A 72089-nucleotide genomic window follows, 5' to 3' on the forward strand; every position below is an offset into this window, starting at 1 on the left:
GTCACAATTTTTCACTGGTCAATTGAAAGTATAGCTAGGTCATGGAATTATAATGAGAATTAAATTAGACAAAATGCTCAGAACAGTAGCTGGCAAAAAGTAAGCCCTCAATAAATGGTAGGTGCAGTTAATAGGAAAGAAGAGAATTAGGAGGCCCTCTTGTCAGCAAGAGAATGGAGGTGTTCTTGTTTATTAGGTGTCTTCTCAAGGCGGGGCTTTGGCCTTCAGCAATCTTATGCTGTTAGCTATTATTGCCTCGATTTTTCAGATAATGAAGTTGATGTTCAGAGAAGTTACAGTAACCTTCCCGATGTCACACAGCCAGTGACAAACTTGAGATCTGAACCTAGGGTGGAATAATCCCAAAGTTCTCTTTCTTTCTACCCCATTACTGCATCATGAATGCTCTGAAAGCCTTTCCTCATCACCCTACAGAGTTGTGATCCTACCTCCTGAAGGTCAGGCTAACAATAGCAGTCCACAGGTAACAAAATGGACCAAGTTTAGTATGAAACCAAGCAATTTCAGAGTGATCTTGGAAAAGGACCCAAAGCTATCTTGATTATGGACTATAAGGTCCACCTTGGAGGAGGCAGGGTCTTGCAGACAGCTTCAGTGCCTGAGTTGCCCCATAAAAACATAACTTCCCAAGATTGTTCTGAAATGTGGAAGGAACTCAAGAAGACAATCAAGACTTTTTTCTGGTGGCATATGCAAGAGAAAGACAACAGAAAATCTGAGAGATCAATGCACAGAAAGAGAGGGAGAAAGGAAGGAAGAGAATGATGGAAGGAAAGGAGAGGGAGGGAGGAAGAAAAAAAGAGAAGGAGGGAGGAAGAGAATGAGAGAGATGATTCATTTCATCACAGAAGAATTGCAAGGGAAACACCAGACCCCACATATCTATAAGGTATATCCAAAGGATGTGTGGGAAAAGAAGCAATGGGTTCAGGAAGCTAGGATGTGAACAAGACCAGATATCCTGATAACACAGTAGCAAAATCCCCTTCTTCTTTTCTCTTGTCCACTTTTTCCAGTCCAGAGTTAAAAAGCCTCAAAAACTCAGGCATCTTAGAGGAAGAACTGAAAGGCCATTTTCTAGATGTTCTAGAAGAAAGACAAGTAAAGCGATAGGAGAGATCATGGTGGAACATCACCTCCTTCTCCTTTATCCAATACAAAAATTTCCACTTCTTCCACAGGCCACAGAAGCACAGGCCTGGTAAGAGCCTTAGGAAGGGAGCAGGGGGCATTGTGAAGATTGCTAGGAAGGCCAGAAGATGAACTTCAGTGACAAGGGCCCCATTTCCCAGGAGCACTACCCTACCACTGAGATGTGGGGAATTGAGCACCTTCCCCAGCTCTGCAGATCTTGACTTTTAATGCTTTTATATCATAGAAGAATAGTTGTTTATAGTTCCAAAATAGCCAGTGTTCTTTATATGTCCATTTTCCACATTCTCGTGTAAATAAGGTAAGATTGTGATGATAGTGCCATGTTTATGCATGTGGAAGACAAACACTGCTTTTTTTAGGAGCCAGGAAAAAATACCATAGAGGAAACACTATTTATAAATAATTAAAATGTGGGCACACACATACATTCAGAGAAGCTATGAACAGACTCAATGCTAAAGTCATGGAGCCATAGCAATGAACAAGACAGCTGAAAGCCAGGAAGGTGAACTCACCTTTGGATCTGATAAGAATCATTGTTAAGCTTTCATTTATTCTTTGTTTTGATCTAAAGCTGCCTCTCCTATCACTTTCTCCCTTGACACAGTCTCTCATTGTCAGCGCTGAGACTGAAGAAAATTGTTCATGCCATGTAAGAGCAATACACTCCCTTCCTTTTGTCTTTTTCAGGAAATTAGTAGCTCAAGTTCCATTAACCGGAGTGTTTTGCCTTATCTCATTCCTACAAGTGAAGTGGGAATTTCAAGACCATAACTTAGAATTATTCTGTCTAATTCATCCTAAATGGATTCAGTTCTCATTGCAAGTGCTTATCTCTAGACCTTACCAAAGATTATTTTCAAGCTCACCTGCAGGCCCACAATAGTCTTCTCTTTAGAGCTGAGGCCTTTAGAAACATAATGAAATGTGACAGGCTTTTGAATTAGGCTCTAGAAACTGTCCCTTTTGTGGCCAAATGGATTCCTTGCCATTTTAGAAGCCAGTCTCTACCTTGTTTTATACTTTATTTTACAGAAAGACCTAGGAAACCCTGGCTTTTCTAAACAGACAATACTTGCTCATTGTTCCAGAACAGTCTTACAGAGATTTGCTACTTCTGATATTTATTTGAAACTTGAGATCTAAAAATAGCATCTAGTCATTAAATAGAAGCTTCAATGTACTCTTTTATCATTTAAGTACCAAGGGTGAGGATGAATACTAATGACTCAGGCTATGTGGCAGCTTTTTACTGTGCGCAGTTCAGTTTCAAGAGAAATTTCATGGAGCTAAAAGCTGGGCGACATTCTTCCAGGATGCACCAGTTTACCCAAATGAGTTTTTCACGACTGGCATCCATTCTGATTGGTTAGAAACTGTACTATGCCAATGGTTAAGTAGCTTACCATCTAGATCAATTCTAGTCTTATTTTTAAAATGTCACGTCTCAAAGAAGTTAAATGATGTCCCGAGTCATATAGATAGTAAACAGCCAAGACAAGGGCATGTCATTGAATTCTACTTCAATACCCTTTTCACCAACTTATACGGTCATCCAAATATGTGTAATCATGAACTGTGTTCTAACAAGACTCCACTGTTTCGATAACTGAAAGGGGGCCTTACAATTCAATATACTAGCTCAATTATTCTACAGCATTTAACAGTGCTCTAAAAATACATAGATTGTTACAGCTTATAATAAACACAAATCTCTTCTCTGACCATGGTATAATAGAGGCCAAGCTCAGAAGGGTTCATCCAGGAGAAGAAAAATGAAATTTACCAGGTTCTCTGGATTCTAGTCTCGATTGTCACCAATAATTCTGTAACTCTGGATAAGTCCTTAGTTTTCACATGTAAATCTAAAAGATAATTGCTTCAGCTGAAATTTTCAGGTCAGTGGTTGGGCTAGGTGTAGATTGATATTCCTTTCAACCCTGAGATTCTAATATTCCCTGATCTGTTTACTAGGAAATTAGTTTAATACATTCCCCTTACTAAGCCTTTCAAGGAGTTTCACTTCCAGCACAGATGGCCACAGTGGAGTCCACCCACAAAGCAGCTCTAATATGGAGAAAACCAACCCACAATTTCAGGTAAGCTGTTAGCAAAGACTGTGAGCCATCCACCAATATCCATTTGCTTCTTCTTTCTGGTTTTGAAATCTCCCACCCAGATTTTCACTGGGTTCAAGACCTTCCGACTATAGATGACGATTCCTGGCCTCCCTTGCAACTAAGTGTGGTTCTGTGTCTGAGTTCTGACTAATGACATGTGATCCAGAAGTGTGAATAACTTTTACGTTTTACCCTTAACTAGAAGGGATGTGCCTTCCACTTCCTCCTTTCCCCTTCTCACTGTCTGGGGGAGAGTTGCTATAGCCAACATGGACACAGAAATGGAAGCTGTGTGTTAAATATAACAGAGTTAATATACCAGCTCTGCATTGTCTACTTCTAGACAGGCACATAAGAGAAAAATAAACTGTCAGTGCATCCAGTCTCTTTGTTTTAACAGCTTCCATGGTTCACCCAATGGTACAGCCATCAATGAACGCTGCCGTAGACTAAAAATGAGGAATCTGAGCGGGATGCTTTAGGCTCGGAGTCTATGCAGTAGTGACCTGGCCCACAGCATTAAGATTCCACTTACAGAGAAATGGCTTTAATTATAAACTAGGACATCTCAGATTTCATAGTTCATAAGAGGAAGACTTGCTAATTACTAAGAACAACAATGTTTTTTTAATCCAACATACCATGTAAAATAATGGTAGAATGAATCCTTATCCTTAACATATTGTAGCCAAATATAGTTTTCAAAAATTGAAATCTTAATAAATAGTCTCACACTACAGAAATGTAGTATAAACTATAAACATAGTATAAAACATGAACAATAGAGGGCCAGCCCTGGTGGCCTAGTGGTCAAGTTTGGCACGTTCCACTTCAGCGGCCCAGGTTTGGTTCCCAGGCATGGATCTACATCACTTGTCAGTGGCCATGCTGTGGCAGCAGCCCACATACAAAGTAGAGGAAGATTGGCAACAGATATTAGCTCAGGGTGAATCTTCCTCAACAAAAAATAAAATACAATAAATATAAATATATAAACACTAGGGCCACCAGAAACAAAGTAATCAGTATTGGATTGTAATAGCAACCAGATTTCTCTAGAACAGTGTTTCTTCAAATAAAAGATTTGTGTGAATCCTGAAATCCCAGGAACCCAAGGATCAGAAATCCTAAACGTCTCTGTCAGTATATTGGCAAAATTATTTACAAAATTTTCACTTTACTAGTCAGTTTACTGCCACATCTCTCCTTCAACACTGGGGTGATTCATAAACCATTATGTGAGTATCCAAAACCAAAACTTGATGTTTTACCAGCATCTAGCTTGAGAATAAATAAGACACAATTTGGTCATAGTAATTGTGGCAGATACTGCAGACTGGTTCACTCAACAACTATTCCAATCTCCTTCAAGCATGACTTCCTATAGAATAAAGGCTAGAAAGCTAAAACTCACTTTCCCCAGAGGGTTCTGCATGAGACCCAGCTTCTTCTAAGCCCACTCACATTCCGTAAGCTACCTGATACCTTATATTAAATCTCTTTCTGTTTACACTGGCTAACGTCAATTCTATTTCTGCAAATAAGAATCCTGACCGCTACAGTGATATTTTATTTCTCTGCTTCTTTAAGGATTGAAGACATAAGGAGGTTCATAAACATTTTTTTTATGGCTATCTTCTTATCATTGGCAATTTAACATTAATTATTTTGTTAAGGGAAAAAGAAGTAAGCACCAGTGAGGAGGATGGGTCTTGGGAGCTGTGAGTGCTAATAAGAAGCATTAGATAACTACCTTCTCATTCCAGACTGACTCACTAGCCATCTGTGAAGACAGATAGTCATTTTCACCCTGGTCTCGATGTGGAAGCCAATGCTGGGAGACCACAGAGGGCAAATGAGTTTTGGATGGGGTATTTTGATAATTTATTATACTTGTAAAGGCTAAAGGAGTATGCAACAGGAGCTACAGCATTAGAAACCCTGTTGATAGAGGAGTTGTTAAGCCTGCCTCATGTAGGTTTGTAGTTCTCAAAGTGTGGTCTCCAAGCAGCACCACGAGCATCTCCTGGAAACTTCTTAGAAATACAAATTCTCCCAGGCATGCACACACCCTAGACCTACTAAATCGGAAAGTCAAGGTTGAATGCAGGAATCCATTTTGGCAAATACTCCAGGAGATTCTGATACATGCTCAGATTTGAGAACCACTGGGATAGGTTGTCAGACCCTCACTGAGGTTAAACGAAGTTTAAGAAAAATAGTTTTAGGATAGGAAAGAGAAAGACAATTGAAGAGAGATCTTTGATTTGAAAGGAAGCTCATGTTAGAAACAGAGTATAAATTTAAATCTTTCCCCATATAAAATGGAAAAAGTGTTCGTAGAAAGACCGTTGTGTTGGAAACCTAAACCACTAGTTTTAGATTTTGGACTTTTAACTAATAATGAAGTGACTTTGAACTAATCACTTAACTTCTCTGGAATTCCATTTCCTCATCTGCAAAATGATGTAATGAGATAAGTTCTTCTCCAAAACTCACAAATTCTGTTTGCTATCGGTTCTGGACAATTTGGCACTATTATCCTTGATTAGCATCATATCGCTTCCTAAGTATCATGCCCTTGCTTGCATAAACCTGATGACAGAAATTTCCCAGCATTCTATTTCTCTACTTAGGAGCTGTACCTGGAGGAAAATTACTAAAAGATACACGTAGTTCTCCACCCCAAGTCAATAGTCCAGCAGTATACTCCAGCTTAATTCAGGACTGGTAAAATCCACTGGAAATCTGAAAGGCCAATGCAACATTTAAAATATAGTGGGAATTACCAATGTCCTAGAAATACATACAAATTACTTACATGTGTCTTTTATACTATTGATGATACTGATCACATATGAGACTTGAATGTTAAGGACTAGATTTTCACACTTCAAGATACTGTGTGTGTGTGTGTGTGTGTTAATTAAATGCTTTGATCTACTTCCAAAATTTAAGAATTGAGACTCACTGGCATTCAGCCAAGACGGAGGCAGGTAGTAATTACACTTGGGAAAACCACAAAATTACATCCCTTAACAATGTGGAAACATTGCAACACTGACAGGAGACTGTGCCCACTCAGTGAACTTGGGAACTACAGAGAAAAAAAGTCATCTGTGTAATTGAAGTTTGTGTGCATGGAGGAAAGGAGGACTTGGCTTACCCTTGAAGCAGCAGGGACCAAGAACCGATCAGTTAATGCATTTGCTCAAGATGGAAATGCAAACACTTTGCAAAGCTACAAAACAATAAATTAATAAAGAAAGCTAGAGGAAGGTATAGCAAAAATACGTGTCCCTTGAGGGTGAGACTGTATCTTTTTTCCTACCACCTGTCTTGGTAGATAGTAGGTACTTAGTGAATATTTGAGACTGAATGAGTGAATAAAGATCAAGAATGAGAATATTTTAACTCTTTGTATATAATTCCAAGGAAACACAGTATCTTTGCTGTGTGTTTCAAGCAGGAGTGAGTTGCTTTACTTTTAATGAGACTAAAATATAGTATCTTCTTTAAAATGTTTGCAATGGCAGTGGAATGGGCATGAAAATTTCATGAAAGTTTTAATATATTGAACCTTGCAAAATTACAGAGACTCACCGCTTTGGGCCTACAAAAACGGCAAATTCAAATGGTCCAACCTAATGTTTTTTGTCTAGGAGACATCATCTACATTTAAAAAACTGACTAGCACTTTCTTTGTAAACACTGAGTCACAAAGAGTTAATCCTGGCACTCCAAGGGAAGAAGCCAGTATATCTTATCAACACCCCCCCCCTTAAAACCTGTGACTGCCAATTTTCTACAGGGATAATTTCAAAGCATATACCTTCTTTTTAAAAAAATAAATAAAACATAGTGTTGTTCCAGAAGTATTAGAAGAACACACTTAGAAAAGAGTCTTAAAAATAGAAGGTTTTAAAATTAGATAGTGGTGATGGTTGTCCAACTAGGTGTAAAAACCACTAAATTGTACACTTTGAAAAGGTGAATTTTGTGGTATATCAATTATATTTCTTTTTTTTTTTTTAAAGATTTTATTTTTTCCTTTTTCTCCCCAAAGCCCCCGGTACATAGTTGTCTATTCTTCGTTGTGGGTTCTTCTAGTTGTGGCATGTGGGACGCTGCCTCAGCGTGGTTTGATGAGCAGTGCCATGTCCGCGCCCAGGATTCGAACCAACGAAACACTGGGCCGCCTGCAGCGGAGCGCGCGAACTTAACCACTCGGCCACGGGGCCAGCCCCGATATCAATTATATTTCAATAAAGATTTTTTTAAAAAAATAAAAGAGACTAGGACTACAAAGAATGGAAATACAAATGCACTATGTGGACCATTCTGCAGCTCCAAGAAGGAGGGGGAGGAGAGCATTACTGCCAAACCCCGGACATCTGCCTGGCTGTCAGCCAACCGTCACAGTATCCTCCCTGCGAACATTGCATGTGGCAGCTCACACCCTTGCCAAGTCATGAAAGTAAATATACATGCAGTATTAATAGCCTCTGGTATTTTCAGCACGATGCTTGAATTCTGGAAAGGGATCCCCCGAACATTCCTAAATTGAAGCATGGTGAGAACTACTCTCTTTGCAAAATGCCTATTGAGTCTTTGCGGGAAGGATCTTTCTCCAATCTATTTGTCTAGTCAAGCTCATATGGCTGGTTCTAGAACATAGAACAAATGTAGAGAGTTACCTATAAGCAGTGATACTTGTGTGTGTTTTTTTTTTTTTTTTGAGGAAGATTAGCCGTGAGCTAACATCTCCCGCCAACCCTCCTCTTTTAACTGAGGAAGATTGGCCCTGAGCTAACAACCATGCCCACCTTCTTCTACTTTTTATAGGTGGGACACCTGCCACAGCATGATGTGATGAGCGGTGTGTAGGTCCTCACCCTACGCACCCAAATAGCGGATCCTAAATGGCCAACCCCAGGTTGCTGAAGTGGAATGGCAAACTTAACCACTGTGCTACCAGGCTGGCCCCTATAAGCAGTGATTCTTAACCTGGGGATAGGACCGGTCAGGAATCCCAGATGAAACGCCAGAACACTCAGAAAAATGAACATTTGCAAGAACTCAATTTTACATAACCAGCAAGGGCCCAGGGGCCTTTGAGTCCCTTCCATGGACTCCATATTAGGAATCCTAGGTCTATAGTCTGTATAGCATGTGCCCATTGCATTCTATTATTTAGAGTATTTTAGTGAAATTTAACATGGAAAACTAAATACTAGAATCTTAGAGAGGCTCTAATAGAGGCCATCCCTTTCCTTTACTATCACAAGTACTAGTCTTTAATTTCTTTTCTTTTTTTTTTTTTAAAGATTGGAAGATTGATCCTGAGCTAACATCTGTTGCCAATCTTTTTTTTTTTCCTTTTCTTCTCCTTGAAGCCCCCCAGTACATAGTTGTATATTCTCATTGCAGGTCCTGCTGGTGGTGCTATGTGGAACACCACCTCAGCATGGCCTGATGAGTGGCGCTAGGTCCACACCCAGGATTGGAACCTGCTAAACCCTGGACCCCTGAAGCAGAGCGTGTGAACTCAACCACTCAGCCCAGGGGTGGCCCCTGGTCTTTAATTTCTTGACCAGAACCTACAGCGACTTCTAATGGAAAGCAAACGGCACTGGACAATGGGGGAAAGAACCAGTAGATTGAAATCGTAATTACCTTATGCTTTGGTTGCCTTTGGCTTCCCTCTGTTTTTAATTTCTACTTGTCTTCTCATATAATATTATTTTATTCTCAGTATGTCTTTGACATTGTATTTTACCCCCATACCTGGACAGGCATACATGGTTTAAAAATTGCTTAGATCCCGTGTTTTTAATAATTGCCATTTCGATCAATTATCACTAAAAATTACAATCTGTAGCAAAAGGCTTCTGCAAAGACCAACAACTCAGTCATTTCCCACAACTTCTGTTACTTGGCCCTGACCATGCTGAGTAAGAGTCTCAAGACAAGATTTGGAATGTGTTTTAAAAGCATCTCTTTTTAAAAAGGAAGAAATCAAAAGTGGCAAGAGTTTATTAAGCACCTGTTGCTTCTCTGCACTATGCTTAAATGCCATGAGGAGCACAAAGGAAAGAAAGCTTCTTCCTTCACAGAACTTTCTACCAGTTGAGAAGACAAGACTGACAAATGTAAGGTAATGAGAGAACAGAAGCATGATTGATTCAAAGTATTCACATTCACAAACCATTAAAGAAAAAGTGCTTCAAATAAAGAGAGAAGTGTTTTAAGTTCCATCATCTGACTTGCTATCCTAAAAACTGAGGACTTTATGAATGCTGCACTGATATAGCAAAATTTGGGAAAGGGTTACTTGTCAACAGTCACCAAAAAGCATTTATTTGCCAGCACTCTGCACAACTCCATTCTATACATGCTACAAAAAATTAAGTCATGGCCCTTGTACATAAGTCACTACAATCCAAGTTCATGTTTCCCAACTTATGAGGAAGAAAATGTTGCTTTCTTTTTTTCCCACTTGAAGTTCTAACTGGAAGTGTCAAAGGGAAAATCTGTTCTTGCACGATTCTCAACCAGAAACAGAAACATTTCCATCAAAAATATAGCAAATAGGACTGTTCTCCTGAGATTTCTAACCTAATTAGTCAGATGAAAACACCTTTCAAATATTCCTTTGCTCATGTGTTTGGAGATGATTAAAAAGAATCATTGAATAAAATGTATTTTCTCCTTTGCTATCTGTGGAACACAGGCTGTGTCACTTGAGGTAAAAGGAGGCTGACAAAAAAGTGAATTTGCAGGTCATTTAGAAAGACATAGGGCTGGAAGGAAAATAAAAGAGCTCAGACCAGTTCTCAGAGATTCCCAACCAATTCTCATTTAAATTGTAGTAATGTCTAGTGGTTTTTATCCCTAAACCAAGTTGAATAAGACTAACTGGGTAGTCATGAGAATAAAGGAAGTTAGTTGAATCAAACAGGATTTTATGGAAGGGTCTTTTTGTGTGATAACAACCCAATTCTGGACTACAGTCAATGATGTTACATGAAGAAGTGATACCTTGATTCCAGTGCACACTTTGCTCATAGCTGCCAGCTCTGCACTGCCCTCCAAACAGCCAGACCCACTTTAGCATATTAGGCATTGTGTAGTCACATGCTGTGGACAGTTGTCTCAGAATTTGTGTGTGTGTGTGCATTTTACTTTTAATTGCAGCATATAGTGTGCACATAGAAAAGTACATAAAACATACACATACTCTTTGGCAATTATTTAAACAAATAGCCCAATCTAGGTCAAGAAATAGAATATCATCAGCACCCGAGAAGCCCCCTATTGTGTACCTCTCGCCAGAGATAACCACCATCTTTACTTGTGTTAATCATTGTCTTGCTTTTCTTTAAAAGTGTTACTAACGTATGCATTGCAAAAAAAAAAAATACTTTGGTTTTGTCTTGTTTTTTAATTTTATAGGAACAGAATCATAATGTAAGCATTTTTTTATGTTGTGATGACTTTGTTTAACCTTACAATTGTGACGATTTTCATGGTGTTGCCTGTAACTGTCACTTGTTCATTTATATTACTGTTTAGTATTCCCATTTATTTTTCCATTATCCTGGAGCCCATATCCAAGCTTCTCTAGGGTATATTTCTGGAATAGCTGGGTCATACGGTATATATATCTTCAGCTTTCCTCAACAATGCCAAGTTTTCTTTCAAGGTGATTTTACATCCTAATTTTAGCCAATCTGGTCAGTGTGTCATTTCAATTCTCATTTTTCTAATTGCTAATGAGGTTGAGCACATTTTTCTATGTCTACTGACCTCCATCATGTCTTAAATTAATAATCAGAGTCTGCTAGCTGAAATTTTTTTTGTATGTAACACTCATATACAAAAGTAAGTAGCCTGGCCATTTTCCAGTCGATCTGGAACGACTTCATCATTGTGATAATAAAATTATCATATCAACCGGGCTTCACATCTCACCAGTCATTGAAACAGCCTGCAAAGGATGGAATGCTTTTTTGCTACATCGACTGCTTGATGTTATAAAGAAATGTTTTTAAGTCCCAGCCTATATCTAGTCCTTAAGCTAATCATGGTGTAGTTATACAAGGATAAGAGATGAGATTTGAACTCTTTCTGCCACAAAAAGAAGCCTGTTTAGTACAGAAATTGAGGACTTAAATCCATCAATGCAGGACATTATGATAGTAATTTATTGAATTGGTTTCTATTTTCTGAGTGAAATGACAGATTTTGATATTTAGGGTAACACTAAGATTCTCTCATCTTCTAACTGAAAGAGCCCTAGAATTTCAGAGTAAGAAAGATGTAATATGCTATTATGTTTCTTATAGAGGCATTCATTAACTATTTACCTCACGTGCCCCAAATGGTCACGCTACACTCTCACTGACAAAGAGCATTTTCTGAAGGAGTCTCTATTTTGCAGAAATGTGGCCTGCTCTGCATAACCTTGGGTATGCAGAGCAGAGAGCTGCCCTGTGCTTGGCCTTGATCTTTTAATCCTCTTAGAGCATTTGGTTTATTGTCCTAATCTATCTGTTTTCATTGTCTTTCTCTTATAAATCAAAAAGCAAATCTTTTCAGCAAGTGATAGAAAATATTTTTATAGAGGAAATTTTAGACTGCTAATTTTGGTAGATATAAAGTTAAATGAAACTTCGTTTTCATTTCTTTCTCAAATTCCATGGATACACATCCATCTTTTAGTTTTTTTCTCCCTTATGAGAAAAATATTTCCAAGACCTACCCACAAAATAAGTATACTTTAAAAGTACAAAACTACAGGGGCCAGCCTGGTGGTGCAGCAGTTAAGTTCCAACGTTCTGCTTCAGCAGCCCAGGGTTCGCCAGTTTGGATCCCAGGTGTGGATGTGGCACCACTTGGTAAGGCATCCCACATATTAAGTGGCAGGCATCCCACATATTAAGTGGAGGAAGAAGGGCACAGATGTTAGCTCAGGGCCAGTCTTCCTCAGCAAAAGGATGAGGATTGGCAGCAGATGTTAGCTCAGGGCTAATCTTCCTCAAAAAAAAATACCAAAAAACAGAACAAACAAACAAAAAGTACATAACTACACAGGATACATATGTATGTAAAACCATTCAAAAATTCATAATTGCACAAACAGCAAAGAAACTGATCAAAGGCGTAGATGTCCTCCTAGGGAATTTTTTATTTTGCTTTTTTCTGTCCTTTTCAGAGTGAATACCAGACTGACCAGAGAGCACTAAATTCAGTATATGAAGGAAAAATAACTTGTGTGAAATGTGAGGTAAAAACAGCTAACCAGTTGTCATGCAGATGAAAATAAAACCAATTGTTTAGCCAAACTGAATAATAGATTCAGTCAGAACAGTCACTTCATCTGGCCATTGCCTTAATGTCCTTAAAAAGCACACTAGGAAAGTGGAATTGCCTCCACTGTGTTGACACATTTACTCTTCATCAAAGGTGACTGCACAGGGCCATTTTCCTAAATGAGTAACTGCTCCTAGAATTCTAGCAAACATTTATGACAAGGAAAGCTTTGTTCGGTTTTATAGTACAGTATATTAAAATATTTTCTTTCTCTTGATATGCATTTTACATATATACATATGCATACATATACATATATATTGAAACATTATATTCAATATAATATCCTAGTTCCTAGCACAGTGGTACTTAGTAAACATCCAAATGTTTGTTGAATAAATAAATGAAACTTTTGTGTAGTCTACATTTTACTTCATTTTGAAGGTTTAATTTGAAGAGTAGGGTACACTCTTTGTTTTTAAATAAAGGCATACAAAGTTTCCAGTTTAGTCAGGTTATAACTTTGCAGCCAAAATGACTAAAAGCTGAGCAAGAGAATCCCTCATACCCTTCTCTCCAACAGTCAGAATAAGCATCAACAATCCAATCAGTAAATTTGAAAGTATGAAAGCAAAGGCTAAAAACTTGTCTCTCTAATTTATTTGAGGGCAAAACAAAAAGTCTTTATAATAACATTAGAGAAAGGAAAATTTAGCCCCCTTCTTCAGATCCAGCATCATATAATGGAAAGAACATGGGCATTAGCTACACTCATATTCATTCAACAAATACCCGTTGAGAACCTATGTCAGGCACTGTGTCAAAGTGAACAAAATAGGGGGAAAAAAACCCAGCCCTTGTCAATCTTACATTTGTTTGAGAGTGTTCTATTCAGTCTTGTGTTCAAATCTCATTTTTACCACTTACCTGACTTTGTACAAATTATTTAAGGTCCCAAAGCTTCAACTTTCTCATCCATAAAAATTAGGAACTTTTTAGCCTATTTCTCAATAGGTTCTGGAAGGATGAAATGTGGCAGTGCACATATAGTAACTCACCCACAGCAGACCCTACAACAGGTTAGCTCCTCTCATCTGCTCCCCTTTCTCCTACAAACAACCAGCCACCCCCAGTCAGTCATGAGAAAGGTCAAGATATTTACATGTTCATGATGTAATTCATTCTTTTGAGATCCCTCTAAATTGGGAAACAAGTATCATCATCCACATTTTTTGAGTAGAGGACCTGAATTTATAATACCAGATCTATTACCTATGTGTTCAGATTTCTCCTTCTACATTTTGTGCACTAAAGTACCCACAATAAGTCCTTTACCGCTAAATGTCACCTTGAGAGTGAAACAAACATGCCACAGAGTCCTCTGGATGTACAAGATAAAAGAAAAAGAAAACAAGTTGAGGAAAGACTGAAATAGAAATGGGAGGGAGAGACAAAGAAGCTGTAACACTCATATCAACCTCATATTGCCTATTTGACTGACAGCACAAAAGAATTTAGTTAATCTAAAAATCAATGGAATCAAAATAAAAGTCAAGGTTTTATAAGTTAACTCTTCTTTTTGTCGATCTGACTCATTCAGCGCTACTGTCTTTGTTTACTACTAATTTAACACAAATGTTAGTGAAAACAAGTTCATCTTTGCAGCTTGCCATAATTAAAGAAAAAATACAGAAGTTTAAGGAATCGTGAAGTCTATTGCCAAATGGCACAATGACAAATTGGAGAAAATATTTGCCAAATGTAGAAATGTTAACATTTATAATATATAAAGAATTCAAGAAGTAAAAGAGAAACAGCCCAAAAGAAAACAAAGATAAAAGACTCAAATGGGCAATTCACAGCAGAACTATATATGATCAAAAATATTAAAATCTCATTAACTAAGGAAATACAATTTAAAACATTGATAACATTTATCCCTATCAGATTAATCATACTCACTTCTGCTAAGGGTCTGTAAATATAAATTCTCTTAGAGTGTATATAAGCATGCAAATTTATGTAAAATTTGTGGAATGCAAGTTGACAATGCCTACAGAAACTTAAAATATGCATACTCTTTGACCAAGCAGTTCCACTTCTGAGAATTTATCCTGTGGATACACGTATGCAAACATATAGATTATAAATGGCTGTTTCTTGTAACATTTTTTATATTTGAAAAGTTGAAACATTCTAAATGTCTTTAGGGAAATAGTTTTAAAATTATGATTAATCTATAAAATGGAGTACAATATGATATGAGCATTTCTTAAAATGATATGGATACATCTGTATGATATGGAAACAGAAAGTTATATTATGAATAAAAAGTAAATTATAGGACAAAATGTATATTTTATTCTAATTTGTGCAAAAAAGAACTATATATGTGTGTTTATATCTTTGCCATATGTCTAGAGAGCTTGGAAGCGATTAACAAACCTATTAATAGTAATTTATTGTAAGGATCAATTGATTATGAGCATTGGGGGTCAGAGGAAGGGTGGGCATATTCCAGATTATATTGCTTGAATTGTTATAATACACACGCATTATTGTATACATACACAAAAACAGAGAGAGAGAAATCTACCCTCTGTTTGTGTCTGCTCATAATTTCCATTCAGAGAAAAATAAGACTTAGGCAGAAAGAAATTATTTGAATGCTGTAAAAATTAAAAAATTATTTTTCCCACTTTTCAGTGATTGCTTTGGTGCTACATGAACAATCAGTACAATCTATGCCCTTTTATCCTTTTCATGAAGGCTAAATTTGCTGAAATTCAGGTTCAAGTCTCTCCTAGAGAAGATGTTAACTAATTCAGGTTGACACGATGTGGGAGGAATTTTTCAATAGTTTTCTCTGCAATTACAACAGAATCTGTCATTTCCTGCCACTGCTCCTTGGGTGGACATAATCATTTGATGAAAAGTTTACTTTATCAAACCATTTTATGCTTGCATGTCTTGCCTTCCCATCTAAATTTTCAGTCTGCTCAGAATCTGATTCTGGGTCCTCTATTCTCTCACAGTGCTTAGGACCAGGCAACGGAATTAACCTGGTAAAATTTCAATTCATGGACGTTGCGGACATTTAAAAAAAAGTGAACTGTATATCGATATCTGCATAATCACTGTTTCAAAAGAATGAGACAGCACTCACCAAGTCTTGTTAAAAATCTTAGACTTTGGGGGCCAGCCCTGGGGCAGAGTCATTAAAGTTACACAAGATCCGCTTTGGCAGCCTGGGGTTCACGGGTTTGGATCCCAGCATGGACCTACTCCGCTCACCAGCCATGCTGTGGCAGCATCCCACATACAAAGTAGAGGAAGGTTGGCACAGGTGTTAGCTCATGGCAAGTTTTCCTCACCAAAAAACTTGGACTTTGGTCCTAAAGAGCCTGGACTGTTTCTATAAGACTCTTTAACACAATTTCAAAGCTTTGATTTAAGTAAAAGATAATAAGACTCTACATCTAGAATTCGATCCTCATACCAAGAAAAAAATCTTAAGTATGAATACACAATTATACACTGCTTAAGAAACCTTCAGTGAACAAAGTATTCTCTAATAACAGAAACACGGGCATGAAGGAAATGGATACAGTAGTCTCCCCTTATCCATGGTTCACTTTCTGCAGTGTCAGTTACCAACAGTGGATGTTAGTCTGAAAATATGACATAGAAAATTCCAGAAATAAGCAATTCGTAAGTTTTAAATTGTGTACTATTCTGAGTAGCATGATGAAAGCTCACAACATCCCTCTCTGGCCTGCCCAGGACATGAATCATCCATTTGTCCAGCATGTCCACACTGTACATTGCTACCCACCCATTAGTCACTAAGTAGCCATCTTGGTTATCAGATTGACTGTGGCGGTATCACAGTGCTTGTGTTCAAGTAACACTTATTTTACTTAATAATGGCCCCAAAGTGCAAGAGTAGTGATGTTGGCAATTCAGTTATGCCCAAAAGAAGTTACTGTTGTTAATCTCTTTCTCTGCCTACTTTATAAATTAAACTTTATCATAGGTATTTGCGTGTAGGAAAAAACATAGTATATATGAGGTTCAGTACTTTCTGTGGTTTCAGGCATCCACTGGGGGTCTTGGAACGTATCCCCCAAGGATAAAGAGGGACTACTGTAATTCAGTCTTCTCAATGCCAATGGCATCTGAGAAAGTAACCATAGTGCTGTTTCAGATCTTCAACAGATGGGTCTGAACTGGAATCCCACTGAGAAATGGGCCAATTCCCACAGCTACCATCACCACCACCCACCCTACCTGCTCCCCACCCAACATTCCCCCAACATACACATACGTAGACATGCGCACAGGCATGCACACACACAACCAAAAATTAATAGATCAGAGCCCAGGTCCCAGAAGCAGGAGTCCTTTGCGTCAGTGAGTAGAGAATTATCCAGATAAGATAGGAACATGCACACAATGATCCAGGGAGCCCCAAAGAGAAGGCTCGTCAAGAAGAGAAAAAGTCAAAGGACATAGCCTAGTGTCTTCTACATCATTGTTACCTCCTGATGACAAAGTTTAATACCACAAAGCAAGTCTCTGAAATGAATCTTTTTTGTTAGCAAAAGTATTACTTTACATTATTCTCAAATTCCTAAAAGGGACATGCAAGTACATTAACTTGAGGTAGACCAGCCAGGTAACATTGCACAGCTAGGTGAAACAGGTATGCTTTAATTAAAACAAATATTTAAGGATAGTCTTTGTATCTATAAGTAATATGCTCACTCCTCTTTTTCTTGAAACATATACTCTTCTCAATCTATCTGTCATTTGTCTTCTTTTGAAAAAGATACCAGTTTTAAAAATAGTGCAATTTTATGCTAACTTAACTGTAAGAAAAACAAAAGCCCAACCTTGATCATAAATGGCTCCCAATGTTGAGAAGAAATTAGAGAGTGGTGAGGACTGTGTCAAACAGTACTGTTCATGGCCCTTGGAAATGGGATGGGAGGGCCACTACTCAGCTCCAGCCTCTCGGGCTACATGGATATTATAGGTCCAACAATACCAAATCTCTCTATTTTTCAAGAAAGACCAGAAATTTAGATTTATGCTTCAGTGTTGAACCTAAATTTTTTAAAAATTTAAACATTCTGCAGAGGCAGACGAAACACACCTGATGGTTAGGCTTGGCCTGAGTACTCCTGCTTGGACCTCCACTAAACATCTACTCTAAAGTAATTTTATGTGTATGTGTGTCGGGTGGGAGGTTCTTGCGGGCAGCAAATCAATGCCACAGTGTTATATAGAGTGTAGAACAAGAAAAGAGAAGAATGTTAAAAATTTAGCTCTACTAAAATTTGAGTTCACACGCTTCCCTGCTTCTTTTCATTAACTTCTAATGATAAACTAATTGAGATCATTTGGAACTATTACAGAACTTCCCCTCTTTATGAAATCTACTATGGTGAATTCTATTAATTTATTAGATGATATCTAAGATGGTTTTGGTGATTTGAAACGTCTCAAAACCACCAGAAGAACATTACAAAATCGCTCCCATATACTCCAGTTCTGGTGTCAAGCTTAATCGCTTACTTCGTAGAAGGAGTTCTGGGATGGTTAATTTTATGTGTCAACTTGGCTTGGCTGAGCTAAGAGATGCTCGGATAGCTGGTTAAACATTATTTCTGGATGTATCTGTGAGGGTGTCACTGGAAGAGACTAGTATTATTACTTGAATCAGTAGACTGAGTCAAGAAGCTTGCCCTCGTCAATGTGGGTGGGCAGCCCAGTGAGCCAAATCCTATAATAAATAAATAAACGAATGAATGAATAAAGAAATAAATGAATGAATAAATAAGTAAATCTGTCCTATTGGTTCTATTTCTCTGGAGAACCCTGACTAATACAGATTTTGGCATTTTGATGAGATTAGCATCTGAATTGGTGGATTCAGTAAAGTAGATGGCTCTTCTCGGTGTGGGTGGGCATCATTCAGTCTGTTCAAGGCCTGAATAGAACAAAAGGAGGAAGAAAGAGGTCCCTTTTTTCCTACTTCACTGTTGAGCTGCGACATCTCATCTCTTCTGCGCTTGGAGTCTGATTTACACCATTGACTCCCCTGGTTCTCAGGCTTTTGGACTGGCACTGAATTATATCACCAGTTTTCTGGGGTCTCTAGCTTACAGAGGGCAGATCATGGGTCTTCTCAGCCTCCATAATTACATGAGCCAGTTTCTGATGATAAATCTGTATATACACATATAATCTCTTGTCAGTTCTGTTTCTCTGGAGGACGCTGACTAATGGGGGTCCTTTTCTGAACTAAAGTAAAAACGCTGCAGACTGACTCTGTTGGCCAACCCAGGGAGTCTGTTGATTTTCTCTCTCCCAGCTTGCATTGCCTCTTGTAGTAGCTGTCAAAATCTCATCTTTATCAATGTTTCACTCCCAGCATTCTACTTTTTAAAATCCTTAATTAATTTCTGGTTTAAAAGAGCACGTTAGCAATTCTTTACAGAAATAAATTTAATTGAAGCCTCATACTCAACTTATCCTTTTTAAACTTCAGTTGGTCCAATACATACCTAAACTTGACTACTGAAAGAACAACTCTAGCAAGAATAGTCATTCCTAATCACTGGCCAACTTTTTTTAAAACAAATTCAAAGTATCTCAAGTCAATGACCTGTAATGAGGCTTAATAACAAGGATTTCTGACAGCTTACAAATAATAAAAAGCTTTCTTTTCTAGATGATTACCCTACAGCTGTATGGTGGTGAAATGGGAAGAGTTTCAATGACTCAGTTTTGTAAAACACCAAGAAAAAAAAAGACAAGTGAGCACAAGGAAACGAAGAAAGACTTCCTTATTTCCAAGAAGCAGAAGCACTGAGAAATGAAAGTCAAGATCCATGCTATCCAGAGAGGGCTTTCAACTCTGATCTTCCATGTCAGTGTTAGTTTTTCAATGTTGATAACACCATTTCTTATTTTCCAGTATTGCAAGCTCTCAGTCATATGACCTGAAATGAAAAGATGGAGATGATATGGATAAATTAAACGGGAAAGAATCAGTAGAATATTTTTAAAAGTACACATTTGGCTTGGGCAGGAACTTCTTGCTTTCATTCAGTAACATTACATACCCTTTCCTAATCAAGTTTGGCTTAGTTGAAATCAAAATTAGTTTCTGTTTCCTGAGCCACTGAAAGCAAGGGGAGGTGACTTAGAACATTATTCTGGCTAAATCAATTGCAGCTTAACTAAGGACAAGCCACAAAGTAGAATCCTACATTCAGATAATATGGAACTCAATTTAACACACACTCTTTTTTCTTTTCTTTTCTTGTGCTTTTTTTTTTTTTTCATGAGGAAGATTGTCACTAAGCTCACATCTATGGCAACTTTCCTCTATTTTGTATGTCGGACACCAACACAGCATGGTTTGAGAAATGGTGGGTAGGTCCACACACGAGATTTGAACCCACAAGCCCCAGGCCTCTGAAGCAGAGCATGCAAACTTAACCACTACACCACAGGGCAAGCCCCTGACACACATTCTGCATAGCAGAGCTCCAACATTCATGACTAAGAGAACCCAACCCAATAGCAACAGCATCACCTTCCTTCACTCCCACCAAGTGAAAATACACTGGAGAATGGCTAAGCTCCAAAACAGTGAGTTGCTAATCATGATGGTTTTCGTGCTTCTTTTAGAGGAAATGAGAAGAAATCCAATGCCTGCATGTGTCTTTTCAGGAAATTGCTCATCTGTCTAATTAAGCTCTTCTTTCTTCATAGGTCTGTGGATACATTCAGCAGACACGTGGCTTCCAGAAAACCTTCTTGCCCTCTTTCTGTTGGGCATTGGAAGTTTCTGATGTGATAGAATCTCCTTAAAATGGAGATTTGTGAAAATTAAAATCTCCTTTTAATTTTTAAAAATTAAATTCTCTATGTTAAGGAGATTCCATCACCTTGTATTAGTTACTGGCTAAATTTCATTGACATGTCATTAGAAAGAGTCATTTTCTATTGAAGCACTTTTGAAAAAGTGTGAATTAAAGGCTTAAGGGACTATGCAAATAGCCTCGTGGCTTGTCACTAGCACAGAGCATCTAGCTACTCACAGACTCCAAGTTTCTATGTGCTCTGGCAAGCATGTGCCAGCTTGTTTATTTGTTTTTCAGTGGAATAATCGTTGTACTTTGGCCTCTGCCCCTTTCATAATACACCACAGAGAACCTGCCCTCCGTCTTACCTTCCACCAATTAACCTTGCTTTATTTCCTGTCCTTGCAAAGTCAGTACAACCCACTTCACTTCCACCACAGTAATTTACCATTTCCTTCCTTCTAAGCCAGGCTCTTCATTTCTACCTCAATTACAGAACAACGTAACAGACATTTATGGAGTCCTATGTCAGATCCTGCAGACATGAAACAAATAAGACAAGGGTTTTTCCCTCAAGGAGCTTGCAATCCAATCAGAAGAAATATACAGATTTAACCAAAAACCCCACATCCAACTACAACAGGAACAACAACAATAGGTCTTATAAACAGCATGCTGAAGAAGCAAAGAGGAAAATGTAAGCCTTCATTATTCTCTCCATCTATGAAAAAAAAGTGTTACTTTGAAATGCTTGTATGTTTTGCAAATAATAATGTTTGAATAATAAAATTCAAATACGAGGTCATACATATGTAGTTAGAGGCAAGTAGTTAGCAAACATGCCAGCCTCTCCCACTGACCTATTAAATGGATTCTTATTTATTAAGTTATATCCATACAGAATATAATGATAAAAGAGGTTAAAAGAAACAAAGATCATAATATTGAACTCTATTGAAGCTAGTCAGCCCCCTCCCCGACCCCCGCCACACACACACACATACCTCAAAAGGCATAATATAGCAATAATAGAACAGGCCTGGAACCCAAGTCTCATCTGGTTTTACCATCCCCTTAGCCCACCTTGAATCAAAACTGTGCAAATTCTTAGATCTGTTGAAAGGCATCGCATTAGAGATAATTGTGGGCCTTCAAGCAGATCTCTGGATTGGAGATTTAACATTTCAGTAGTTCTGGAATGCTTTCAGCTTTATTCATGCACACCAAAATAGTTAGAACAGGATTCAGTTAATCTATGTGCAACCCAGGCCTGTAGGCTCCTAACATCTGCTATATTTATAAGTTGAGAGCAGATCCAGGAAAGGTCAGTTCCACTCCATTCAACAACAATTTGAGCCTATGGGGTCATTATTTGAACATGTATTATGCCCCATCCAATAATTACTTGGTTGCTTAGGGAAGCAAAGAGGCATCATGACACAAAAATATTCACAAATGGACTGACAGATCTCTTGTAATACTAGTCACCACTTATCCCATTCCACTCAACCCTAGCTTGTTTCTCCACCCATCATATCAATATCAGCTCCAATTCACACTGCGGATGTTGTAGACATTTAATCAAACAACGCAGATGCAATGCAATGGATTGCCAAGCAAAATGACAAACATTGCAAAAGTTGTAGGATTTCATAAGATTGATGAAAGTGATGTTGAAAAACTTCTTGGATCACAAAAATAACCCAGAAGAGTTGGCAGAGGTGGACCTATTAAAAATTAATGAATAGGAAATCAACAAGGATACTGATGTGATAGGCATGGCAAAAAACAACTATTTGATTAAAAAAAAAAAGGATTAAGAGAGACATCTAGGAAAATTGGTGAAGCCCTCACTCAAAGCCAAAATTACCTCCATTGTGATAACATTGCAAATGGCATACATACATTAAGTGAAGACTTTGATATCGCTCTCACATGATTTTATTAGAGAAATTAGTCTGGAAAAGAATGATCAGTGTTTGATTCATCTTTGTTTGTTTTCTTAAAGTACTAGATATAATTTAACTTAAATTTATTTAAATGTAAGTAAGAATAAACAAATTGTCACCATGAGATTTACTTTCCCTTTGAAGATACAGACCAAATCCTGGTTCTTTTAATTACTTTTAAAAATATTTTAAGTAGATTCATTTTCAGGAGCTTTAAAAAAGTTATATATATATATATATACACACACACATGCACATACGTATATAGTTAAAGCTTCTGAAAATATACATATTCATATATATATATATTTACTAATTTTCTTTGGATAATGAGGACCCATTCACTGTTATAGCCATGCTCCTTACCCTGAAGAAGCTTCTAAAATTCTGCCAGGCTGCATCACCCATCAAGTCACAGGTGAGCACCATGACATCACCCAGTACGAGGGATTCATCTGAACGTTGCACACACATGCCCATGGTCAGTTGAGTTACTGTTCATGGGAAGGTTTTGCTCCTTATTATGACCTAGGCATTTCCTTTGATTAAAAGGAAGGACCTAACACACTAAATTCATTTTCCCAGGGCTAATGAAAGAACATCCACCAAAGAAAAAACTCTCTAAGTGTTGAATCCTAGGTTGTATACCTCAGGTAGCTAAAGATGCTTAATTGGAGAGGTCAGATGGAACGCTATGAAGCACATGAAGGACAAGAGGATCCTGTCCCAAATCAGCCTTTGGGCAGAGAAAACATAGCCTCCTCCACCCCAAATGCCCTGGCCCTCTGACCACGGCAAATTTTCTGGAGCTCTATTGGAAAAGCAGGGTTCTCTCTCCCAGAAGCTACAAAGCCCTCCCTCAGTGGGAAACAATTTTACATCATCCTTTTCCTTCTGAGGAGGTAACCTTATACAACATAAGGAGCCTGATGTTTTCAGGTCAGACAGACTGAGCTTTAAATTCCACCTTTGTGTTTACAAGCTATGTAATTTGGCCAAATTTTCTATTCTTTCAAAGCATCAGTTTCAACTCCGTGATATAAAAAATAATAAAATCTACCTCATGGAATTGCCAAGAGATAAGAAATGAAACAATGACTCTAAATGCCTAATAATGTGCAAGCTTCATAGTAAGTACGCTTTCAAAAAAAAGTTAGTTCCCACCACTTCCTCCATGACAAGAAAGATTATGGGGAAGCATAGCCTCTCTGGCACCTGGTGGGAAAGGAGGAACTGAAAGGCGATTAAAGGGAGTGTAAGAGGAAATGAAGAGGGTGACACAGACTAACTTCATCAGCACCACCCCCACTCCCCCATTTCACCCTGGACTCGTCCTAATCTCACATGGAAGTGAGGGATAAAAGATGCATGTGTCAGACAGAAAGTGCAAATTCAGTGCATCTGACTCAGAAACTGGGCAAAGCTGCCCAAAGCAGATAATAAATATAATCTATCTGATCTAATTCAGAGGCCTCTTGGTCCCGGTACTCCCAGCTGAGAGGTTCTCCTATCATTAGAAGGAAGCCCACTCTGACCTACATGTGACAGTTGCTAATGGTTTTCTAATCTAGTGTCAAACATGATCTTTTCATGAACGAGGTTTGGTTCTTTTTAAGATGGTATATGAAAGGAAGTTTCTGCCAGCACTTGGAAAAACAGAGATGTTCAACAAAAACTGGTCAATGTGCATGTTAGTCTTCATCTTCAAGGTCTGAGCATTTTCACTTACAATCAGTCAACTAATATTTATTAAACTCTGAAAATATTTGCTGTGTCAGGCGCTGTGAGTGATAGAGAAAAGGTAGAGGGTGCAGATTCCATTTTCAAGGAAATTGTAACCAGCTAAGACACACAAGACCTACTCCTGTATGAAATGACTGACAAGTGGGACAAAACAAAAATGTCTATACTCAGGTGATAGTGTGCAAGAATGCTTCTGCCTCAGAGAGTTGTCATGAAGCTCAAAGAATGATACACAGAAAGCTCCTAGCGGGAACATGTGTGTTTAACAAATTAATTTTCCCCTCCCACTAGGAGAAAATCTAGGGAGAGCAATGTCAAAGCCAAGGCAGCAAGGAGTCAAAAGAAGGAGGTTATCCGCAGCAAATGCAGCTGAGAGATTTTGACAAAAAGGAAGTCACAACTGACCTTTTAGAGAAGTGCTTCTGGAGTGTGATGAAGATCAAAGCCAGTCAATTGCAAACAGTTAGGAAAGGAAGGCATATCTAGGAAGTGTAACCAACAGCCATAAACTATGCTTTTGAGAGGCTTGGGAGGGAAAAAGAAAAGAGAAAACCATAGGATCTAGTGATGGCCATTCTGTTGCTTTTTTACAACATGGAGCTCTGTTTAAAAGCTTTCTCTACAAGGGAGGAAAGAATTAAACTATTCTAGAACCTTCCATGGCTCTAATCTGAAGCCAAAAGGCAACCACATGGCCTCGTGCCTCCAAGGAACTCAACGGTGGATGGAATCAATTCCTTTTTTCCTTTTGAATAAAAAAATTCTAAAATAAAAATAAAATAGCTTCCCCAGGATTTTTCTGAAAGAATAAATAGCCTTATTTATTTCATCAGAATTCTACATAAGGCAAAAGGAGATCAAGGTTAATTAGTTTTATCTGCAAGAACGTTAAGAGACTTTTGCCTAGGATGCAGCCCAGTGTTTCGTTGGTTCGAATCCTGGGCGCGGACATGGCACTGCTCATCAGACCACGCTGAGGCGGCGTCCCACATGCCACAACTGGAAGAACCCACAACGAAGAGTACACAACTATGTACCAGGGGGCTTTGGGGAGAAAAAGGAAAAAATAAAATCTTTAAAAAAAAAAAAAAAAGACAGTCGAAATATCCACTGTGCCAAAACGGACTTCACTAAATCCAGGCCCTCTAGATAGAAGATCTGTACCTCCAGGCCTTTTGGTCTAATTCATTACTGTGTTATTACTCATCCCACTCTTTCCTAACTTCAATATTTCAGCTCTAGGGTCTATTTTTTTCCCATTGTACTCATACAGCAGAAAGAGGAAGTAACTCATCCAGTGGTGGGGATTTCTTAGTAGGGTTTTGAAGAGAGATGCTGGGGGTGGCTGACTCTGCCAAAATGTTTCCTTTTTCTCTTGCTGTTTGTCAGATATGCTATTGAGCAACCCTGGTGAGTGTCATCAACATGCAATCTCATCTGATTTATCTTCCTTTACTCACTCAAACTCAGCCCTTTGCCTCTTTTTTTCTGGTTCATTTAGAGTTTCACAACCTCTTACCTTTAATCGCTGAGTAAGTGCAAAACATTTGTGTATCTGGCCTTAGATACTATAATCTCCAAGAAAAAGGACTCACCATCACAGAGAGGGCTGTGGCTGCTTATCATGCCTTAAATTTTGCTTTGCCATTATTTCATTTTAAAATTACACTTCTATTTTTCTCACAGATTCAGATTCAAAACAATAAATTTTTGTGGCTGTCCTTTCCTCCTGGTCCCTCCCTTTTGAAATGTGGATGACTGAAATAAACATTCTTATGAACTCCACAGAGCTCCTAGTTTCATTCTCTCCAGAGACCCATAAAAAAATTCCACACCAATAAGCCACTGATGCAAGTACAGGAAATGGAATATTTGGATCTAATGGGATTCTAAAACTAACTTGCAATCACACAGATAGAGGAAATTAACTTCATTTGTAGGTCAAAAGCTTTTACAATGTCCTCAACACTGGGCCGCCATGGTTACTTCCTCCACCCAGCCAGCATAGATATGGGGCCTTTATAGCTTAACCACAAATCAGCCTGACTTTCCTTGGATCAGCCAAGAAAACTCTCCCTCTTCCCCCAATCTCTGCTCTCTGTATCCATCTCAAGAGGAAGAAAATGTTTTGGATATTGGTAAGATTTCTAGAGCAAAATTTTAGATCTGATTGTTAAATAAATATACTATACAGTTTGAGCCTAGTAAAAGATATGACTGTGCTAAAAATGCTAATTAAAGCAGGTAAGAAAAAACATGTGAGTGTGTTGATACTCTAAACAGTCTATAGCTTTTACAGACTCTGCCACTTGTGCCTGTGACTGGACTCACAAACTTTGGGGCCACAGCATTTTTAAAGCATTCAGTTTAACTAGGAGAGACTGTAAATGCATTAAAAAGTTTCTACAACTTGTCTCCACAGCCCAGGATGCAAGCTCCACTCTACTATTATCTTTTTATGTAAATATCTTCTCTGTCCACAAATCCTGAAAGGGTCAAATCCTGGGAAGTCACTTGTTGTCTCTGTCAACATACAAGGAAGCACCTGCTATAAGATGTTTCCTGCCTGAGGCCACCTTTGCTTCCAAGTTTGCTGCTGTATCCACGAAGACTTCAATAGCACCTGGAGCTTAGTAGGAGTTTAGTAAATATTTATTGAATATTGAATGAATTAACAAGTAAAAAGTTCTCGTTGTTGGTACAGTGTTCTCGTAACTGCCCACCTTACCACAAATCAGCCTTGCGGTAGCCATCTATCTCTGTTCTCTGAATCCTTGTCATTTGTTTCCTTTTAGGCTCCCAAGTATTTCCAACCTTTTGAGTTTTAGCTTGGATTTGGCTCACACACAACAACCAGACTAGCAACGTTTTTATGGTTATCTTGGATTAGATTATTCATTAAAATGGTTTCAGTACTTCACTACCTGGCTTATCTTGGCTCTCACAGTCCTAAATTCCAGAGCTATATTGATGGAAGTCCATATATAGCATAATGATACAAAAGACCAAAAATGTAGGGAGGTTACTGTGGGGAACTGGCATTGGCCACACCAAGATATGTCTCTTTGGCATGAGGATTATCTGGGGCTGGTTGCTTTTCATAAACTGGGACAGGGAAGGAGGCTCTGAGGAGTGGAACTTGCTTGCCCTTTGTTAGGAGACATTTACATTGTAAAGGAAATCTCCATCTGTAAAGTTATCTCCCTTTCTGTACCAGGAAGAGGGGGATGACTTTATCTCTAGAGACTCTTAATCAGTGCCAAAGGCAAGGACTTAAATCTGCATTTGTTACTGTACCTGTGTGGTAATCTCCCATGATCGACTCCCCCTCCACCCCCAACATCCTCCTTTGTCATTAGCTGGATATGATATTTAAGGTGGTGGCTTCAGCCATTTTAGTGAGTTGCTCAGCTTGCCCGAGCCTCTCCCATGTATGCATGTTATAAAGCTTTGTTTAACTTTCTCCTGCTATTCTGTCTCATGTGAATTTAATTCGTTCTCCGGCCAAAAACCCAAAGAGGGTACAGGAAATGTCTTCCTCCCCTACATTACCAAATGTGATAGCTAGACTCCAAGATGTCTCCCAATGACCCCTGATTCCTCATCTCCATGCCCTCATATGATCCCCTCTCCATGAGTGGGAGGCTGGACTTAGCGTTTGCTTCTAACAAATTGAATACTCTAGAAGTGATAGTCTATCACTTCCAAGATTTGGTTATAAAAGACTGCTGATTCTATCTTGTAATTTCTCTCACTCTCACTCTCTCTCTGTCTTTCTCTCTCTCTCTTTACTCTCAGATCATCTGCTTTGGGAGAAGCCAGCTGTCATGTGGAGCAGTCTCAGGGAGAAGCCCATGGGGCAAAGAACTGAGGCCCCCAAGCCAACAGCCAGTGAGGAACTGAGGTCTGCCAACAACCACCTGTGTGTGCTTGGAAGTGTATTCTCCAGCACCAGTAAAGCCTCGAGATGATGGCAGTCCTGGTTGGCAGCTTGACTACAGCCTCATGAGAGACACATGCCACCCAGCTAAGGTAGCCCAGATCTCTGATCCACAGAAACTGTGAGATAAGAAATGTTTGTTGTTTTAAGCTGCTGGATTTGGGGGTTATTTGTTACATAGCAATGGATAAATACTACATTAAACCAGGGGTTAGCAAATGCTTTCTTAAAGGACGAGATAGTAATTATTTTTGGATTTGCCGGTCATACAGTATCTATCGCACTCCTCGGTTCTGCTGTTGTAGCCCGAAAGCAGTCAGAGACAACAGGTAAATGAATGCTCATGGCTGTATTCCTATAAAAGAGTTTACAAAAACAATCAGCCAGCTTGTGGGCTATAACATGTCAACCCCTGCACCAAACCAATGTATTTTCAGTCTTTATAATTTCTAATATCCCATTGTCCTGCAGCCACCCTATCAAGAGACAAACATGGCCAATTCGGATCACAGAGTTTCTTCTATAGTGTGAAGGGGATACTCTTCCCCATTATTACTTTTTAATTACTATTAAAAAGTGAGATTGGTGCTCTGCGGAAAGGAAAGTAAGATCTAGGGAAAGTTCCTTCCAGAGTTGGAGAAGAAATAAAAATCCAGACCTTTTTATCCCAGGAGAGTTTAGAAAGAGAACAAAGAGAGGCAGTGTGAGGTGATCAGAGGTCCAAGTTCTACAAACTCCAGCCAAACTCTGTGTACAGAGATGGGGAAAATGCTTTAGGTCCATCTAGACAGGCACAAGAATTCTAAGAACTTCAGAACTGGTCACCCAGTTTCCTGGGGAGAATGGAAGACTCAAAGCCTCTGGGAGAAACTGTGAGCCATTTGGACCAAAATGGCACAAGATTCAAAGCATAACATTGGCTTAAGGAGACTGAAATAAGGTTTATAGCCTCCCATAGATTGGGCACAGCAGGAAGAAGATAAAAAACTTCTCAACTGGCCCCCCAGAAGTGCAGAAGTACTAAGAGGATGACCTAGTCCGCAGAACCCAGGGCTGGTTGAGGATTGGACCTCAATGACCAGGGACAACGGCAAGGTCTAGGTTAGGCAGTAAAGGAAGATACTAGATTTTTACCTCTTTTTTCCTCTTTAGAAAGGATTCTCTCTACATCTTATTTTTCTTTTCGCCAAAGCACCAGTCACACAGGGCAGGCCCAGTGGTCGGGGGGACAAGCTACAACACCAGCACGTTAAGCAGAGGCCAACAAGCAAGATTAATGGAAGTAGGTCCATAACCAGAGGCTTCTCATGGACAATCTACCTCTCGCCCATTGCCAGGAAAATACATGAGCCCCCTCCACCCCATTGGCCTGAGGGCCACCTTGGGAAGAACATAGAAAAGGAGAGGAAATCTGGGAGAGCAAATATTTACACAAAAGACACTGAGTGACCTCAACACACAACTGTTTAAGTCAGAAGGTGTTGAAATAGTTTGACTTGATAAGTTTACATTGTTTTCCCTGCTGGCCAGAGGGATGGGGGCTCATGAGAAAATTTATCTCAGCTATTGTATTAGTTGTCTATTGCTGCCATAAAAAATTACCAAAAACACAGTAGCTTAAAACACCACAAATTTGTTATCTCACAGTTCTGTGTGTCAGAAATCCAGCCTGGGTCTCACTGGGCTAAAATCAAGTGTCAAAGGCTATTTCCTTTCTGGAGGCACTAAAGAAGAATTCCTTTCTTTTCATTTTACAGCTTCGAGAAACGGCTTGCATTCCTTGGCTCTTGGCTCCCTTCTCCTATCTTCAAAGCCAGCAATGTAGCATCTCCCTGACCATATAGCTGTCATCATATCTCTTTCTCTCACCCAGCCTGAAAAGTTATCCACTTTTGAGGATTCTCGTGGTTAAACTGGACCACTTACCATGCAAAGTAACATATGTACAAGTTCCATCTGGACATCTTTGGAGCAGAGGGGCAATATTCTGTCTACCACAGTTATGAGAAATAAAGGAGAGACATTCCATTTCAATTTGTGCTATCAGTAAATTTGAGACCCTGATGATAATAATACCCAATACTTAAGCATAATTTACAATCTGTGCATGTTATAAGTTATAAACCTTCCAAATACAGCACATTCTACATGAGTAGCTAATTCCTTAAACTTCTCAACTAACAAATTAAAAATTCAGAAAAAACATACATAAACTATTGGAGGCAGCAACCTCACTTAGAAAACACTCAAGTGTTCTTGCAAATGTTCACCTAACCAAAAGCCCATTTCCGCTTAGAATTCTAAACAGAAAGTATGAACCCTGTGTAACCTGTAAGAGACAGACAAGACTCTTCTGTGAAAGAGTCTTAAAACCTCCCCAAAGCCCTGATTTGCTTCAGTCAAAACCTAACAAACCCATATGATCCGTCATTAAATTAGGCAGCCAAATTAATTACTGAATGGCACCAACCATGCACATACTAAGAGTTACTCCTCCTACCAGAGTAACTCTTAGTATTAAGAACAACACTTGCCATAAGTTATGTGCACTGTAAATGAACTAATAATTCCGTTATTATAAACATTAATGTGTGCATATTGTGTGAGAGTTTTGTGTTAGTTTTGTTTTGCTGGAGTGTCTGTTTTTTGTTTTGGGGGAATTTTTTTTTAGTTTTGAGTTGACTATTGTTGAAGTTGAAGCAATAATATGAGGATTATTATTGTTAGTCTTTCTAGCCATCTCTTATTACTAGAATTTTTAGAAAAGATGTTCAATACTCAATTATTCATTCAAAGAAAACACATTCATGTTGTATATGACTGCCTTATCTCAAATAAGTTTTTAAATATAGGGTTTGTCATAAGTTAGACCAGTTCCACAAAATGATGTTCCAGAGATAGAGAACGAAACAACAAATCTGGCAGTGAATACATCTAGAAATTCCTTTGGAGAAATTAAGTGTTTGGGGTTTACATTGATTGTGGTTATCATTGATGTTGTGTATGGTGATAGCATTGTACTTTTCTGAGGTCTTACGGCCACTGAAAATAAGCTCTTTTTTTATTATTATTATAAAATATTTGGGGGCCAGCCTCGTGGCATAGTGGTTAAGTTCATACACTCTGCTTTGGTGGCCTGGGGTTCACAGGTCTGATTCCTAGGCTCCGACCTATGCACTGCTCATCAAGCCATGCTGTGGTGGCATCCTACATACAAAATAAAGGAAGATTGGCACAGGCGTCAGTTCAGGGCAAATCTTATACAAGCAAAAAAAAGAGGAGGATTGGCAATGGATGTTAGCTCAGAGACAATCTTCCTCAATAACAATAAAAAAAAATTCAGCTTAAGTGCAGTTGCATGAAGGCCTAGGTTTCATGTCTTTTTGAGCACCAGGAGGAATTCTCTTCAGTCTTTTTCCAAAGCTTTCTTTCCAGGCAAGCTTTTATCCATTCTGCAGAAACTATTCATTCTGTAGAAACTTCCCTCAGAAGAAGGAAAAAGACTAAAACATAATTTTAATTATTGCCCATGTTTCTGCAACGTTCCATCTTCTTTTTTTTCCGGTCACCTGAAGACTGTCAGAGAACACACAATCAGGTCATTTGACAAACACCAGTCACCTATGATGAATGAGGCAGGGTTGTGTGGACACTTCCAAGTAGCTAAACCAAACATGGACACAACAAAAGAAAAAGGTTATAAAGAAATATAAGAAATATAAAATTAAATGTTGTGGAAATGTCAAAGGAGACATGGTCTGACTGGGTAGAAAAAGGAAAGTTCAGTGCAAGGATGTGGCATTTGAATTGAGCCATGAATGGTCGGGAGGCTGTAAGGATTGAGCAGAAGGGTTTACCAGTCATCAGGAACAACAATATGAATTCCTAATTTTGCAGAGAATCAGAACCAACACACATGTCCCTATCCTTAGCAAAATATAGCAGATACAGATCATTTATTTTCCAGTTATTTTATTGAGGTCATATTGGTTTATAACACTGTATAATTTCAGGTGTACATTATTATATATCTGTTTCTGTATAGACTGCATTGTGTTCACCACCAATAGTCTAGTTTTTATCTGTCACCATACACATGTGTCCCTTTATCCCTTTTGCCCACGCCTCCATTGCCTTCCCCTCTGGTAACCACTAATATGTTCTCTTTATCCAGGTATTTGTTTATCTTCCACATATGTGTGAAATCATACAGTGTTTGTCTTTCTCTGTCTGGCTTATTTTGCTTAACATAATACCCTCAAGGTCCATCCATGTTGTTGCAAATGGGATGGTTTTGTCTTTTTTATGACTGCATAGTATTTCATTGTGTGTGTGTGTGTGTGTGTGTGTGTGTGTGTGTGTTTGTATACACACCTAATCTTCTTTTTTCAGTCATCAGCTGATGGACACTTGGGTTGCTTCCACATCTTGGCTATTGCGAATAATGCTGCGGTGAACATAGGGGTGCATAAATATCTTTGAATTGTCCATTTAATGTTCTTTGGATAAATACCCAGTAGTGGGATAGCTGGTTCGTATGGTATTTTTATTTTTAATTTTTTGAGAAATTTCCATACTGTTTTCCATAGCTGCTGTATCAGTTTGCATTCCCATCAGAAGTGTATGAGGGTTCCCTTTTCTCCACAAGCAGATACAGAGCTTAATGACCACACAGAGTAGTGGAAAGAGCACAAGGTTTGGACATAAAAGGACATGGGGACTAAGGAGTGAGTCCAGTCACCATGTGGTTACAATTTTATTACCTTAAAGAAATTACTCAACCTTTCTGAGTCTCAGTTTAACATTCTGTAAACATCGACAGTGACACAAACAAGTTGGCAACATTCCTTTTTTTTTGTAAGCAAGAAGCATAGCTTCTTTTACAACGTTATGTTTGAAATGAATGTTAATTATTTTGTTATTATAAAGTTTCTCCATAATAAACATACCACAGACCTAAGTACTTCCTTATATGTAGATAAATTTCCTCTTTTAAGATTACTCTGCATCTAACTTCTAAATTCTCTTTCTAAAATTAACTCTGGGATCTGGAGACTAGAATAATAGAAACCTCACATGACATTTTTCCAGGAGCAAGCTACTGAAAAATTGCTAAATATAGAATATGCAAAGAGGATGGATATGGAAAATTACGGACATATAGGAAAATTATGGCTATAAAATTTCAAAGTCACACTGCAAAATGCCAAATGCTGGAGTTTCCTATAAAGCTTAATTGTATTTATTTCCAGAGAAATATTTTGGAAAGCTGGGTTTGAGAAGTTCCTCACATTTTGGCCTACCTCTTCCAATTATGCTGGAACTTCACTATCAGTCCTCACACTGGAGATGTATCATTATCTAAACAATCATTTCCATTTCGCAGAAATCCCAGGACTGTTTTTCTAACAATTGAGCCATAACAGAGCTGTTGCCATGGTTACTAAGAGTTCTAATTTCAGTTCCTCAATATGCATTTTATCACGTAAGATTGTACAATGCTTCAGAATGGGCAACTCTTAGTTCCACATGCTCTTTCTATTATTTTTCTCCAAGTTTCTCACACCCAATCCCCATTTAACCTTCCTGTTTTGCTCATTTTTTCACTAAAGTTTGTGTAACCAGTCTATATAGTGATCATGTTTGTAGCCAATAAATTCAAAGCAATAGAGTAAAGTTAAGAGGCAAGAATTGGGCAAAGATTAGAAGATCAGTTCCTCATCACTCTCCATGACCCTAGATTTGCCCCATCACCACGCTGGGAAGGGAAAGAGCAACATGAATCCCAGACTACAGAGTCCTTAGTGATTCAGTGATTCCATTTTATCTCAGTTTGAATTTCTCGACAACAGAGGAATTTGGTGTTCATATCTCTGAAAAGTGCTTTCTCTAGAGATTAGGGTCTTACACTAGAGTCTATGGAATGGTCTTCAGAGGTGCTCATCAAGTGCCTAAAATTGTGTGTAGAGGAGTGTGTGTGCGTGTGTGTATGTGACCCAACATGGCTGAGGGAATTCCCTTTTATGGGGAAAAGATTCCCAGCCTTAATCAGATTCTCAGAAACGTGTGTACAGCAAAGATGGTTTAAAAGAACACTTCTCTTGGACAAGATCTGTGTTATAGGAGAGAGCTCTGAAGGGCCAAATCGTTAACAAAAATACTTTTGTTAAATTAGTATTACATTCTCAGTCATTGAGGGAGTATTAAAATTTGGTGTAAGAGTTTTAGAAAATCAATACGGAAATGTATAGCAGGACAAACAAAGATGTTCTTTCTCTTGGATCCAGTCATTGCATTGCAAGCAATATATTTTTACAAAAAATTTCAAGAAAGGCAAAAAGTAAAGAGATGTTCACTTTGATATGAATGATAGGAAAAATTATAACCCAATATTAGAGACTGGTTTGCAAATAATGTGACATCAACACAATGAAACATTGTAAAGCCATAACTACAAATATTCCATAGGAAAACATAAAACAAGTATGATGAAATGTTGAATGAAATCACAAAGAAAATACAAGTATGTATAATATGAGTAAAACTATGAAAAAATATACAAACATTTGAATAATAATTTTCAAAATAGTTGGAACAAAGTAGTGAGACTTTGTGTGATTTTACTTTAAAATCCTGCCAAATTTTAATATCCTATTAAGTAAATGTTGAATTAAAAACAGAACACAGATTTCTGTTTAAACATGGAAATTTGAACATATGTTTTGATCTTCATTCCTCTCCCAGACTTCACTAAAATCTCACTGGAGATATGAAAAATAGACATAAATCTACAAGGAAAATGAGGGCAGAGAAGGAAATGACAGCATCAAAATTTTGGAATCTATAAAGCCAACAAGTGAAGATGACTAACATTAAAAACGAGAAAAGTTAAACATACACCAACAATGGAGTAAGATCAGGAATAAACTTATTTACATCAAAAAACCCTGTAATGTTTCAAAATCAGAGACATTTTTTGCCTCTCAAAGAGATGTAAAGATGTGGCTGAAACAGATACATATTGGAAGGTAACTTGTGAATTAGAAGCCAAAAGCAATTAGACCCACTCCCTGCCCAGATTCATTTCTCCCAACCTGCTCAGCCAGAGAACTTTCCTTTCCCATCCAACAAAAACTACTCACTGGAGGGATTGAAGCAGAGGGATCTTATATTGTGAACAGCTGAACTCAGAGGCGACATTGAAAATAAAGCGTTTAGGTGACTATTGCTATATTGAATAGTGGGATCCCTCCCCTTTTCCTCACTCAGCTCCCAGAATGCACCAGTAGCCAAGATAGATCCCTGGGCAGGAAATCTTAGGATGACCAGACTGTGAGAAAATATCTACAGATACTGATGGTTGTGGATCCCCTAGTGAAACATCCCAATCCAATCATAGTGGAACAAAGTCCATCAGAGATCCCAGATAGCCTTTTAGTGCATCAAACTTAAGTATGAGTGGGCGCCCAGAGGACACAAGACATTTGAGGAAAACCTCCAGCAAGAGGGACAGCAACCAAAACAAACAGGAAAAAAAAAAAACTGGCAAGGATGAGATAGGGTAGAGACAGAAAAACTCTTCTTCAAATAAATTAATTTCCCCAGAGAAATAAAAGAAGTTATTGCAGCTATGGAACAAAAAACAAGATGCTATTTTTACCAGAATATTAAGAATCCAAAAAAGAGCTTTAGAAATTAAAAATCTGATATCAGAAATCTAAAATTCAATAGCAGGATTGGAGGGTAAAGTGGGCACAGCAACCTAGAGACTCAAACAAAAGACAGAGTTAGAAGACAATAAAATCAGGCCAAAACGGCTAACATTTAACCAACAGAAGTTCTGTATAAAAAGAAGAGAGAAAACAAAGGACAAGATTTTGTCAAAGAAATAATCCAAGAAAAGTTTCCAAGAACTGAGCTTGAAAGTGCCCATCAGATTCTCAACACAATGAATAAAGAAAAATCCACATGAAGGTGTAAAATAATGAACTTTCAAAATACCAAGACCGAAAAGATCTTAGATCTTTCCAGATCAGAAAGAAAAGCAGATCAGAAGCCAAAAATCAAAATGACATCATACTTGATTTTCCAATGGCAATCTTGGTTCCAAAATAATGCTTGGAAAATTCTAAGAGAAAATGACATCCAATATTGAAGTCTATACCAGAAAAATTATCTATCAAGAGCAGGAATAGACTAAAAATATTTCACCCATGAAAGGTCTCAAAAAAATGTACTTTCCATGTTTCTTTTCTTTGGAACTTGAGGAAAGGGTAAACCAAGAAAGAGGAACCAGGAGATAGGAACCAGGAAACAGAGTCTCCAATGGAGGAGAGAGTTGACGGGAATTTCCATGATGATGATGAAGGGAGATCCCAAAGAAATGCCAGCTCAACTGGACTAGAGAGTATCAAATCTGCTCATCCAGGAGGAATAACTCCAATGCTTTTAAATAAATTTAAGAGATTATTTGAACGTTTGAGTGCACTGAGAGAAGATTCATTATTCTGGCAAAAAGTTTGGAGTGGGCCTGTAATAGGTACTCAGAAAACTAAGCAAAAGAAAAAAAGCTACACAATGATGACTCCAGGAAAAAGAAAATTTATATCAAAAGGAAAATGAAATTAGACTGCACTACATCTGTGAATAAAATCTGTATAGTTACGAACATATAAACTCTGAATATCAATTTAATTAAAAGAGTAATAAGATTGCTTCTGGAAAGTGAGGAAGCAAAAGTGTTCCTGCGGACAGGAGGGTGAAGGATGTATTACCAACTTAAATCCTTGACTTCAGAGTAAGAAATTAATAGATGGTATCTAAAGTGGAAAAAAAATGTCAGTGTAAGTGTGTTATTTAGAAATATGGAAGCAAATACCAGAAGAAACAAGTAGAAGAATTTAAAATAGAAATGAAAATTGAGGGTAGAAAGAAGTTGGGGAGGTGACTGTTGCTTTTAACAGTAAGTCTCCTTAACTTTTTGTTTTTAAACCTGTTTACACATATAACTTATATAGATTGAAGAAAATAAAGTCAAAAGAAGACAACAATTACAAAATAGGCAAAGTAGAATGAAAGAGTAAATCTGACTGCTTTCCTAGATCTGGTTTTATGAAAGTTGAATATACCAGATGACGTTCAAACTGCAGCTTCCATTAATACTATAAAATGAAACCAGAAAAAAACAAGAGAGAGAGAAGCTAAAGTGATTTAAAAAAAAAACAAGACTCATAAAAGGAATTTTCCAGGGCTAATAAATATGAATATTCTGATAAAAATGTTCTACTAAGTGCCTCGGACAATGAAGGAAAAATACTCCAACTTAGGCACATCATTATAAAATTTTAGAACACAAAGGATAAGAAAGAATCCTAAAAGTTTCTAGATGAAAACACAAATGAGACTAAGCCTGGTATCAGATTTCACATAAGCAGCCCTGACTTTATTTTCTTCATTCCTTAAGTTTACTTTGATTTTCCTCCTAACATTGATATGGTTATTTTTTTATCTTTCTCTTCGAATAATGAAAATATTGCAAAGTTATACATGTAATTATATTAAAAAGCTAACAGTTAATAAGATACTTTGAAAAACAGCAATCACAATGGAAAGAATGGCTCTAATGTAAGGGAAAATAAACTTATAGTTCTATATCTAGCCACATTAGCAGTCTAATATAATATAGAATAAAAGTGTATCAGATGTACAAAGACTCAAAATGTTTACTTCCCACACATCCTCTCTTAGGAACTTACTTAAGGATGTTTTCCAGGAAAACAAGGGAGGAAACTAAGAAAAGAGAACTTCAAGCCAAGAAATGGGGGACCCATGCCAAAAAAAAAAAAGAATTATCAGTCCCTGGATGAAAATTATAAAAACTTCAAAAGAGCAATCAGCTCAGATGAATAAGAGAGACACCCAGGAAAAATAAAGACTTCTTAAAGTTGGCACTTTCTTTAGTAAGTTGAAAGATCGTAAGGATTTAATAAAGGAAGACAACGAAAATTAGAAACCAAGAAAAGCAAAAAAAGGGAAAAGCTATTTAAGAATGGAAATTAGCATGCCATTTAATATGCTATGATGTTTTTTAAAACTATAAAAACATAAATAGCATGTATTTATTTACAAACTTTAGACACAGCCTATACACAGAAGTCACAAATTGGTGGCACAATGGGCGACATTCAACTAATAGAAGTGTTTTATTTGACCCACTGTGTGTGTGTGTGTACATGCACGCGCACACATCAATTGAATGAGCTTCCAGCATTTTCAAATCAGAATTATCAGGCTTCTCTTAAAACACTAGAATATTTTGCGTCACTGTGTCCACATTCACATGGGCAACATTCAGTATGCATTCACCAGTTTACTGGAGGGATATGTCAATTCTTATAACTCATGCCTGCCTGGTCTCCGTAGCTTTTGAGGTTTCAACACCTCTTATATACAGAGCACTGAAGGCTCAATTATGGTTAGGAAATAATGGAAAAATATTATCAATATTTCTTGACGATGTTGTCAACTACCTTGACCATTACCTTGACAATATAAAAATTACCCATGACTGACGCTAGGAGTTGAAGGGTGAGGTGAAACGAAGGCAAGAATAGAAATGCTAATTTCTTCATCTTTCAAATTTGAAAATCAAGAATTGATAGAATAAGGTAGAAATGTGAAGATACATTATTTGTAGTCATAAAAGTCACAAATGAAGAACTAAAAATCATAATAGAACTGTATTTGCATGGGGACAAGGAAAGTGAGAGAGTGATTGAAGTGTCGTAGCAGGTTGTGCATAGATATCTAAAATTGGTAAACCAAAAGTTAGTCACATAAACACTTTAATCATTGATATTCTTTCTAACCGCTAAAAAACTAAAAACAGAATAGTTTAAGAGTTCACAATAATTCCCTCTAGGATTGAGACTGTGTATGTTTGGTGGGATGTGGCATGGCTTTTAATAGAAACCAACTTTTCTCCCACTAACCATTTGGAATTGGAGGTGAAAGTGCCATCAAATTTAGATAATCAGATGATTAATATGTTTATTTAATTCTTTAAATATATGTTTTTATTTAAGTTTTTCACATGTGCATATAGTACTTTGATTATGGATGAAACACATCCATGTATTAAAGTACACATGGAAGAAAACACAGAACAGTTAGAAATTTTAGGAGAAAATATGGTTGCAACAGTTAAAATAATGCAGTTGTACAATATTGACACGAGTCAACATACAAATCAGTGAAACAGAATTTTTTTTTAACAATAAGGTTTTTTTTTTTAAAGATTGGCACCTTGAGCTAACAACTGTTGGTAACCTTTTTTTTTTCTTAAAGATTGGCACCTGAGCTAACAACTGTTGCCAATCTTCTTTTTTCTTCTTCTTTTTTTTCCTTCTGCTTTTTCTCCCAAAATCCCCCCAGTACATAATTGTATACTTTTAGTTGTGACACGTGGGATGCCACCTCAACGTGGCCTGATGAGTGGTGCCATGTCTGCACCCAGGATCCAAACCAGCAAAACCTTGGGCCTCCGTAGAGGAGTGCGAGAACTTAACCACTCGGCCACGGGGCTGGCCCTTGAAACAGAATTTTAAAATGCACCTTTTCATGTTATTCCAGTTTCAACTAAGCAGTACAATCTATACAGAACAATTCCAAAGACAACCACAGCTACACGTGTAAAAGATTTCCAAAGACTGTGGTCCCAAACCAGTTCCCCATCAAGACTATGTAAGAGGTGACTAAGGAATCAGTTGAGGAGATGAGAGATGGAGAATTCGGTGGGAAAAACGTTGCTCTTGTGCTATGGCATTAGGCCTGCAGAGCAAGAGTATCTTTTCCCTATTAGATTGTGATGCTTATTTTGTTAAATAAGTGCATTCTTCTATATGAAACCTATTTGAAGTAGGAACTGAAATGAATTTTTTAAGTCCAGTCCTGTGTTATATCAAAGAACTAAACTTTTATCCAAAATAAAGTTTGTTTCCTCTTCCCAGCTGGGCCTGAATTAGGCTGTGAAACCTGTAGGGGAGACCTGGGGCCTGGGCAGATTCGTCTCTCTCCCTCTCTCAGCCTACTCCACTATTCTTTACCCGCCATCTTTGACCTGCTCCAGGATCAACCTTAGCACAAAGATTTAAGAGAAAAAGTCACAGTCTAAGGTGGCTAGGACTCCCTCCTGGAAAAGTAAAAGAAAAAAGAATTAGCTAGAATGGCCTGCTTGGTGATAGCACAAGGAGAGAAAGCTTTATTTTCAATGACAGGAGAGTCAAAATATGAGTTTCCCAGAGTTCTGTGGAAGGGCACAAATGTGGACCCTGTGGGGGAAAACTGGCCCTGTGTGTCCTGAAATGGACACCACACACGAGGATGTCTGAGTGAGTGGAGCCACCCAGCAGGGTAGTGACCTGCAAGAGGCTGAGGCCTCAAGCAGAAGTCAAAGGCAGCCGTTGAAGGGCCTTGGCTAAGTCAACAGAAATGGAGTTGAATTTCCCAGTAGTAAGATCTCTGAAGAAACCAATAAAAGTGAACCACAAGAAAAATATTTCATAGATAAGGTTTTCCTTACATTTTTATGTGCCAAGAGCTGTTCTGAACATCTTACATGTATTTATTAACTTAATCTTCAAAACAACCCAATAGGTAGGGTCTATTATTATACCCACACTACAGAGTATGAAACTAAAGCACAGAGGAGTTATATAACATGGCCCAGGACACACAGCAAGTAGTAAAGCTTTGATTTGAATCCAAGGACTCTGGCTCCAGAGTCTTGGCTTTTAACAACTACACTAAAGGGTCCCCTTGAAAAATAGATGACGATTGTTTATCAACCACACAAAGGTCTCAATGTCAATTTACAACTATCCCAGCCACCAAAATTCTTGTGAAGTTCCACTTATTTTCCATACAATGAAAGCAGACCAAGGATAGCCTGCGAGAGAATGAATGTGGCCCAGTTGCCCAGTCACCCCAGCTAACAGCCAACCAGCTGCCCCGTGCAAGCAAGTTTAACAGAGACCAAAATAACCATCCATATCAATCACTGCCACATGAACTCATGAGTTAAGTAAATGCTTATTGCTTCAAGCCACTGAGTTTTGGGGTAGTTCACAGCAATAAATAATTGATACTATCTAAAGTCAAGATTTCCTTCTGTAGTCACCAAGGAAATAATCAAGGACTCAGCTAATGACTGGGAGCGATCGTAGAGAGGAGCTGATCAGAGGGTGGCTTCCAGTGGTATCTAGAACCCAGGGACGTGCCTACATGATAGATACAGGATCTATAGGCTGGCCGAAAAGCCACACATGCAGGGACGGCTGCCCCAAGGAAGGAAGCCACAGGCACTATCATCCATGAGGGTATTCAGCATATGCTTTTATCCAGACTAAGCAGATGGCCAGTTAAATAGTCAGTCTCCAACTCAATTCTTACAGGCAAGAATTTAAATTGTGTTTTAAATATCAAACAGTCTGGCAAGATCTGCCTTAGCTGATGCTCATGGAGAGCTAGGTAAATTGGTAGAGACAGCCTATTTGAAAACAATGTGGTCATATATCAAGAATCACCAATGTAATCATAGCCATCGACCTAGAAATCCCAATTCTGAGAATTTATTCTAAGAAAGAAAATTTAAGGGCATTTTAATTTTTTTTAACCAAATGCGTGTTCAAAGTCTCAACTATACGCTGCAGTACCTGGATGGCCATGCAAGTATAGTCCATTACCAGAAAAATAATATTCTCATTCTCTGTTTGCTGATCATAAACACACCTGTAGTGAGAGGACGGAGCAACGTTTAATGTTAGCTTATAATATTATATCATCTTTCTGTCAATAGTCAGCTTCGAATGAGTGAGTGGGAGCCCCATTTCCCACGATCTGCCTCTCTCTTTTTAATTTTATCGCTAAACCACCCTCCAAAACCTCCACATACATCCCACAGTCCCTACTCCATTCTGCTGGCATTCCAGGAGACCAAGGTCACGAAGTCCTCTGCCCCAAGCTCCACCCTGGGAGAAAAAAAGTGGAACCTTGTGGAGTCTTCCAAAGGAACGTGCTTAGGACTTCCGAGAGAAATATCTACAAGAAAACCAAACTGATTCCATGCCAATATAATCATTCCACATGGCATAATGATGATGACTTATTAAAAGAAGTCTTTCCAATTACAGGTAAGAACAAAGAGGGTGAGGAATACATATAATTGGATATGTTTTCTGCAATATTGTTGATATTAAATAATTCCCCAACCATGAGGGAATTTTAAATAAATTCTCAGTAATTGTTCTTCCCTACTAGGTTTCGACATGGCTGGCTCCTTCTCACCATTTTTTAGAAAGACCTTCAGAGATTACCACCCATCACTCTCCTCCAACAGTTTCTCATTATCCCATTTCTGTTCTATTTTCATCATAGCTCTAATCACCATTTAAATATATCTTTTTAAGAATTTGTCTCTATGCTTCTCCTCTGTCTTCTCCCATCGGGATGCAGCCTTCATGAGGTCAAGACCTTATATGTCTTGTTCTCTGCAGTATTTCTGCATATGGACAAAACATGACACATAGTAGGCTCTCAATAAATATATGCTGAAAATTCCAGATATGAAAATTATAAATATAAAAATGTATAGGTTGATGGAAAAAATCTTGTTATAATTGTTTAAACACAACATAAACTGTGATTTTGTGTTAAAATATTTTGCATGTGAAGGAAAGAAACAGTTACAAGAGCTTCATTTACTGAGGCAGAGTAATTATGAATAACATTTTTTCTTGCTTGTATTATTAGTTACTTCAATGTCATTAAAATAGTGTTTATGGAGGCCGGCCCAGTGACGTAGTGGTTAAGTTCACATGCTCCACTTCGGCTCTCCAGGGTTTGCAGATTTGGATCCCAGGCACGGACCTAGCACAGCCCCTCAAGCCACACTGTGAAGCTATCCCACATAAAATAGAGGAAGATTGGCACAGATGTTGGCTCAGTGACAATCTTCCCCAAGCAAAAAGAGGAAGATTGGCAACAGATGTTAGCTCAGGGCCAATCTTCCTCAAGAAGAAAAAAAGAAAAAAGAATAATATTTATGAATTTTAATCAACCAGTCTAACCTTGTTCATATGTATTCAATAACACGAAGGGACATGTTGGCTTTTCTGGTGACAAAAGCTCTTAGACTGTAATATAAACTTAAACCTGCGAAATGCTCAGAGATGAATTTAGATATAAGGCTTAAACTGACGGCCTTAGCAATTACATTATAAATCTTGGTTGAAATTAACATGTTTTTCTAAAATGTAGATCTTAGAGTCTGAATTAATCATGGAAGAGCTTTTGAGCTTGTAAACAGGAAACATAAGCATCATCTTGCTTACATGCCTCCAAGCTTTTCCATAGGCAGTTATGACTATTTGCAAACAATTTGTTTCTGCATAGTTGGCCTCACCATGCCAATGAGGAAGATGATGCAACAGCATCATTCCTTAAAAACTCAAGCTCCAGGCTGCACAGTGTATGTACCTCCACTGTGACAATTACCTTGCAGCTTTATCGTTACTTGTTTATATGTCTGTCTCCCCCATCAGACCACAAACTCCTTGAGGGCAGGAGAATAGATATTCATAAGTTATCTGTTAAATTAAAAGAATTTCATAGTCTATGCCTAAGATTAAGGAACCTTAGATACTGAAAGTTTGCAGGAAATTGGATTTTTATATGTAAAAATATATCATTTAATTACATTGTGTATCTACTCTCAAACATGATCTACAAGAATGAGTCAATTTACAACAAGGAAGCACAAAGTACAATAATGGATTACAATTCAGAATCTTTAAAACCAGGGAAAATTTAATTTGAACGCAAAGTCAAAGCAGGGACAAGTATAAGAAAGAAGGAAATCTCACTTCTACAGAACTTAAATGGCAACATAGTTGCTATAGTTGAAGCTCAGATTTGGTGTTGATATTCTTGGTAGCAAAAACAAAAAAGAGGGAGACAGTCAGTTATACTCTTTTTTGTCATAAAAATCAGTTAGACAGGGGAAGAAATAAATCATTACGTAGATCTTAGCTCTGGAAGAAGTACTTTAGGTGGAATACTGATTAATCATATGAATAATGTTCCTGTGTAGCATCCCCAGAACAAATGTAATAAAGAATTTCATAAAGTTCTTTCTCAATTTCTTCCCCCATGAGAGCTCAGAGCTTAACAGTACAAGGTAATTTTACAAAGGCAATTCATTCACAATTCATACCAAGACAATGTGGTCTAAAGATATATTTCTATAACCTTTAAGCCAGAAGTGAGCAAACTCAGACCCCAGGCCAATCTAGCCCATTGCTTATTCTTGTATACAGTCATGAGTCACTTAACAATGGGGATATGTTCTGAGAAATGCATCGTTAGGCAATTTCGTCGTTGTGCAAACACGACAGAGTGTACTTCCACCAATCTAGATGTTATAGCCTACCACACACCTGGGCTACATGGTACTAATCTTATGGGACCGCTGTCATATATGCGGTCTGTCGTTGACCAAAATGTCGTTGTGTGGTTCATGACTGTGCAAAGTTTTATGGGAACGCAGCCACAGCCATTCGTTTACTTAGTGTATATGGCTGTTTTCATGCTACAATAGAGTTGAGTAGTTGCTACAGACTGTATGGCTCACAAAGTCTGAAATATTTACTATCTGGCCCTTTCAGGAAAAGCTGTTGACCTCTGCTTTAAAGCAAACCTCCATTATTATCACCTTTATCCATTGAGCTTTGATCAGAGTTACATAGTATACACTTTGCTGATTTGAGTTGGATTTATACACTAAGAAGAACTATATGAAACTGTTAATTTTCAATTTTTTTGATCTAGAAAATATCGATTTTATATGGTTAGATCTAGCACTTTAGAAAAAAATAAGATTGAAATCTTGTTATGAAAATTAAACAGCTAAACAAGTCTTTTATTTGGATGGGTAATAACCCTGCCATATAGGAATGGGACATGAAATATTAAGCAAAGCCAGATATTTCTGAAGAAGGACTTTTAATCTCCCACAACATAAAAATAGACCTAACAATATAGCAGTTTTAGAATGCTACCGTTCCAAGTGGAAGAAGAAGAAAATACCAACCATCCCAATTAAAAGTTCAGTTTAACGACAAACTCAGCAATGATGGCTACCCATTTTGACATGATGGTTTCTATTGAATAACTGTTTAAATTTATAACACGTGAAACAGTCACACAGAAGACTTACCGTTATATTCATCGAATACAAGGTTCCCCCCAGGGTTAGTGACGTAGTGGATATTCGATACATATCCCCTCAACTAATTTACAGTACATAAAATTGTTTCATGAAAGTTTTAACAAAAATGTGGATAGATTCATCTATGCACTGAAAACGGTGTGGTTGGAAGTATCAACAGAATGCATCACACCAAGTAAATTATCAATAATAGACGTTTATATGAGAAAAAGCTCGTACATTTCTTAAATGCATAATCAATATGTTATTAATAGCCTACTATGTGCACTGTGCTGGTGGCTATAGAAAAACATACGGCTGGGTTCCCTTAGGCAAGGAGCTTTAAATCTAGCTGGGGAAACACATAATAAAAAGATAGAGGGGGAGACCACAAGTTGTACCCTAATCAAGTGCTTAAGGAATAAAATTGAGAATGAGTGAATCATTCCCATATTGGGTTGAATTCATTCTCCATGAAAATCAAACAGAAAAGAAGTCAAGAGGCCAAGAGTCCAGTCCTGACTGTGAGGTTTCCTAGCTAGAATGTCAATTATTGTATTTAACAGGGTTAACCTTGTTTATTTTGCTGAATTGCACATGCTTCAGTTCTTGAGAAGCCTGAAATATCTATCAAACCACCACTAACAACTAGTGGTGTTCTCTTGAGCCCGAGGTTTCTGTGGAAGAGCTTCTGCGCAAAGGGTTCAACAGATATTCAACTCAACTTGCATTTTAAGGGCTTTGGAAACATTTTAAATTTCATAATACTTAAAACACTCAAAGGAGTTGTGTGCCGGATGTTAGCACATTGGAAACCACCAATGCATTAATTTGTGTTTCCGGTTTGACTCAATTTTTGAATAGGCCTCAGAATGAAGGGTTCTCCTATAAGGGTATCCTGAGATTACACGATGATCTGCGAAAAACCTCCAATTTACAACTAGTTTTCTGTGTAAATCAAGACTTTTTCGATAGCGTGCAAACACACAAAAACACTAAAATAAATGAGATGCTAAGAATTGCATGAAATCATGTGCTACATGGCAGCTCTGATCCCAAGTTTTTGTATTAATCAAAACAACTCCATTAGTTTCATTTATTCACTTCATAAGGAGTAAATATGTTTGGTTTGAATTTATTTTTTTCTAATAAAATACCGCGTGTTTTCATATAGTAGAGTTCCATTTAAGACGTTATTTGCAAGGAGTGATTTCTGCTAAAAAAAATTCACTAGAAGAGACGATCTAGAAGTCCTTTCCACATCAAATAGTGTATAATTCTTTGAGTAAAATTCTGTTTCACAACAGAAATATAAAACAATTACCTTGTATCCTAAGACTTTACAATATCACACACTATACACATCATAGCTAAAGCAACTGCCAGAATCTGCTTACTACTTATAAAATATTTGCTCTTCCCACTTGGTTTTGCACAACACCTGCAATTTAATCAGGATGTTCTTGGGTGTGCCCCCACTTCCCTGTCAACATTACAGTTTTGGGCAAATGCCAACCTGTAAGAGATTTTCATCTTGAGACTGTTTCCCTTCTTGCAACATCAGTTGTACTGTTGCCAAAAACATCAACCTACTGAGGGAACATCCCCTTTTACTCACTCCCATCCATTTCTGGACTCAAATAATAAACACTTAGTAACTACATCTGAATTAAGCTTTTTCTATCCTTTTCCATAGTAACCCGCCTAAAACAATCCTTACCAACCTCATGGGTCAATTTTTTTCACATGTTCTTAATATCCTAAGTACTAAGCTACTCCCTCTTTTTAATTTTTGCTTTTGCTTTTTCTGTCAAAGAGGATTCTCATAAGATTTGGGATTGCCAAAATATCCACTCCATCATCCTGAAAGAACTCAGCTCTCTAATTCTGCACAGGAGTAGAAAAGTCATTTCTGTTTCTACCCCCTGTGATATTTTAGAATGTTGACTTCCTCTGTACCAACAAAGAGCTTTGTCCTGTTGACATGGTGGACATTACTTATTAATTGTGATCAAACCCAGAAGCCAATTTCCTAGTCACGTGAAATGCTACGGGAGACAGTTCTGATTGCCAAACAATGACTCAATGTGTTAACACAACAAACCCAAACCGAAACAATGCTGTTGAAGACAGGCACAGTTTCCTGGGAAAGAAGTTTTTGGACAAGAGAGTTATATTTACATAGACCTGGGTCTGTATTCTGTTGGAAAGACTTTTTTCCCCCCGCTATTGCATTTTTAATATCAGAACAAACTATGATTGCTCAAATTGCTCAAAGATGTTAAATATTTATACTTTCTCGGAAGTCTTAGGAGGGAAATGCACCTAATAGGAACAATCTGCTGGAGTGGTCAATAGGCCTGGTTCAGACTGTGGTGGACAATATTATTCAGTCTGGTGAATTATTTAGACTTGGGTGTTTTAAGAAGTAGAAATATTTGATAGCTAAATTCTGTCATACTCAATAGTTATCCATATAGTATTAAGGATAAAATATTATGCATTTTTTGGAGAAACTATCCTACATCTGTTCTCAGCTTCAGTAGACAGAATACAAATTGCAAACAAGTTCACCTTCAAATATCTAAAATATAATTATAGTGAATGAGACAAACAAATCTTAAGACTAAAGAATAAAATCAAAACTCTTTACTGTGGCCTCCAACACACTTCCCCATATGTATGACCTTCTCTCCCTAGCTCACCCTACGCAAGCCACTCTGGACTTCTTCCCATTCCTCAACATACCTGGTTTTGCACCTGCTTAGGGACTTTCTACCTACCATTCCTTTTTCTGCAATGGTTTCCTCCAGTTCTTCATAGGACTTAACCGCAACAGCAAGGACTTTTCAAAGCGGGAAGTTGGGAGTATGAATCCCAGGACACAATGAATTGATGTATGTAAATGACTAGAATATAATTAAGTGCTCGATGATTACAGATCATTATTGTCTGAGTTGTCATTGTTAGCTTTCTGTTCTCAGCTCAAATATTACTTCCCCACATAGCCAGGCTTCCTCTGAATGGTGAATATAGAGTTTCTCCTGCCTCTCTTCTCCAGAGGGTCACTTTCCATCACATCACCTTTCCATTTTCCTCCCTGCAAATGAGGATTGCCTAATGAGTTCATTTTATAGAAAAGCTAAAGTCAGGATGGATGGCTTTATTTTTTGTGTTTTTTTTATTTTTTGAGGAAGATTAGTCCTGAGCTAACATCTGCCACCAATCCTTCACTTTTTTGCTGAGGAAGACTGGCTCTGAGCTAACATCTGTGCCCATCTTCCTCTACTTTATATGTGGCACACCTGCCACAGCATGGCTTGACAAGTGGTGCAAAGGTCCACACCCAGGATCTGAACTGGCGAACCCCAGGCCACCAAAGCGGAACGTGCAAACTTAACCACTGTGCCGCTGGGCTGGCCCCTGGATGGCTTTGTTTTTAATGATCAGAAGTGCTTTCTCTAGTTTCTACAGGTAAAAAATATGTTAAACCTGTCACAGTGATGGTGACGAAAAGTCAGCACTTATTTTTAAATGAATGGAATGACTGTGTAAGTGGCATTACGGCACTGTGGTTTGCTGTTTATGGGAACAGGGATCAGTTTAAGGAAATCCATGATTACATATAACAGACTCTCTTCCTCCTGAGCAAGTCAAGACAGTACTATCTTGTAGAGACGAAGACTAGGAAGGTAAGAGGAAGAGTCTTCCTTCTTATTTTCAAATCTAAGATACTTACATTGAGTAATTTATATTACATTTCTATGGGAAAGATGGGTAGAGAAGAGGAGAGTCTTGAAAGCGATATTCCAGCCTCCTCTCAGAGACCATTATTCTTATCTATCCCTTCTAGAAAATTATAAAATTACCACTTTATGAAAATCATCACTCAAAAATATATTGGCTGAAAACATAGATCCATTCTAGAAGATGTTAGATAAACTCTTGCATAATAGATCTAGTGAATCATTAATATAGTATTTATTCTTCAACTTTGGAAAATTGTCCTTCTTGGAGACACATCAGTAAGGCAATGGCTTTTGGTGCCCATGTGAGAAAAGTTCCGGGGAGAAACTGACAATTGCTCTGATCACCCCAACCCCAACATGAACACCCTGATATTGTGATTTTCATTCTTCCCATCTCTTTCTCAGATCATTCTTTTACTCCTCCCCACCTTCAGGCTAAACAAGAAAGAGAGAAAATATTGCCAGTATAAGGTGGATTGGGGCCAACATATTTTGGAAGAATCAGTTCTTTCCTCTTCATCCCACATTTTAATTTCCAATCTAAAATCACTCTGTTAGAGAAGTCAAGAGCCCAGATCTCTTGATTTCTCTAACAGTGACCTTTCTACCACTTTCCCAGTGCCACACACCACAACACAGCTCCAGTGATCAGAGGCAACCCAACATTCTCATTTCACAATCATCTGTTTTACAAACAAGAAAGCTGTAGCCAGGAAACAGTGAACAATTTGTCAAGTTTATTTCAAATCAGTAAAGAAGATGATATGGAAACTCATGCCCATAAATTTCTTGACTCATAGATGAAGCGAGAGACAAGTTGCCTCATTTCATGCTTTGAAATAACCAAGTATTTATTCTCAAGTTTGCTCTTAAAAGTACATATTCTCAAGAGCAACCTGACTCTTGCATAATCATTTGGAGTAGGAGAAAGGGAAAGTCCTGTGAGGGCGGGTGGGAGGCAATTAGGAGGGAGAGGGAAGGGTGGAGTGGGCGAGAGGCTAAATGTGGAAGGGAGCTGCACGGGCTATGAAGAAATACTGGGTCCTTGGGCCAACTGGTCTGAGTCAGCCCCCGGAAATAGATCATTAACATCAACCTTGTCTTTGCAAAGGAAAGGTTGGAGCCACAATTGAATATGCAAGCACTTGTTAGACAAGTGGAATAGATCTTCATGTTTGTATATGTACGTGATTTATTAAGCACTCACCATGTAGAATACATATGCTATGATCTTTGAATACATTATCTCATTTCTCATTTAATTCTTACAACAACCCTAGAATGAAGGTATTGCTATCTTCATTTTAGGACTGATGCAAATAAGGCTTGGAGAACTTAAGTATCTTGCCCAAGATCACATAGCTACAATATGGAGAAGTCAAGTTGCTAAGCCAGGTCTCCCTGATTCTAACACATTAAACACTGATAGCTAAGTCTCCCATAGGAAAAGAAATCTCTGTTTCCACAGTGATAAGTTGTATGCCTGTGTACACACTTGGCTTTGCCACTGCACGCTCCTTGAGATCATAGATTTTTTTGGTTTGTTTTCATATCTATGTCTTCAATGCAGCCTAGCTCAAATCCTGCCATACATTAGGTGTTTGGTAAATATGTCTTTTATTCCTACATAAATGCTCACATTAGCAAGGAGCTTTGAACTATTAATAATAGCAGGAGGAGCTGATGGATAAGTGGTAGCAGTGATATCCTGTCCCCACCCTCATTAAAATGTCTAAAAAGGATCGTGGACAAAGGAAGCTGTGAGAAGCTGCAGTCCGAGATGAAGGAGCAATTGGAGAAGGAGTCCATCAAAGATCCACAGGGCCAGTATGCACTGTCCTACTTTCATCATTAACCATGTGGCATCGAAGGTAGGGGGGTGTGGATAGCACCACTGTGGGCAACATTTTAGAGAGCTTTTTGGGGCCTCTAAGGTTGCAACACTTTTCATATATTACACAGGACCACATCTGGTATGTATTTTACTGAGTCCCTCTCAGCCCCTCCTCTCATCCCCACCACCACCACGTTCTTCCAAATGCAACCAGCATCTCTAATTCATGAGAAGAACAGTGTCAAATGCACTGAATTCCCTCAACCTCTCTATTAAACTTATATAGTACAAACAATTGTAGCCACCAAAAATTATTCTGTAGTTCTTTATAGACACTCCTCACAAAGACATTTCAGAAATTAGATTACACATATGATCTATTTTTTTCTCTATGAACAGAATATGAGAGAAGAAATCACTAACAATAACATGTCCTTTTCAAAATTTCTCTCAAAATGATATTATTTCCAATTATTAAGTAGTCAAAAAATCTTTATTGAGAACTCGCTGTATATAAACTTTATGACTTGGGGAACTCAAGTATAAGAAAGCATCCCCTGCCACTGAGTATAAAATCTAGGCCTAGAGAGAAGCAGCATCACACAAGAAGATAAGCAGGATAAGGGACAGCCTGTGCAAACTGAGCTGAGTGACAAGTGCGTCAGAAGATGGCCGAAGAGAGCCAACTGATTTCTGTCTCAGATGGTCAGAGAAGTTTTCATGAAGACAAGACACGATTTAGAACTTGAAGAATTGGTTAACAGAAAGAAAATAATTACTTATTAACTGCTCTAAAAATTATACTATGCTGTTTCTTCCCTGACTCTCGATACTTTTCTCAAATCTCTTCTTCCTCTCAGTTGCCCCCTGAAATCTAGAAGTTATTTATGACACCTCCCATCCCTCACTTCCCCATATCTAATCAGTCAAGGAGTCTGGTTGATCTCCTTCACAAATGAATCTCAAATGCAACCACTTTTCTCCATTTCCACTGATTACACCTTGGCCTGCAAGACTACAGCATTAGTCCCCTACCTCTTCTCAAGAGCTGCTCTTGCGTCTCTCCAAACACATCTTCTTATAGTAGCCAATATAATCTTTTTTTAAAAAAATGTTTTGTTTATTTTATTTTTTTGTAGGTTTTCACTTTTTTTTTTGAGGAAGATTAGCCCTGAGCTAACATCTGCTGCCAATCCTACTCTTTTTGCTGAGGAAGACTGGCCCTGAGCTAACACCCATGCCCATCTTCCCCTACTTTGTATGTGGGATGCCTGTTACAACATGGCTTGACAAGCATTGCGTAGGTCCTCACCAGGGATCCAAACTGGCAAACCCCAGGCTGCCAAAGCAGAACATGCAAACTTAACCGCTGTGCCATTGCGCGAGTCCCCAATATAATCTTTCATTTAAACTAAATAGAATTATTTCTTGGCTAAGATCATTCAATGGCTCCTCAAAGACTTTAGAATAACATAGAATGTCCTTAATATGATTCTCAAGGCTGTGTATGTTTCTGGTCCTCATGGGCTTCTGCAGACTCATACTCTACCATCCTCTCCTGACAATAAACACCACCCCAACAGTACTCTACACCTGCCAAACTCACCAAGTATTTCCTGCTCAAAGTGTTCTGGAATGTTCTTCCCCTCAATGTTCACATGGATGACTTCTATTCAACCTTTATACTTCAGCTTAAATATCCTTTCATAAGAAAAGTCTTCTCCTACCTCAATCTAAATTACCAGTTCCCTTTCTCCCAATTCCTGATAATCTCTCTCAAATGCCCCATACTTTACAATTATATATTCAGAGTTTTACTTAAAGACTGTTTCGCCATTAGTCTCTAGGTTCAGCGACAGCAGGAACCATGTGTATTTTATTCGCCACCATATTCCCAGTTTCCAGTCCCCCACCAAAAAAGTTAAATGAATAAATTACCCAATTTCAACACTTGAGTTAGGTTCCACTCTTTTCCACTAATACTATTCCACAGTTTACTATAAGCATCAAAGTAAATATCATCCTTAAAAATTTCTACAAGTTTTCAGGGATTACATGTATTTTCTTCTTAGTCAATGCCACAAGCTCTGCCCCTCCTTCCCTCTCAAAAATGAAGAGTTAAAAAAAAATGAAATTCCCATGCTTAATGTGGTTTGAAAAGCACTTTATTCTACACTTTAGCATACCCAATGCCTTTTTTAAAATTATTATTCTTTCTTTTTACTTCTAAATTTTTTCCAAACAAGCAAAGCTGAATCACAAACCAGGAAATATCTGCCCTTGTAAGACTAATCTCCAGAAGAAAGAAAAGCGAAACCTCCCAGAATGCTCCGATGGGAAGAGAGGGAAAGGAGAACTCATCTCCCTAGAGATAGAGCGGAGAATGGAGCAAGAAGAGCTCACTCTGGAGGCCAGATCAACTCCCAGGTGGGTCTCCTCTTCCCAGGGCTTCAAATAGAGACTCTTCCCTCTCCTGGCCTAACTCTTAATATTTCATCAAAAACATTCATAGGTTATAACAATTCCTGGTGGGGGGTGGAAGCAGGAAAAATCTTGTACCTTCTCTAAAAATGTACCCCAAAAATTATTTTTTAAAGTAAAGTAATAATAGTGAATTGAGTGCTTATAATGAACCAGCCACTTTGCTATGTGGTTTACACATATTAAAGCACTCAATTCTCCCCCCACAAACGCTACCTAGTAGGCATTACTATCATGATTCTAAGGAGATAAGACCTAAAGAAGGTAAGTAATTTGCTCAGCCTCTCAGAGTTATTAAACAGTAAAGCCATTTTTCTGTGGTAAAATTTTGCTTATCCACTCTCCTACCCTTGTACATGTTGCTCTTATAACCCACATCAGATATTTGCAAGAAGACCAGTTGGGTAAATTCTGCAGATATCCATTCATTCAACTCTATGATGGGTTTTGGAGATTCAAGGATGAGTAAATCATTGTCCTTGCCCTCCTAGAGCTTACAGTCCAATAAAAAGACAAAGCTATGGATAACATAGGAGACTCACTACGAGTGGTGTCAAAGCTCCAAGGAGTGATGGGCTCTCAGTCTGGGGATGTCTTCTCAGGGAAGGCCACATCTGAATGGCAAGTAATGTAATTATTAGTAAGTGACATCAGAGGTAAATAGGAAGCATTGAACATACAAGCTTACCTCTTAGTAACCCCTTTAATATTATATAAAGTAAATATTTAACCCCCAAATTTAAAATCAACAGAACAAAGAGAATTGGTGAGGAAATGAGAAATGAAAAGAAGCTGCAGAGGTGATGAGTGGCTGAGCAGAGGGAAGAAGATTGAAATCGATTGCCTATAGTGGGGGCATGCCAGTGTGCATTGAGTGGATTGACTCCATACAACACAGAAAAGTCTCAGACTTTGGAAACATCAGGCACCTCTGGGAGCCAATGTACAGACTGGAGCTGAGAACAGGACTGGTTAAAAATCTACATGGAGCTTTTAGACATCTCCCATCTCTTCTACCCTTCTGTACGGTCAGTGATCTATCCCTTCTCAACTTCAGGCAGAAGACAAGAGGCTTACTCCCAGAAAAAGCTGAACTTGAGAGACTCTTGACTCAAACCCCAAGCACAGCTAAGGTCAGAGACAAGGTGTCATACAGAAAATGGGAGACGAAGTGAAAATCTATGAGGCTCTTTGAGCCCCTTTCCCAAGTCTGGAGTTATCCCCTCCAGGCAGGAAACTGCAAGATTCTTCTCTGGGAAAACAGAATGGTCCGAGGAGGAGACCTACAAGCAAAGAGCTAGGTTCCAGCTCTATAGCAATCTGGAAGCCAGCCAGTGCCACCCTGGCACACAAAGCTCCTCGTGGGCTTTTTAGGGCCGCACTCTTAACTATGCATGGACAGGCAGAGATCTCCAAATATTTGAGGAAGCACTCTACCATGAAAGACAGACCAACGCAAAGAGAAAAAATCAGGAGAGTTGATTGGACTTGGAAGAAATAGAGCTCAATGGAGTGAGCAGGAAAAAGCTTTAGGGGAAAAAAACTTTAATAAATAATTTAGAAAAACAATAATAACAAACAAACATCGACCTAGAGATTAGATTGGTGGTTACCAGAGGGGAAGCGGGGAGGGATGAGGGTGGAAGAGGTGACAGGGCACGTGTGTACAGTGACAGAAGGTAATTAGTCTTTGGGTGGTGAACATAATGTGGTCTACACAGAAACTGAAATATAATGATATGTGCCTGAAATTTACATAATGTTATAAACCAATGTTGCCTCAACAACAACAAAAAAGACCTCACAGCTCTGAAACAAATAAATAAATACATGACTTCAGGAAGATGGGATGAGACTTTATAAAACAAAACTGGGAAACTAAAAAACATGTTATATTTTAAGCACAAGGATTTTGTTGTATTATCCTTTATACCATTTTGCATGTCTTAAATATCCTTTAATAATTTTTTGAAAAAACAAAAGAAAAGCTAACTAGACCAAAATTGAAATACTTTATTTCTAGCAAAAAAATATACATTAGTTTTCACATACTTCAACAGAACTTATGGTAAAAGAAAAGCAAAGACAGAGCTCACAATTCATATGAAAAATGAACAATCGGAAAATAAAGAAGAGCTCTTGAGATTAAAATGCTAGCAGTAAAAAAGTCAACAGAAGAGTTTCAAGATAAAATCAAATACTCTCCCAGTAAGTAGAACGAGAAGACAAAAAATTGGAAAATGGAAGAGAAAAGAAAGAAAAATAAGAGAATTAACCCAGAATATTCAACATCAGGGTAATACGAGTTCCCAAAATACAGAATAGAGCTCCAGCTACCATCTTATTTCTTATCTTCCCTTTTTGGCAAAATTCCTTAAAAGAGTTGTCTACACTCACTATTTCCAGTTCCTTCTCTCCTTCTCTCTTAACCCACTCCAATCTGATTTTCACCCCTAACATTCCACTAAAACTACTTTTAACAAGATCACCAAAAAGAAGATCATACGTCAGTCTTGCTCTTACTTTGGCTTATCAGCAGCACCTGACAGAGCAGATCACTCCCTCCTCCTTGGAAAACTCTGCTGGGCTTGTGGAACTCCACACACGCCTACCCTTCTCCTACTTTCTGGCTACTTCCTCTCAGTGTCTCCTGCTGTTTCTTACTCAACGCCCTGATCTCTAAATATGGGCAGTGCCTCCAGACTCAGCCTTTGGATGTCTTCTCTTTATAATCTACAGCCCCTAGACCACCCACATGCTGATGGCTTCCACACCTGTATCTCCAGCCCACATACCTTTCCTCAACATGCAGATCTAAATGTCAATCAGCCAATTTACATCTCGATTTGAATGTGTAACCAGCATCTCACACTTCCAATGCCCAATTCCAAACTTTCAGCTTACATTTTCCTTCCCCTCTAAAAAAAAAATAAAGATAAACACAACCTTCTCCTTTTGTACTTTTCCCTTTTTCAGTTTTTGGCAACATCTTTTTTTAGGCTCATACCAAAACCGTGAGTCATCTTCCTTCCCTTTTATCTCACACCTCAGATATGTTCTGTCAGCAAATCATGACACCTCTACCTTCAAAACATGTGAAGAATTCAACTACATCTCACAGTCCCCCTGCCACCACCCTGGAACAGGACACTTACATCTCTTCTGCTTGGTTGCAACAGCCTCCTGAATGGTACCCTTGCTTCTACCTTTGCCCTTCTTCACACTATCGGCACACCGGCCAAAGTGATCCCATTAAGACATATGTCAGATAGTGTTAGCCCTCTGCTCAAAACTCCCCAATGGCTCCCTTCCTATCCACAAGACCTTGGCATAATTCAGGCCTCAATTGCCTTTAACCTCATCCCCTCCCACTGGCTCATTTGCTTCCTTCACTATAGTCACCCTGGCTTCCTTACTATTCCTTAAATGCATCTGTACTTTGAACTTGATATTTCTTCTACCTGGAAGGTTTTTCCCGCAGAGTTCTACCTGGCTAACTTTCTTACTTCCTGTAGTCTTTACTCAAACCTCACTCTCTTGGTGAAGACTTTTCTGGTCACTGCAACTAAAATTGTAAAACACACAACCCACCCCCCACCAAATCTTAACTCCCTTCCTGGCTTTACTTTTTTTTCCTTAGCATTTATCACTACCTAACAAACTTTCTATTTTACTTATTTAACCCTTCTGTCTCAACCTTTAGAATGTACACTCCACAAGAACAGGATTTTTAGTCTTTGTGTTTGCTGCTATATCCCAAGAACTTAAAAGAACTTACAAATATAACAAAGATGTTTATTGACGAGCGAAATAATCAAGAAAATAGGGAGTATAAAACTATCAAAGAAATAATTCAAGAAAATTTCTTAGAACTTAAGAACCCCAATTTACAAATTCACGTATGGTACCCTGCTAATAAATAAAATAAGACCCACTCCAAGACACAACATTATAAAATCCAAAATCTTAGGGATTTAGAAAAAGATACTAAACTTCCTATGAGAAAATAACCGGTTGTATATGAAGAACTGGGAATTAGGCTGGTGTTAAACTTCTTGGTAGTGATGCAATATACCAAAAAAGTAGGGAGGCTTTTAAAATTCAGATAAAATTTTATTGCCAATCAAAAACTCCATATCCAAATAAATTACCATTTGAATATGAAGGTTAAATAAAGATCTTCTCAGGCATTTAAGGTTTAAAAATAAATTACCTCCCATGTACCTTTCTCAAGAAACTACTGGAGGATGTGCTTTACCAACATGAGGTTGTAAACCAAGAAAAGGGAAAGCATTGGATCCAGAAAATAGAGAGTATAAACAAGAAACACACAAAGAGGCTTCAGAGAATAGTGTCAAGCATCAAGGGACAACCAGTTCAAATTGGAACAAGCGAATACAGGACTGCAGTAGAAATCTCAAAGACAAAAGGAGAACTGTTAGATTACCTAACACTTTTGATCATATTAAGAGAACTTTTACACTTTGAGAAGATTTCTGTAGTGGCATAGGAAATTAAGAGAACAACAACAACAACAAAAAAACCCATGCAATTTTAAACTCCAGGAAAAACAAAAAGCGTTAGGGGGAAAAAAGTACAATCATGCCTGTTGGTTTTGCTGGGATATGTAGCATTTATAGAGACATAACAGTTTAAATTCTGACTATTAAGCTAACTAAAAATTGTGATACACACACACACATATGAAAGGGAAAGTTGTCCTAGCCTTTAGCACTGTAGTAAAACAGAGTCTGATAAAAGGATTAAAATGTTGAGACTTTATTGGGGAGGTGCTAATCCAGGTAAATGAGAGACAGGAATAAACAAAGCAAAGCAAAAAGGATGAGAAACAGTAAAGGCCATTTGTTACATGCTTTTCTCTCATTGGTCAAAATTCACCCACAGATATAATTCTCCTTCATTTCTGAGTTGGGTCATTTGGCCCCTCCTGCAGCCATTAAGGATGCTGAATCTCACATTCTGAGGATTGGAGCTTCATCTGAGTCCACAAGTGGTAGGAAGAGCCAGGAATTTGGGGCATTAGATTATTTGGCCCAGCTGTGCTGCTGGCAGCCAAGAGGAAGAAACCAACATTCCCAGAGCAAATGACTGGTTATCTCCTGGGAGCAGTAGCATAGTCTGGGAGGTGGACAGCACCAGGAAAAACTGAGGAGACACATAAGAGTTGTTCCCAATTTAGAGGATAAACCAACATGGCAGAAAGAGAGGTCAAGGGAGCTAAATTCTAACTTTCTACAGTAGTATTTTGATATAATGTCTAAATTTTAAAAATCAGAAAAGTGATAGATAGATACATAGATAGATAGATAGATAAAGAAAGAAAGAACAAAAGAAAGAGAAGCATCAGAAATACGGATTGTCGAGTTGTTGCCCCTGGAAAGTATCACAGTTTTCCATGAGGGGCAAAGCAGGGACAAACTTGTAGTATGGCTTGTGTGATTAATCTTTGCTCATGTATCTCAAATTACAATTAAATTTAAAGCAGAATGAGTGAAAATCATGTGCAAAGAAAAAGAGCAATGGCCTCTCAGCAGAGATGGCAGCCTCCAGAACAGCCTGGCACGTAGAGGTTGAGCGTGTGGATGGGAATGATTGGAGATAAGTCTGGGGAAGTACGTTGAGGGTGATTGTAAACCATGCTAAAGACTCTGAACTTGATCCTGCAGGACTTAAGGAGTCAGTGAAGAGTTTAAAGCAGGAGAGAGATAAGATCATATTTGCATTTTAGAAAGAGCATTCTGGCTATACTGCAGGGAATATATTAAATGGAGAAAGGCCTGGAGGCAGAGATGGAATAAAAAGCTGATGGAATAGCCAAGTAGAAAGATAAAAAGTCTGAATTAAGTGTAGTAGAAACATAGAGAAAACAGACCCACTAGTTGTTTAGGATCTGTAGACCAATTGGGACCGATCTCCCTTAAGAGCTTTAAGGGAGAGGTTAAGGATGAGAGGAGCAAAAAGAAGCCAGTTGTTCCACATAGGAATCAAGCTGATGCTTACTTGGGAACATCATTCTAACTCTCCTTTCTATGTAATCTAATGTGAAACTCTCCAAAAGAGGCTTCTATTCCCTCAACAAGTCCATCATGTAGTCTACCAAATGCAGTCACAGTTATTTCCTGAATATTTTAAGTGAAACTTTATAATGATTGCAATCATGCATTTCTAAATTACTAAGTGGGAGTAAGTTCCTGTGAAAAGTGACCTCTTAAAGGAAGAAATATTCTTAAGTGATAACTCCTCTTCATGTGACATTTCTTCCCTATAAAAAAGTCTTGCTCTTACCCATACTGAGAGTGTTGTTTATGGCCTTCTCGTCTCATTCTCAACATCAGTATTTCCCCCTCTTTCACACTCAGCAGTAACAGTTTGTTTTCCTTTCACTCCATCGTGCAGACTGCCAACAAGTTTCTCTTCTAAAACCCCATTTTAATCATGTTATTCATTAATCAAAAATCTTCAGGCTTTTATTCTTTCCTGTAGAATAAATACACGCAGGCTGTTTAGTGCACTTTCTACATCACTATCACCATTAATCATCTCAACAATCTAGGAAGTATGATCATTGTCTTTATTCTGTAGATAAAAAGGTCAAAGAGGAAAAAGCAATTTCTGAATCAAAATTGAATTATCTTTCCACTTTTTCCCTTTGCTTCTATTTAGTCTTTTATCTAAGGCCCTTCAAAACCTACACACTCCAAAGATCTCTTCCCACTAATCTCTCTTGAAATGTGGTTCTCAAGTGGAGGGATTTATGAACCCCACTGGGACCCCTTCTGGGGTCCATGTGTGGGCTACATGTACATAAACCCCTAAAAATGTATATGAAATTTTTCATTTATTTTCATGTGGTCATTTTTTGGAGGGGAATTCAAAATATTTATCAAATTCTTACGAGTATCCATAACCTTAAAAAAGTGAAGAACAGTATTCTACAGGAAAACTCTACTCTAGGAGATCAGACTACTTTCTCCTCATCCTGCTCCTTCTTTGTTTCTTCCCTTCCATCTTGGATGACTTCTCCATTCACACAAAGTCAACCTTCTCTCTAATACCAGGCTTACATCTCTCTTCTTCTGCATAGTCTTTGCTAATCACGCTGGCCTCAATGGCCAATTTCTCCTCTGAACTGTTAGCAATCATGTGCTATATAACAAATCTAGTAATTTGTGATAGACCACCTTGTGGTGTTGCTTGTATTTTTGTATACCTGGTTATCAGGTAACTCTATTTTATTGTTACTTGGGTCATCATTTTCATTTTAAGAATCTAGTATCTTAGACCTCCTCATAGCTCCACACAGCATGGATGTTCAATAAATATTCACTGATTTAGTTTGAGACTAGCATCTTACTTTTCATAAAAGTACAGCATTATTCAGGTGTTTGTTCAATACCTATAATGTGCCAGGACCTATCATGGAAGTGGACAGATGGGAATGTTCCCACCCAAGGTGGCAAGAGAACCATCTGACCAAGGCCCTATACCCACAATAGGTCTCATAATGAACTAAGGGCAGACATCATGGGAGAAGTGTCATACCCCATGAGATATTTAAGAGATACAAAAGACACAACTTAGTGGCCCATTGGTTGAGGACAGTGAGGGAAGAGGAGTTGAAGATACCAGGAATAGAGAGAAGCTGATTGCCCCTGAAAGGGTCAATCACATGGGAGAGGTAAGGCCAATCAGTCTTCCCTTTATGACATAAAGACAGATCGCCAAATCTGTACACTGCATTGGCTTATGAACACTCAACATATGTCTCAGACACAGTGAGAGGACTGAAGTTTCAAAGCATATCACAATTTTAACATGCTGGTAAACTAAATAAGTGGATTTCTGTGGGCTCCATTTCAGTCTCCACGAGGCCATATCAGCTCGCTAATGGCTGTGGGAAAGAATACTACACTCACCTTATCTTCAAAATACTTCCAATCTGGTTGGTGAAACAAAGTTAGATACATAAACATGGGCCAACAAGACAGTAGCTACCAGAATGCAGACAAAAAATATACAAAGATGCTATTACCTGAGTGCATTTGCTATTCCTTAAATATTAAAATTCCAGGTTTTTGGTGATATTATGAAAATTTTATTGCAAAAACAAACTCCAAAAAATTTATTTGGTAATACCATGATGTGTTAGTTTCTAGATTATCTCTGAGAAGAAAATCAGCAGAAGCATTTTAAACTACTGATTAGTACTCCTTTTGCATCAAAATGGCTCTAAGATGAAGAACAATGTCAAAACAGCAGAGAACACATTAATTCTGGCAAATACCTAACATAGCCTATTAGGATTGAAGTTCACAGAGAATGGTAAGATTAAATGAGCTAATTTAATTATATTTCACATCACATAAAGTTTTAGAAAATCTCCTGTAGCAATATTTTCATTGTCTTAGAGCTAAGAACATATAATCAGATGGACTAATTTCACTGGACATGAATATTTCAGGTGGCCTTTTATAAATAAGCTTTTAATTTATTATTCTCAATAAAGTTAATTTTGCAGAAAAACTTTAATATTCCAAGTACACTGTAATCAACAGCTTTCCTTTGGATAAAAACGTCTTTATATCTTCTTTTTAAAAAGATTTTTTAAAGTAATAAATTAGAGCATTGATTTTATAAATCCTTTATATCATTCAAAAAATCCCTTAGAGCTTGTTATATAAGTATTTTAACTGTTACAACATTATTTGGAGAAATGGGATGCACTATTTTTCCAATTTAAAACAACGAATTATAGGCTCTATTTACCCACCACTTGGACAACACATCAAAAATGCATTTGATTTCCATATGATCCAACAATCATGCTCCTTGGTATTTACCCAAAGGAGCTGAAAATTTATGTCCACACAGAAACCTGCATGTGGATGTTTATAGCAGCTTTATTTATAATTGCCAAAATCTGGAGGCAACCAAGATGTCCTCTAGTACGTGAATGTATAGATAAACTGTGAAAGATCCAGATAATGGAATATTATTCACTGCTAAAAGGAAATGGACTAGAAAGCTCTGAAAATACATGGAGAAACTTAAATGCATATTACTAAGTAAAAGAAGCTGATCTGAAAAGGTTACATACTATAGAATTCGGACTATATGACATTCTGGAAAAGGCAAGACTATGGAGACAGTAAAAAGATCAGTGCTTGCCAGGGATTGGGGAGGGAGGGATGAAGAGGGAAAGTACAGAGGACATTTAAAGCAGTGAAAATACTCTGTACGATTCCATAATGGTGGACACATGTCATTATACATTTATCCAAACCCATACAATGTACAACCCTAAGAGTGAACCCTAATGTAAACTATGGCCTTTAGGAGATTATGACATATCAATGTAGGTTCATCAATTGCAACAAACGTACCACTCTGGTGGGGATGCTGATAATGGGGAAGATTATCCATGTGTGGGGGCAGGGCATATATGAGAAATTTCTGTACCTTTTCCTCAATTTTGCTCTGAATCTAAAACTACTCTAGAAAACTAACTCTTAATTTTAAAACTTTTTAAATATAAAAAAGTATGTGATTTGGATAACGAAGTTGCCCATGTATACGTATGTATGACTCATACATATGTGTGTTTATATGTGTGCATATAAATATATGTATACACTTATGTATGTGTATATAAATATATGTATTTGTTTGTGTATGTGTATTTATACATCTCTTTTCAGCATCCTAGGGTGGAAAGAATCAGAGACTTGGAGGCAGATAGACTGAGCACTGAATTCTAGCTCCCCCACTCACTGGCTTACCCTCAAGTTCTTAAGGGATCAAATGGCTATTCAGTATAATATCTACCTCATAACTTTTCCATAGGGATTAAAAGTAATAAAGTATGTAAATGCCCCAGCAAAAGGTCTAGCAGATAGTTCTGTAGTCAATAAATTTTCGCTTCCTCCTTGTATATGCTTATGACTCTCATTAAATTGTGAATTCCTTGAATCCGGGATCAGGGTAAATTCATCTTTGTGTTCTCAGCACCTATCACATACCAAGCATTTGGTAGATGCTTGTTGAATACAATGGAATTATGATGAGAGCTATTAAAAATGAAAGTACTAGTCACTAAAGGATTTCGAAGAGTTTTCTGATTTTCTTCTCATTACAGCTAAAGTCAGTGTAGGAAACTTTTTTTAAGGCTATCTGGAATCTTTTCAAGAAGATATTACGAAAAAAAGATTTCCTTTTCTTGGGCTTTTCAAATTTATGTTCTACCTGACAATCTTCTGAGTAAAAGTTATTGCTCTTTGTGAAAGTTTTATTTTGAAATGGCAATTTCTATGATATTTCTTGAGGAAGAATTATCTGTCTTGTACTTCTATAGGAATAGAATAAAATCAAATTTAAACTCAGACTAGATCTTGGAACTAAATAAAATGTTTCTGATTCAATCTTTTACTTCTCCAATTTACTTACAGAAAAAAAACTTTTACCATGCAAAATTTTGTGTTACCAATTTTCATCATTAATACCTGTTTTTAACAAATTAGACCTTTCATTCTTTTTCCATTCACTTCTTTGGTGCATCTGGCTTCCCACTCATTAAGCAAATAGACAGAAGATGTTATTGAACTGTCATACGTTTCCCAAACATAGGCCTTAATTTCAATGATACCCACGCAAGGACAACACATAACCCTAGTAAATGTGAAACATCTGATCATTATAGCTTTGAGATTGGCCAGATTGCAATCAACTGGAACTTCCGTCTACCTAATTTTAATTCTATTTGAGAATTACCCATGATAATTTGACCCAGGTCTCTTCACAAAGTAACATTATCTTAGAGTTTACAATTTCATTAACCTCTTGTGATTAGAAACAGAGTAATTTCAAAACTCCCACTTGATTACTCTGAGCTGTGATGGTTTCCTTTGCACTGGATAAGCTTGTCTTACTTGCACTTAACATGGAAAATTCAGTGTGACCAATGCAACCTGATGCAATGCCTTCACAGACAAAATACCATGCAGGAGTCTTACTGAAATCATACTCTGCAGCAGACTGGCAGAAGAAGGGTCATTTTTTTAAATCAAAACTACTAAGCAACTGTGAAACTATTTTGAACAAATTCAAATCGAAAGGTGAATTAATTAAGAATCGTTTAAAAACCTACATGATACTGACTTACCTGATTGAATAAACCTTAATAGCGTACTCTCTTATAATCAGAGAAGGAAAAACATTCAAATTAAATCTGGTAATAACTTTTAAAATCTGAGCGAGAGCTCACAGTAATGAAGTGGGAAGTTTGCAATATCTTTTCTAATCACAGGAGGTTAACAAGATTGCAAACTCTAAGATAATGTTTTGTGAAGAGACCTACATCAAATATCATGAAATTAAATACGGAATTAAAACTAGGTAGAAGCTTAAGTAACATTTTGGTAAGTCATTATGCATTGAAGTATATCTGAAAGTTATCATATGCGATTTTAAATGTGATTTCCTTTGATCATTAGGGTAAGAAGAAATATTTAAGACACGAAGTCCAGTCACTGAGGGGAGTGTTTAGAACTCTTTTCTTCCACGGATTTAAAAGAAGTTAGAATATAATTTTCTAATTCTACCTCAAATATTTTTGGAAAATACTAACGGAAAATAAAATAATTTTTTAAAGTTTTTAGAACATGAGTAGAGTTGCTGAAAACTTCAAATAAAGTTCATACTTAAGTATTATGAAAAGAAAAATATTTCACCTTTCCACAATTAGGAATCTCTACTCAGTGCAATTCTTATAACGCTAAGACCATAAGCTCCAAGAGGGCAGGGCCATGTCTGTCTTCTTTCTAGCTCTATGCCTAACAGTTAGTGTAACGCTGGCTCATATTGTGTACTTAACCAATATTTATTGGATAGATAAATAATCATGTGCGTGAACTAATACTAAGAGATCCCATTAATTCACTTCTAATGGCACCCATTTGTTCAGTCATTCAAAACTAACTGAACAGACATTTCTGAGGGCTTCTACGTGCCAGGCTCAGTTCCAGGCACTAGGGCTACAGCTACCAACTAAGCCAACACAAAGAAATCCTTGTCCCATTGCAACTGACCTTCTGGCAGAGGAAGGCAATCAATCAATGCTATAAACAGGTAAAATAGAGAGAGAGGTTAGTTAGTGGTAAGTGTTTAATAGAAAACTAAACAGGGAAGTCAGATAAAGGCCATCAGGTCAGGGGAGAACTTTCTAGAATGTTTAAAGCACAGCAAGGGGAGGCCAGTGTGGCTGCAGCAGATAGACTCAAGAGGAGAAGAGAAGGAGGTGAGATTGGAAACATATCAGTCCTTATGAGGCTTCTACTCTGAGTGAAACGGGGAGCCATTGGAGAGTTTTGAGCACAGAAGTGACACCATCCACCTTACATTGTAACAGGATCATTGTGGCCACTTTGTTGAGAATAGAATGAGGCATAACTGGAGCGGAAGAGGGAGACCAGTAAGGAGGCTATTTCAACCATCTAGACAAGAGATCATAATGCTTAAATTTGTTGTTCACATGTGCCAGGCAGTGTGACAACTGCTTTATACATTTATTATTGACATATTCTATTGCCTAATCCCCACAAACTTCTCAGGTAAATATTATATTGCCATTTTCTTGATCAGGAAACTGAGACTAACAGTGTTTAACTTGCCCAAAGTGACTCAGCTAGCAGATGGCAGATGTAGGATTCAAACACAAGTCTGTTAACTTCCCCACTGCAGTGTCACCCTAAGTTGTCATGCATACTTTTCAATTGTTTCATAATAATTAGCATCAGTATATCCAGAGATTGTGATAGTACTCACTTTATGGGTGATCTGGCATTAATAATGAGAAACCAACCCATTCCTCCAGCTCTGTCCTTCACTTCTCTAGGCCGAGAACTCTCTACACCAGCCAAACCAACTGACTTATGATCTCATAAATATTTCTTGAATTTTCTCAACGATCTTACAATTTTAGAACTTAAAGAAAACTTAGCCAACCTGACACTCGAAACAAGAGCCCTGTCTATAGCAAGCCTGGTGTTAGGTCATTTAGTCTCTAAATATTTCCAAGTAACAGACAAGGTGTTCATTGCTGGCTATACCTGTTCATGTGCTCATGTGAGACACCACCTGGGGAATCCCAGAGATTGTTGCAATAGATCTTGCGAAAAGTTGGCCACATTAGAAGTTTGGCTATAGGGAAATAGCATTTACCTTATAGAACATGTCCCATCAGCCAAGCCTGTCATTACAAAGAAACGTGTTGATGAAAACTGGGACTTAGAGTAAGAAAACAAAATCGTGCTTCTGTTGATATTAGAATGCTAAGACCTACCTTGAGACCCCATATTTAATATTTTTTAAATTGCAGTTAATTTTCACTTTCCTCTATAAGTCATAAAGAAAGTCTCTGTTTGAGGGATAGAAAATAGAACCATGAGTTATAATATTAGAATCTCAGTCCCGCATTTACTACCACCCAGATGAGGGTTTCAGGAAGTGACTGACAACCAGATCATATTACCACTGTGGACAATTTGTCTATTCTGTGGCCTGACACTTTAAATTTAATCCCAGGCAATGGACTAGGAAGGAGAAGAGAAGAGAAAATCACAATAGATGGGACACTGGAAGCTCTGCCTATTGACCTGGCACTGTGGGACTCTGCTGAGGTCCCTGGATGAAGATAAACAAACCCTTAGCTATCAAAACTGTGATCCCAGAGTTTGGTAAAAATATAACAAAAGACAAGAGACAGGAGATTGTTTTTGGCTCTTCCATCTTTTACAGTGCTTCAGAGAATGACAATGGAATTATAGTTCTAAAAGCCGTCTCATTTCTATAAAGTTCCATCTTTCTCCATTCCCTCATTCCAGTGCCTAGACACCAAAAACTTAGGAAGAACAGGATTGGAGCGTAATTAACAGGTGAAGTTGAACACAAAAACTCGGAACAATTGTCTCCATCAGAGCCAAGCAAGTGACTTTAAGGAAAGCAAGTCAACTACCTGTTGCCTTAATCCTTTCACATATAGGATTAAACTTAAAAGCATATCTGTTTACACCTAATGATCTTTTAAACATCATTTTCCCTGTGTAGTATCGAGAAAAATTTCAGGCGTATTGAATAGAACTGAGAGTCCTGACTAGAAGTCTAAATTACTAATATAAAGAGCATTGTATGGTGGCTTGTCGCATTGTTATTACAACAATGTTGTGTAACACCTCTCTCCTGAAAGCTTCATCCCAGGCTACTGCCTGAATCATAAGTAAAAACACGGGTATGTTCTTCAGGCCGGCTCTGAGGCAACTTCTTTAGGACAGGATGTGCTGCTTCCTTGAGGTGACAGGTTACATACTGTGAGTTTTTTTCATCCCTATTGAAAAAACATCTCATTTGCTGCCAAACTATATGTAAGAGAAACAAGCACAGTCTGCCCTCAAAGGCTCCTTGGAGACCGAAACCAGAGAATAGCCGGACATACACGCAGTATGAAAAGTCTAAATTAAACAATGGCTTTACAAGAGCACCTTCCCATGTGACTTTGAATCAGAGCAAAGGGAAGTTCACAAAAATCAAAGCAGTAAAGAGATCTTTATTTGGAAAGTACTCATTAACTCAGCAAAGCCAAGCTTTAAGAATTAGATCTGTGAGGAAAATCCTCCTGGCAATGAAACCGGGGCTTTGATATCTACTGGCTCATAAAATAAATAATAATATCCACTTACAGTTCTGTATTACCTTTCAGTTTGCAAAGTGCTTTCCCATGCATTATTTCATTTTATCTTCACAACATTCTAGTATTGAGGCATGATTATTCTCTTTCATGGGTTAGGAAATTGAGGCTGAGTGAGCAGACAGGATTTCCTCAAGATCACATAGTTATTAAGAAAAAGAGCCCAAACTGAAATTTTGGTCTCCAGACTCCCACTTAGGCGCTCTTTGCTCCATTGCATCTCTAAAGTTAGTAAACCATAATTCCAGATTATCATATCTAGTTATATGTTAATTGGGGAAATTCTAAAAGGCCCCTGGTTTCCCAAGAGCTTGAAAAAAGATAGGCTAGTCTTGAAGAAAGCAGAATTTCAAGCTGTTTTATGTATGTTCCCAGTGACAATGGCAAGAATCCAAGGTACATTTTGAGGACAAACAAAATTAAAACAAACTTTTTTTTTGAATTTTATAATAGTCATCTCAAAGGCTAAACTACTGCATATATTAGAAGCTCAGCCAATGAAAAAGAAATAAAGAAAAATTCCCTAATTTATAAACTTGAAATAAATTTTCTAAGGTTCTCTCTCAAATGAATTAAATACTATGATGAGACATGTTGAAAATATTTGAAACGTACTTTTAAGACTTAGAGTTGAAGTTTCCGTTTTGTTTTGTTTTGTTTTCTTACAAACTGAGACAGCATTAGGCGGAGAACTATGGTGCAAGGACAATGGTTTGGTGGCCAGAGAGGCTGGGCTTTGAAATCTGGACTCCAGTGGGTGAGCTGAGCAGTCTCTAACTACTGAGGGCTCTGTCTATAAAATGGAAGCGAAACTATCATTGCTTAGTCAGTGGCTTAGTCAGTTCGGGCTATGCTTGTCACAGACTGGATGGCCTAAACAGCAGACATTTATTTTCTCACAGTTCTGGAGGCTGGGAAGTCCAAGATCAAGGTGCCAGCAGAGTTGGTTCGTAGTGAGGACCCTTTCCTGGCTTGCAAGGTGACCTTCTCACTGTGTGTTCACACGACCTTTCCTCAGTGTGTCTGCACAGAGAGAGAAAGGAGGTTAACTCTGTAGCATCCCTCCTTGGAAGGGCACTAATCCTATCATTGGGACTCTACCCTCATGACTTCATTTAAACCTAATTACCTTCCAAAGGCCCCACCTCCTGATACCATCACACTGGGAGTTAGAGCTTCAACATATGAATTTGGGGGGAACAACCATTCAGTTCATCCCACTTGATTCCCAGCCCAGTATCAAAGCCAACTGGAAAAATAAGGTGTTTAGAAAGCAAGAAGCAGTATTCTTAATAGTGGAGAAACGGTGAAGATCACTGAAGCTCAGGAGTCATGAGTCACTAACATTGGTCACAATCTGTCAGGTAGCCTTTTTGAAACCATTGGGAACACTGACTAAGATGTTACGAGAGAATGCTGTACTTCAGACACCAATCATTGCCTGCTGCCCACAACCTAGTTTCACAGAATCCATCCTGTTTACACCAAATGACACCTACCACCTAACTTGATGTGTAAACAGCTGTTCTGAGGGGAAACCATCCATAATTCAGCTGAGCAAATCAGATTCTCTGACATGAGAATGTAGCATTAGGCTTAGTAATGGAGACAGCGAGATGACAGTTGGTTGGGGTGGGGATGGAGAGACATACTGACAGGTATAGAACCAAAGTCAGCACCAGACCCATTTAAGCAAAAGCTACATCCAAGCAGAAGTTAAGGGAGAGCAGAGCAGCCATAGGGAAGATGGCAAATATGAAAAGCAGAATTGAACAGGTGGGCAGAGAAAAGGAAAATCAAGAGGCCAGTCATTTAGTGGCAGAAGGCGCTGATTTTGCAATCCCAGGGCCTCCTGTGGCCTGGTTGTACTTTTTTTCCTGCCACCAAATGTTTCTGAGATGCCCCAGTATCCTTTCAAAAAACTCTCTTTTACCAGAAATAGTCTAAATGACTTTCTGTCTTTTGCAACCAAAAAGCCTTGAATATAATAAATACTCCCCCAAAAATAAATAAATGAAAGAGGCAGGGGATTAATTCGATTAATACAAATCTGTATGGAAATACCAAAGAACAATCTAAAAGCAACATGGTTGAGGACTGGGAGAAACAGAGTAGAACAAGTAATCAGAGTTGAGTGAAGTTAACCAGAGAACCTTCTTGAAAGATATAAACTAAATCAAGTTAGGAAAGAAGGGCAGTATGGTGCTTGCAGTGAGAAAGGCACTTATCTAGAAGAATATCTGCAAAGAGACATTGAAAGCAAATGACTGAAAGTGAGTTCAAAAGCAAGCTAACAAGACAGCCTGATCTTTCAAGAAAATAATAGTTTTTAAAAATTAATTTCATTTTGAATATAGTATCTCCTAATGAAGATTTTTTAATTATCAGATTGCTTTGAAACTCACATATTTTTCAATTCAATAAAAGTAATTTTTTATGACTTTTGCTGTTTTTAAGTCCAAAATCAAGTGTGTCTTTAGTTTCTGGTCAGCTGCTAGCTATCAATTTTCAACGAATCAAATCTTTACATGTTAAAGTTCTGCTTATGGAACTTAGATTTCCTAGCTCATAGCTTCATGATGAAAGAGAAGAACTTTTCTTAGAATAAGCATTTAACCAGTTTTAATGCTATGACTTACAACTTAGCTTGATGTTAGTCATCACTTTTAACATTCGTAAGTGTTTTAACACCTTGACATAAAAATATATATATTTATAATGCAAATGTTATTTGCTTTAAACTAAGTGTTTGCTTTTGCCTCAAAAAAAATGATATTAACAGTATGTCACAATAGATTATCTGAAAGACATATGAGAGTTTTAGAGTCGTAACTGTGTTTGACACAAGTGTTATATGTCACAGCATGACCAGAAAGTTGTCAAATCAATCAATAATGACTGGCAAAGAAAAAACAGGTGACTCTAATGGGAATGACAGAAAATGGAAGGGAACAGCTGTTGTATGGTAGAGTGTTTCCCTTAAGGGACGCCACAAAAATGTCATAAAAGTGTAATAAAGGCCAACTACAACTGCTAACATCTTGCCATCATATTTTTGGGAAAAAAGTTCAAATTTATTAACTTAGTACTTGAGGTCATTCTTTTGTTCCACAAATACTTATTGTGCTCCTATTATATGCCAAGCTCTGGATGTACATTGCTGAATAAAAGAGTCCTTCTTTGTGGCACTTATGATCTAAGGAGGTATGGGACCTTTTGTATACAATTGCTTCAGTGTGTCATCCTCTTTCATGTCTGTGTGCCTTCTAATATGATGTTGGTCCTCCACGGAGGACGTTCCCACACACACAAGCCACATATACACATGCATGAGGGCACATGTACATTCTTTATGGAGCTATTTCTTGCTCTTCAAACTTCAATCCAAATGTCACTTCCACTGCAAATTTTGTTCCTAATTCCTTTGCTTCTAGTTTAAATGTCTTACCCTCTGTGCTCTCAAATATCCTGTTCATGCTTCTATCAAAGAATTCATCACAGCGTATAATCTGCTATCATTACTGATTGATTGCTGCTCTCCCCTATAAAGATAGGGGCCTAGATTTAGCACAATACTTGTCACACAAAAAGTGGCTTATAATTGTTTCTTAAATGAATAAATAAATGAAATACTAAGAAGCAGTGGCAAATAAGCTAAGAAAGGAAACAATCTTGTACACTGAAAATAGGGACTTTAATCAAAATCAAAAGATTTTGACATGTGAACAGGAAGAAAGGACTATTCATCTTACATTGTCTTAAGAGCTTGGGAACAGATTCTCTTTAATACTTGAGTCTCTTAGGAATGTTAGAGCCTGCCCTTCATCAACTCAGCACTGTGATTTAACCAAAGTCTGGGACCACAGGCATTATTATTTGAT

General features: G+C 37.9%; 1 long non-coding RNA gene across 1 annotated transcript; it reads right to left on the reverse strand.

Annotated features, from left to right (window-relative positions):
• Positions 1–16925: 16925 nt before the first annotated feature.
• LOC123283230 (uncharacterized) lies at positions 16926–56284 on the reverse strand. The gene is made up of 3 exons (XR_006523829.2): positions 55974–56284; positions 53993–54064; positions 16926–19621 (listed from the first exon to the last, which is right to left on the reverse strand). It is a non-coding gene; the product is annotated as an uncharacterized lncRNA (long non-coding RNA).
• Positions 56285–72089: the final 15805 nt, after the last annotated feature.

The sequence above is a fragment of the Equus asinus genome, chromosome 4 (assembly GCF_041296235.1).
Source record: "Equus asinus isolate D_3611 breed Donkey chromosome 4, EquAss-T2T_v2, whole genome shotgun sequence".
In the NCBI taxonomy this organism is placed as follows: domain Eukaryota; kingdom Metazoa; phylum Chordata; class Mammalia; order Perissodactyla; family Equidae; genus Equus; species Equus asinus.